The sequence below is a fragment of the Glandiceps talaboti genome, chromosome 23, assembly GCF_964340395.1.
Source record: "Glandiceps talaboti chromosome 23, keGlaTala1.1, whole genome shotgun sequence".
Taxonomy (NCBI): Eukaryota; Metazoa; Hemichordata; class Enteropneusta; family Spengelidae; genus Glandiceps; species Glandiceps talaboti.
The window spans coordinates 11624049-11696137 of record NC_135571.1 but is presented as its reverse complement, the minus strand read 5'-3'; the positions used below and the strand labels follow the sequence as shown (position 1 = coordinate 11696137).

The 72089-nt window shown below is 36.1% G+C and overlaps 3 protein-coding genes across 6 annotated transcripts in view; 1 reads left to right on the top strand and 2 right to left on the bottom strand.

Moving 5' to 3' along the window:
- Positions 1 to 13856: 13856 nt before the first annotated feature.
- Positions 13857 to 14762, bottom strand: LOC144452737 (sulfotransferase 1E1-like). The gene has a single exon (XM_078143886.1). The coding sequence runs from the start codon at positions 14760 to 14762 to the stop codon at positions 13857 to 13859; it is 906 nt and encodes a 301-aa protein (XP_078000012.1).
- A 9142-nt stretch (positions 14763 to 23904) lies between these two features.
- Positions 23905 to 37295, top strand: LOC144452952 (uncharacterized). 2 transcript variants are annotated; one of them, XM_078144188.1, is made up of 5 exons: positions 28034 to 28138; positions 30279 to 30523; positions 31454 to 31597; positions 36213 to 36344; positions 36618 to 37295. In XM_078144188.1, the coding sequence occupies exons 2-5, from the start codon at positions 30338 to 30340 to the stop codon at positions 36969 to 36971; spliced, it is 816 nt and encodes a 271-aa protein (XP_078000314.1). In that variant the 5' UTR covers positions 28034 to 28138; positions 30279 to 30337; the 3' UTR covers positions 36972 to 37295. The 2 variants fall into 2 exon arrangements, 1 of the variants encoding a protein (XP_078000314.1); XR_013482382.1 differs by lacking the exons at positions 31454 to 31597; positions 36213 to 36344; positions 36618 to 37295 and adding exons at positions 23905 to 24387; positions 25459 to 25713 and having other exon boundaries at positions 30279 to 30404.
- Positions 37296 to 59687: 22392 nt separating this feature from the next.
- Positions 59688 to 72089, bottom strand: part of LOC144452626 (uncharacterized) — a 15213-nt gene continuing 2811 nt past the window's right edge. The window contains exons 2-12 of one of the 3 annotated variants that reach the window (XM_078143750.1): positions 69010 to 69156; positions 68423 to 68642; positions 68028 to 68131; positions 67649 to 67696; positions 67247 to 67297; positions 66438 to 66623; positions 63352 to 66137; positions 62834 to 63013; positions 61177 to 61399; positions 60320 to 60485; positions 59688 to 59974 (exon numbers count right to left, since the gene is read on the bottom strand). In XM_078143750.1, coding sequence (XP_077999876.1) covers positions 59935 to 59974; positions 60320 to 60485; positions 61177 to 61399; positions 62834 to 63013; positions 63352 to 66137; positions 66438 to 66623; positions 67247 to 67297; positions 67649 to 67696; positions 68028 to 68131; positions 68423 to 68642; positions 69010 to 69156 — 4151 coding nt within the window. In that variant the 3' untranslated portion in view covers positions 59688 to 59934. Of the gene's footprint in view, positions 59975 to 60319; positions 60492 to 61176; positions 61400 to 62833; positions 63014 to 63351; positions 66138 to 66437; positions 66624 to 67246; positions 67298 to 67648; positions 67697 to 68027; positions 68132 to 68422; positions 68643 to 69009; positions 69157 to 72089 lie in introns of all 3 variants that reach the window. The other 2 variants (XM_078143748.1, XM_078143751.1) reach the window with 2 other exon arrangements.

The following is a 72089-nucleotide window of genomic DNA, read 5'->3' as shown; positions in this document are numbered from 1 at the left end:
TGTACACACGTTTCCATTAATCCCTACTGCTTTCTTTGCAATATACACTACAATCTATATGCTGATATGTGCATGGTACAATTTGTTAGATTGCCCTCGGTGGTCTAAATATGGTCTTTTCGGATTTGTAAAATTGTGACAGTGAGCTGTCATGTCACCTGAATAACCACGCAAAAGCCAACACATTTTAGTAAAAGTTATAAAATTTGTATGTTTGCAAAATCAGATCACGTGACACTAATTCGTAGAAAACGGTTTATATATTTACCAATTAAAATCACTGGAACTGTGAAAACGCCATTACGGACAACAGACTCTGAAACGCAATCTAATTATCCAAACCCAAACAAGATTTATTGTGTTGTACCAATAATTTATATGAATATGCAAAAGTACTGACAATAATTTAAACAAATATTTATTAATGAAAAGGGACATTAGTACTAGTTCTAACACATGGCTGTCTCAAGCGGTAGGCTAGTGTATAACCGGAGGAGGACCCTGGGCGACACCTGGACATCATATGTTTTCCAAGTCGATCAACTTTATCAAAATAATCAACGCAGCTTTGTTGACAAAATACAACTCTTTATTATAACTTTTGAAAAAAAATTAATAAGGTTCAAAGACAACATTACACGTACATTACGTTATCATCATCGTAAACCACGGCCACTTTTACGACACCGTCCAAGACACACAACCCAAGCGGGCGTGGTTTCGTTCATATACAAGTATCTATCTCTGTGGACATCAATACTACAACCAATCAGATTACCTATAGTCCAGTTGCCAGAGGTGGTTTTGGGGGGTTAACCTTGCAATGTGAGTTATATGATATTGTTTTGCAGATTCCACCTCAGAAAGGTGTCCTTTTAGCATATCTGACGGTTGCCACTCGCGCACCCCTGGGCATTTTGTTATATCGCGAGAAAACCGAAATACGATACATACATGGGTACAGCCATCTATCATATACATTTTATTTATCAAATCAGGTTATGACACCAGATACACATTATAAGCTGAGTTATACTGATATTTTGTCTCTAAAACTTAATATATGGAAGTATTTTGTTGAAATTCGTACATATCATAAATCATGATCTGATAACTTAATTAGGAAAAAGTGAACATCATGTGTTGATTTACAGTTAGTGGTCATAATATGTCCACAACAAATCTTGAGCCAAGGTTTTTGAATATAAAAAAAAGTTGTGAACTTCAAACGTTGTATAAATTAGACCATTTTGACCACTTTACACTCTGAAAGCGGAAATAATGATATGCATACATTTCAAAAAAATACATATACATTCAGTTTGGGGGACAAAATATCAGTATGACTCAGCTTATAATGTGTCACTTGTGTCATAACCTGATTTGATAAATAAAATCTAGATGATACATGGATGTACAAACACAATACACAGAAAATACAGTCACTACCTATAAATCATAGCAACTGAAAATTGCGTCATTTTGTTGACCTTTGGCCTAATTATGATATTTTAATATCCAAAACTTTTGACAAAATATTTGCAATTGACAGATTATTCATAATATACAGTGTGTAACATGTAAATATGACTTTTAAGTAACCCTGACATGGTTTTATAGGCAGTAATAAGTATTAAGCCTACCAAAACATGTCTATAAAAATGAGAATTAAATCATCCAGCAACCACTCACGTGACTAATTCTCAACTCCGGGCGAAATCGAGCCCGTGTACGAGCCTGGACGTACGTATGATTTGCATGAGTGCTGCAGTGGTGAGATAGATTGGATACCTCACAACACTTCAAATCGTACCTTTAACATTATTTTTAAATAGGCCTTGAACGACGACAATACCTTACAATTGTACTAATCATTATTCTTTACATGAACCCATGTACAATCGATGGTTACAAAACTCATACATATATGTCTATACAGCTTGTTGGTGTAGTTTTAATTTAATGATCAACAATTAATCATTGTCTGTAATTAAGCAATATCGGAAGAATGCAAGCTTACCTTTTATATATTATGATGATATACTTAGGATAACAAAGTACATATGTCCTCTCTAGCTTGATTTATCATAATGAATATTTGCATAATTAATGAAATCTACCAAGTTAATGATATACCATAAATGGTACCCAAAATTTCTCAATCTGAATACTATTTGAAGTTCCTATGCAAGGTATTTAGTTCACATCTGGTCAATATCAACTCTCTTCCTATGCATTTAGATATGCACGTGTCGCATTATCATTTTGGAAAGATATGTACAACAAACATGATTAGATCTTCAATGAGTTTTTTTGCTATTCTGATTCTTAGAATCACTGACCACAGTAGGTTCCTGGCAGTATCTAGTGATAAAGGTATTTCAGGTTATTTCAGGTTGACTTTACGATGATTGTTCTAGGTGCATTCGCACTAGAATAAACTTTGTCAGTTAGTGGCTCGAAAGACATTTCCCCTCTCTCTAGATAGAAATATTAATGAACGTCCTTACCTACGACAGATAAGCTTCAGTCTTGCCTCAGATGGACAGAACTAACTACCAAATCGTTTATATATTTTCGATTTAGTGTGAGTGTGTTCATCATATGAGCATGACTAATTCTCTATGCTTAGAATACAATGATGGCGAGATTCCAAGGATTACAAGTTCATTTTCATCGAAATATGTTTGCCCTAAATACTGTATAATATAACAATAAACTTACACATATTTGACAATTCGTTTCATCCGACATTGATGCTGATGTATTCACCGTGGGAAACAAAAATGCAAAAATAAGTAGTGACTAAAATATCTTCTTGTACAGGAATACGATGTACCGAGGTGGTACGTAATTAGTAAATATTAGTCTTTGAGAACTATCTGAAGACTGATTAAATCACAACATTCTAATGGTGAAAATATGTGGGTTTGCCGTATGTCATTCATGCATTATAAGTGGTCAACACAACATTGAAAGCTTACCCTGATGTACAAAGCGACTGATATAGTTCTTAACAGTGACTAAATGTTTTCAGAGTCAAACTGAATTTATTAAAATATTACGCTTTGTCATAAAAGTCATCATCATCATCATCATCATCATCATCATCATCATCATCATCATCATCATCACCAGCATCAACAACAACAACAACAACAACAACAACAACAACAACAACAACCAAACACACACACACACACACAAACAAACAAATAAAAAGTCATTGGCCCTATTTAAATCGTTTCAGCCCAACCAAGAGAAATAAACATAAAAAAATGTAAAAAGTATATCAGGTATTCAAAATATCTATTTACTGAGTTCTACACAGGACGTGTATAAACGTATGAATGTTTTGTTCAGCAATGGCGACAGTTACCTATAACGTTACTTCGTTTTTATGTTTGCAAAAGGACACTAGTTTGAATGATCACTGAGTACGTTAAAATTATACTTCATAATTGTAATTCGCTTTCATCACTGGAATACACAACTGGATGACAAAATCCACACTGACTTACAACCACATAGGTAAGTGACCAGAATCGATGACTGGTAAGTTTTACGTCTGTATAAACAAATCTGGGTTTATAGTACACAGAATGATCCTATCTTGTTTTTTTACCTTTTATCTTGCAGGTCAACAAGGCGAGGCATACATTAATGTGGGTGTAAAGTCAACTCAACCTTCCTGCTGTTATTGAGAAATGCCTGTTGGATGGTTTATGAATAATTATAAATAAATGAATAAATATAAATACATATACACATAAATACATAAATAAATGAATGAATAAATAAATAAATAAATAACTAAACAAACAAACAACCAACCAACCAAATAAATTAAGTAAATAATTAAATAGAGTAAAATAAACTAAACTGGCTTGTTTTAATTTGCTCCGTTGACACGTATAGCAATAGGTCTTATCTAATCTAGCTTAACCATAAACATCATGGGACCACATGAATGTGAGTGGAGCAAAGTAGGTCGTAAACAATGAGGTAATGTGACTAATTATAGCTGTAGGTATGCATTAAGTGATAAATATATCATATATGGTAAACAGTTAGTCAGTACAAAAGTCACAGTACAAGAATATCATACCGTATATTTTTAGCTGTTACGTTCATCACGGTAAATCCAGGAGGCAAATAGTCTAAATATTTTGTGTTAAAGTTTAAACATATACTCTATTCTCATATTACCAAACCTCAGTCAATATACTGAAACAGTTATCCTGTATACTTTTTTCAATTTTGGGGCTTTCCATAGGCAACTTACCAGAGTATGTGTTTAAACTTTAAGATTCTACCAACTGTCACTGGCTACTGACCATGGATTTTGTTTGAACTTCAAATGATTATACCTTGTGTAGTAGTGTGCATGCTGTTACTGTTTATATCATTTAAATAAATACAGAGTCCACACTGTATAAGTGATTTTTGTGTGTTGTCTTTTTTTTGTCTATCTCAATTTGAAACCTTGTGAGCCTGACCACTTATCTTGATAGTTCATTTAATAGCTTTGCCTAGCTTCTGGGAAAGGAGATGTCATATATACACAAACACAAGACATTGTTTCGTTGGATGATATGAAGAAAAACTACACATTTAAATGTAACAACGGCATCAACATTAGTCTGGTAGACAAGATTCACTTCCCGATTTCGTGGAAGAGTTCCAGAATCTTGAAAACAATGATATTGAAGTGGTGAGCTCCCATCTAAAATACGTTTACAAAAACACTCCTCGTAATCAGACTGTGTCGTTGAACTTTGGCTTTTATAAATCTAGGTGTGGAAAAACCATAACCACGCTTCCTGAAAACGTAGCGTATTATTCATTTGGACTGATATTCCTGAATGTCAGAATTCAGGATGTGCACCGTGAATCCCATTGACAGTAGTTATAATCTTCAAAGTTGTGTATATGATTTTTCCCTGCCTTATATTAAGAGCCTTGTTAAAAGATTCGATATGGTGATATCTCACAAAAGGCTGTCGTTGATCATTACATGTACACAGATCGTAATGGTATTTTTTCGCGATTGCAATTTAAAACATTTGACAACACACTTTGGTTGGAAAGCGTAGTAAACCCTGGAAAGGACTGTATATTTCAAACTATATATATCATTGCATTATATTTGTATATATACAATCTTTTATGTTGCTTTAGCATGTGTTCCATGGTTTTTCCTTCATACTGGAAGCGTGTGAAACCAAAAGACAGTATTTAGTGTGTTGCTATTTACCATCGATCGCATGTCCCAATTCGATAATTGTATCCATACCTTCACAATTTTCTGAAGTATGTTGACAGGGATATCATTCCAAATGTTTGCGCCCGAAACAGAAATAGAAAATTTACTTGGGTTCGATCCGACATGACATGGATGTAGACTTCGATATAAGCAGAATGAAGTATCATAGTCATGTCGAGTAACTCTAAAATAATCCTACAAAGAACGAGCCGATTGTTGATGGATCACATCATAAATAAAAGCGCCTACTAAATTAAGGTGTTTGAAAACATCTAGAAAATTCAGCTTAAAAAACGAAGGAGCTAGCTCAATGGTCCGTAGTGCGGTAAAATATGCCTAAGTCTGTATAAAATTCCAAATTTTTTCCTTATGAATTTTTTTTACATATACTGAAATATGGGGAGTTTCCCCAATCCCCTTGAAAGGAAAGGACATGTATGTACTGCTGTACTGTGTAATACGCATTACTTATGTCCAAGTCAGCCTGACTCTTTACCCCCGAGTCGAAACGTGCATACGAGACTATTGTTTTGTATTAAATGGATGAAGAGCAGCTAAAGAATTCAATTGCGAAAACGATGTCATTATTTTAAACGGGATATATTTTAGCAACGTACCTTTGAAGTTGTTGTCCAACCACATGTGATGACCTTCTCAGGTTGTCCTGCGTCTGGGTCTATACCACTTTTCAATAGGGGAGACAGTTTTATATCGGCAATAACTGATAGAGTCATGAAACCAAACTCGGGTAACATTTGAACACTTAAGTCAAGAAACTGTGAAGCTATGGATACAATTATCAAATTGGGATGGACATGTTATCGATGGTAACTAGCTGCAAACTAAATGCTTTCCTTAAGTGAAAAAAGGGTTTTCACTGTTGTTGCTCAAGTATTTATCGGAATGCAAAATTCTTACCCTACCATAATTGTACACAGAATGAGTAATATATAAGAAACTAGGTTAAGTTTGTATTTTTAAGTGGTCTATATGTCAATACTGGTGATTATACAATAAGTTATACATTAACCCTAACAGGCATTCTCGCAAGCCAAAGTACATGTTGTGTACCGCAGAAACGAAAATTAATGATTTACTTCAATCGAGCGCCCCAGGCGGTGACGTCAACGGCTGTTACAATTTTACTGTCGAACTCTATAAGTTCGGAGTCGACGCATTTCCAATGTTCACCACCTGAGGGTGCAAGTATTGCGCAAAGTCCAAGTGATAACAATATAAGAAACAAATAACAATGATGAGGCTGAAAAGCCTACTTATAGATTCCAAGCTAGCCATTCTAACTCTTTGACTCCTAGCATGTAATTTTCAAAATGAGGGAAATTCAACTGTCAGTCGTGAATTCAGTCTCAGTTTGCTTATGACAGGCATTCATAATTAGTTCACAGCAAGTTACCATCGATCATATTCCAATTTGATAATTGTATCCATACCTTCACAATTTTCTGACCTAAGAGTTCAAATGTTGACCTAGTTTGGTTTCATGGCTCTATCAGTTATTGATATCCTATTGAGCTGATCATTGTCACTTTATTTACCGATAATGTCTCCCCTATTGAAAAGTGGTATAGTCCCAGACACAGGACAAACTGAGAAGGACATCAAATCCGGTTGGTCAACAACTTTAAAGGTACGTTGCTAAAGTGTATCCAGTTGTCATGAATAAAAGCGTTGTTTTGCAATTACGGTTCTTTATTTGTTCTTCGACCATTTAATACACAACAAAAATAGTCTCATATAAACGTTTCGACGGTTTTTTAAAAAAAGAAAGAAAATAAGGTCGGCTTGGACATGAGTAATGCGTATTACAACATTGCAGTAGTTTGGTGGGGGGGGGGGGCTACTTCCCTTATTTGCGTATATGTAGATGTGCCGCCCTTTGGGGTACGTCTTCTAGCCCTTTGGTCTAAAATGGGGTCTGTTTTGAGACACTACACACTTGATATTTAGTGAGAAAAAACTGAAGCTTTCATCCGCACCTGTTAAACCAATTGTATTAACAAGAGGTCATTTCTTAGTTGAGTTGACATTTAGTGATGATACAGTTTTACGTGCACGGGATTATCGGAATGTGAGTTCACCACATAATGGCTTCCCTATTGATGTCTTAAATTAATATTAAACCCATCAATAAAAAGATGCATACAGATATAGCGTAACGTCACCACAAGCAAAGCATGTATAACAATAGTGTAATTGTTCCATTGCAGACCCTTTGTTACGACCATATACTGCTGCTGATAAACGCTGATCAAAGATGTGGTGCTCGATGATAAACGTTCTAATCCTAGTGCTTCTTGCCAATTGCAACATATTTCAAGATGCCAACGCCCAGGAACCAGGCGAAATCACACCGATAGATAACGTTCAGTGTCGTAATCCATCGAAGACAGTGAAGAAGAGTCACAAAATCACATGCAATAACGACATACTGCACACCGTCGACGATTCACTTCTTGATTTAGTGGCACGTTTCCGGAACCATCAACATGATGGCATCAAAGAAATCAATTTCCACCTGGAATTTCCTTACTCCTCTAACAGTTCAAAAACAACCTTGGTCAAGTTCGCCTACTACAACGATGAGTATGGTAAAATTCTGACAATGTTACCTTTGGGGTCAGGGTATTATTCTTTTGGACTCCTTTACTTGAAGGTTAGGAATATGAACATATCTTTTAATTCGATTAATTCCATTTCCAATAAGACTATAAGTGAACAATGTTTATTTGATTTTTCTGTGTCTTTCATCAAGACACTTGTTACAGAATGTACTGGAAAAATGACATCTGTCCTTGAACACTATTTGTGTACAGACACCCGCTTTGATTTTAAACGTTTTAAATTCAAAACCAACGACAACATCTTAATTGAGTTACCCCCTGAGAAAGAGTCGCTATGTTTAACATTGTATCGTTTTTTGACATTAACTTTCATGATTTTTCTCTGTTGTGTAGTTTTACCCATAGTACCTTGGTACTTGATTCCAAATCAAACCGACATAATCATCAAAGTATTTAAAACTAAGTATGGCGAAGTATTATGCACTTCTAGTCAACTTTTACGGCGTAATCAAACTCCCATTACCATCAGAAATGTATTTTCCTACTGGAAATACTCCAAACCTATCAACAACACATCAAAATATCCAAGGCGCCCAGTTGAAAGTAGACACACCAAACTTAGAGTTACAATTTGTCAGATACTCAAATACCTTTTCATATATTGGATCATTGTGCCTTCTATTATGTGGATATATATTTTTATGGTTCCTTATATATTTTCAAAGTCCATGCCAATCCCTCTCGAGCGATTTGATGAATGGCACAATATTTCTGACTCTACATTAAGACCGATAGATACTGATTATTACATTGCAGTATTTGTACTTTATTTCTGCATGGTGTTTATCTTCATAGTTTGCATACATGTATCAATTAAGAAGTTATCATACCCTGTGTGCATAAATCCACATACTTCTTCTAGCTGCACCGGTAGATATACGAGTGAAAAAAACGACACGTCAGTTTATTCACCTTCGTTCATTCAGGAAAATGATTGTCGATGTGTTTTTGATAATTATGTTAATTTTGTACAACAATTACACATTCATTGGCGTAAGACGATTTTTGATTTCAGTGCATATCCATTAAAATGGCCTTGGTCAATGCTTTTTGTACCATTTCTCATATTTTATGATATTGCAATTCTTTTCAAAGCAGTGAAGTTTTGGACTAAGGGGGCACCAAGAGCAATTGGAACTTTGTCTTTTGTGACTTACATTATACTAATGCTTGTTGTGTTTTGGCAGTGGTATCTGTTTTTTACGATTCTTGGATTTTGTTTTGCAGGTATAGTTCTGAATTTAGATATAATTGCCCCATATATCACCGTCTTCATTGTTGTATTTTCATATATCATGAGCATCTACAATGGATTTACCAGTTATTACCAAGAGCTTCTTGATGTTACTTTTGAAGTGTGTAATCAGTTTGATGATTTGGAAAAATATCCAGATCATGATCAATGTTCTGTCGAGTTCAAAACTGAAATGCCACAAGAGAAAGTGGAATCTGTGCCAAATCTTCCGAGTCGTCTACTGCTGTACAAACGTGTTCCCTTCGTACGATCAGAAACTTGGCAAGATTGCGTATCAAAAGATTTATTCAGCTTTATCTGTGAACAGGTTTATCCTGTAAGAAACAAGTTTATGAAATCCTTTTTTATCTTTATGCTCTTGACATTTGTTCTGTTATCAGTATTTTTACTGTTAATGGCGTTTGAGAGTACACCAGTTGTAACAAGTATTTTGACAACTGCACTCGCATTGGTACCAAAACTGCTAGGAATGGGGGTGAAGAAGTCTGGACAGGACAGCCGTCGATGTAAGATTCAATATTTTATAAAGGAATACATAAAGTTGGCAGAACATCAACCTAACGAATCGGAAGAAGATGAAGCAACATATGATGATAGCAATTCTGGAGAGGATTGGGCGTTAGAATTGAGGGAACATCTCCTTCCACAAGACATAGTGTAACGTTAATATTGTCTGTATATTGTGTACAATAACATTTTTCGGAAAGTGCATCACGATGGCACTACCATGAAATCATATCTAGGAAACAGTGTTTTCGACCAATTTAAATAAACTTTCTGACTGTCATGGCGTACTGTAACAGTAAAATATCAACCAGCCAATCAACCAGCAAATAAATAAATAAATAAATATATACATAATATATATATATATATATATATATATATATATATATATATATATATATATATATATATATATATATATATATATATACAAAATAATTATTATTTGACATGTGATGACGTTATCGGCTTTGATAAACACCAATTGTTTCATTGGAAATTCTCGAGCTTTTTAAGTTAACTGTAAATTTCAAACGCGCATTTGTTTTGTCATACTTTTGTTGTTAAGGGTGTTTTAAATTGTTATTGTGTGTTTTCAACTATGGGGCTAGTGATATGCTGATAACCTCTTCTCTTTGACGAAAGCATGGGTTATCACCTTTTATATGTGTGAAGATAAAAGTCCATAGTCTAGTCCTAAATAGCCGCGTGTACAATGAAGCAATTGTAACCAAAACGGTTGGATTTGTTTTTAACTTGCAAACAAAATTATTCTTCTCTGGACGATTTTGTTTATTGTGAATGAATAGTTTTTTTTTTATTTTGAAAATAAATCCACGAAAGACTAAGCTTATTGTATATATGTGTTTATAATTTCAGATTTAAAAATAATAGATTTGTATGTTTATATCGTATTTGTAACCAGTAGTGATGCACACTTGAAAGTTAAAAATTAAAAAAAAATGAATGATTTTCAGACGGTAGGTTTTTTTGAGCAGATTAGTACACTATTTAAAATTGACAGCACAATTGTGGGTGTATTGAGTTTATATTGTGTTGATATCCCGTGATGTCTGGACCTATGGACATTGTATGTATGTATGTATGTATGTATGTATGTATGTATGTATGTATGTATGTATGTATGTGTGTGTATGTATGTATGTATATATGTATGCATGTATGTATGTATGTATGTATGTATGTATGTATGTATGTATGTGTGTGTGTTATGCATGTGTGTATGCATGTGGGTATGTGTGTGTGTGTGTGTGTGTGTGTGTGTGTAAAGAAATTAAATTCAACAAAAACCGCAAGTCCAATTGCCTTGGTATTATTATATTTGGTGGGGACATTTCTTTGAGCGTGTAGATGGGAAATTGTTGAATTGAAAATGATCGCATCAGAGAGGTGCATTTTGGGTCAAACAATGTGATTTTTGGTCAAAAATTTAACTTCTAAACAACTGGGCAGATTGGGCTTGAAATTTAGTGGGAATGTTCCTAGGGATGTGTAAATTAAGATTGTTCATGACATGATGATTCCATCGATAATGTGTAAATTAGGACTAAACAATGTCTTTTTGGTCAAAAATCCTTAATTCCAAAACTACTCAGCAGATTGGCGGGGGGGGGGGTGGTATAGATGAAGAAATATTAAGCTTATAATGATCTCATCAGTGATATGCAAATTAGGTGTAAAATGGGAATTTGATAAAAAAATTATATCTCAAAAAATTCTTGGCCAATGACACTTGGTGAGATGTTTCTAGAAGAGTTACTCTACAGATTATCTTAAAATGTTTTCACACAATTAGTCCTAGCAACCATGAGTACACCCTTAGCAATAACCCAATGGCAGTATATTTTGGTAATATAACAACAACATCTGGTAGGCAAGTGAGTAACATTACAGAATCGAGCCATTAACTAGGGGAGTGGGGTTTCTTATCTTTCTTATCACTGAATGATGTTTGTTGGCAATATTTACAAATGTACCCGTGATAAAGCACTATTACATAACACATCATGCAAAGCTAAGCTCAATATCTAAGTGTGAAAAACCTAATGTCATATCAGTTGTTATCAGTTTTAATGACCCATTATATTACCAGTGATATTGCAAATAACTTTCGAGAGATAACCAATTTTTATGACAACCAACTTGCTGGTTCACCAAGTCAGGAAAGTCGCACTTGAACGGCTAATGCAAAAATCCATCATGAATATTCAAAAGATGTTTGCAAATATCCTTAGCAACCATGATCACGCCCATAGTAACATCCAAATGGTGGTGTATTTCACAAAGATAATAACTAACAGGGATTCTTAGACAGGTGAACAAACATTCAAAACGTGAATGCAGATATGCCAAGCAAGCAAGACCACACTAATGGCAACAGCCAAATGATCACATATATTGCAAAGACAACAACAGGAAATAACAGACAAGCGAATAAACATTCAAAAAATGTATGTAAATGTGTCTAGCAACAAGACCACGCTCACAGTAACAGCCAAATGATCACGTATATTGCAAAGAAAACAACAGGGATTAATAGACAAATAAATAAACATTCAAAATGCATGCAGATATCACTAGGAACACGACCACGCCCATAGCAACAGGGTTGGATAGTTTTCTTCTTCTTCTTCTTCTTCTTCTTCTTCTTCTTCTTCTTCTTCTTCTTCTTCTCCTCCTCCTCCTCCTCCTCCTCCTCCTCCTCCTCCTCCTCCTTCTTCTTCTTCTTCTTCTTCTTCTTCTTCTTCTTCTTCTTCTTCTTCTTCTTCTTCTTCTTCTTCTTCTTCTTCTTCTTCTTCTTCTTCTTCTTCTTCTTTCCTCCCTCTCTCTGTCTCTGTCTGTCTGTCTCTGTCTCTCTCTGTCTGTCTCTGTCTGTCTCTGTCTCTGTCTCTCTCTCTGTCTCTGTCTCTGTCTGTCTCTGCCTGTCTCTCTCTCTGTCTCTCTCTCTGTCTCTCTCTCTGTCTCTGTCTCTGTCTCTCTGTCTCTATCTCTCTCTCTCTCTCTGTCTCTCTCTCTCTCTCTCTCTCTCTCTCTCTCTCTCTCTCTCTCTCTCTCTCTCTCTCTCTCTCTCTCTCTCATATTGATATGCTTTGCATCTCACCATGTACATAATACATAACCAGAACACTTCACTGCACCATTGAACACTTAACTGATACCACTCTTACGGTATCATTGAACATTGTTTTGATACCAGTGAACGCTTAACTGTACCAATGAACACTTATGAACACTTAATTGGTACCAGTGAACACTTTACTGTACCATTGAACACTTCACTGGTACAAGATCACTTTACTGGTATCATTGAACAAGGGGACGGGAGAGACAAGACAGGGACACAGATAGTGGGAATCAGACAGGCATACCGACAGGGAGACAAGTGGACTAACAGGCAAACAGACTGACTGACTGACAGACAGACCTACAGGCAGGCAGGCAGGCAGACAGACAGACAGACAGACAGACAGACAGACAGACAGACAGATAGACAGACATGGATATTGACAGGCAGACAGGGACAATAGGAGACTGGCAGAGAGACACAGAAACAGTGGGAGACTGACAGAGCCATAGATTGCAAGTGATTTATTGGGGTGCAATGTCTTGAATAATACGGACATACAAAGCAAATTAAAGTATATTAAATTTTCATCAATCTGTTCTCATAATACAATTGAAATCTTCAAACACAAATACTGAATATAGCATAGGTCCAAATTGGATAGTTGACACACCATATGTATTGACCAGGACAAATGAAGAAGACTTCACATGAGATGTGTGTGTGATAGATCACTGTCTTTTACAAATTACAAATCTGTCCAGATTCATGTTAAATTAGTTTTTCTTTACATTATAGTTGTACAAATGAAATGAATATATCACGTTCTTCTTACACCATTCTCACCACAAAAGTTTGTCAACATAATCAAGAGTATATGCCAATAAAAGTGGTATTTAATATTGACATCTATAAATCTTATTAATTATCGTTTACCTTATTGGTAGTATCTCATAGTGTATTTACATAGTGTATCTAAAGTACCTTTATATTGATCCTGGATAGTTAGTATTTTCTTTTAAGTGCTAGGATTATAACTGATGATGTCAAGTGTTTTCCATTGGTCCTCTAATTTGACATGGTCTATGAACAAAAGAATGCTCAATATTCATAGCTGGTATCAATTCCTTGTTTCTCCATCTCTGCTTTCATCAATTCATCAAACTGTTCACTCTCTGCTACTGTGAAGTAATGTTTCCAGTTTCCAATTTTCCCTTTCCCAATAAACTGGTGATCTCCTGCTGTCTGGTAGTCTTTGGAATCAAAGTCCAGGATTTTCCAGACATTCTTTCTCATCTTTTCAATACTGCTTTCCTCAACAACACGCTGGATATCTTCTTCAGAAAGTGGTCTTCCCAAAAAGTCAGCCACCTTCTTGATCACATCGGGTAGGTTTTCCTTCATGTCTTCAAATGTGATGTGCAAGACGTTATCTTTGAGACCATATTTGCTCCATGATGCAATGTGTTGTAATGGTGATCCACCGAATGCAACTTTACCTTGAATGAACCTCTGTGGAAATCCTTCCCATGATTCCTTTGGTAATTTGAATACATCACTCACACCCAAAATAACATAAAAAAATGACACACATACATCTTTCAAATTTCTTCTGATATAGATAACTTTACAATCATTGTCTTTCCATGACCTGGGCATCAGTGTTGGTGTAAGATGGGTCTTGACAAGTCGAGGAGGGGAAAGTTCATTAGCAGTTCGTAAAAATACATCCTGTACGGTTTTCATGAACCCTTCCTTAGGCCGAGGCCTATAGTAATAGTCTAGCATAGGAACAATAGTACGGTCTTTATAATTCACCAGTCCCCAGTTGTCATACATCTGGGTCAGGACATAACACATCCAATTTGTCCCTGATCTTGAATAAGTATTTACAAACACATCACCATCACGCACTTGAAAGTTATCGCCCCACCTTTCTTTGATAGCTACAGGATTTTCAAACTTGCTGCCCGCGTCCTTTAGCTCCGATGGAGAAGAACCTTCCATTTTGTAATATTTGTCTGGTGTGGCATGTAGTTACAGCTGGATATGCAACTTCTAATTTGAATATATCGTAGCATGACCCTTATTAGTTATGTATTGAGTACACAGTTCAAACCCTGAATGATTGTTCTATTGTCCCTCATGTCCATTATATATAACAGTTCTTGTTACAGTTCAATGTACGGCCCACAAACCGACAAACACTGATAATGGTCTGGGGGTCGACTGAGAAGAATTGCCTGAGGAAAAGAAAATGATTTATAGCAGACTCTAACCTAAAAACAAGCCTCACAACTCTTGCTATTGAAAACACTGAGGGCAACGTCATTGTTATGCATAGGATCTATACAGGGTGTTGACTGTTCATAGGACATTGTGTCATTCTCATTTGCATATATGACCCCATATGACCTTATTTCTTTGCACTATAGGTCTAAGCCTTTCCCACAGATCACTACCAGCTGACAGGTATATGACAAATTACAAAACTTTTTTAATTCAGATTTTTGTTAAATTATTTTTTCTTTAGATTAATATGTTTGTACATACTGAATTAAATATCCCGTCCTCAGTACGTCATTCCCATCACAACCCCTTGTCAACATAATCAAGAGTATACTATTAAATTTAAAGTGGTATTTAATGTTGACATCTATAAATATTATCAGTTATCTTTTACCTTATTGGTAATATCTTACATAGTGTATCTAAAGTACTCTTACATTGACCCTGGATAGTTAGTATTTTTAGCCCCGCCTCCTCCTCCCCACTGGCGAAGTCTGGGGACTACTATGTTGGGCCCCATAAATGTGTTCACCATGACTGTCTATCACTGTCAGTGTACGTGTGTGTGTGTGTGTGTGTGTGTGTGTGTGTCTGTATGTATGTATGTATGTATGTATGTATATTGGGTGTGATAATTTATTTTCGAGAAGCCATCGTTGTAGGCGATGAGAAATACACAGCTCAAAGAGTTTTTGTAAAAGTTGGTAGCAATGTAATTCATCTGTAGTTCGAAGGATCAAAACGGTTCGATCCTAGAATGTATTTCTTGCAACCATAGAATGTAAAAAAAAATGTATTAAATATTTTTCGTGCAAGTTCTCCGGACCATCGCTCGGTACCAAACTGTATTTCGTGCAACCATGAATGTAAAAAAATGTATATACTTACGGGGTCACTTGAGGTCAAGATGCGTACGCTACCCATGATGCACCAGTAGTAATGGCGCTGTCCTGAGGTAAGTGATTAGTTCGCTCGTACGATAGCTATGGACGATTCGTTCTCTCTGTCGCTTTATTAATTTGTTTGACATTCATAACATTGGTAAACATTGATACCTCTTATGATCTGAGAATTTTTCCCATCCTTCCTTTGTTAAACTCGTAGAAATTATGTAATGACAGTTTCATTCATCCCGCGACCTTGTGTTGTTGATCGAATGTGTCCGTGACGTGAAGGTCTTGGGCCAAGTTATTATGCAGTTATGGGCACAGGGGCACGTATTATTGCTTAGATAGCTGTTTTCTTATGTAAATATCGTACGAATCTTGCTGCTACAAATGTATCAATCTCAATACTATACTAGAAATATGAACTCTTTTCTTCTTACATGTAGGAATATATAGTCAAAAGGTTGTTATATTTAGTCTGTAGACCTGGAAAACAACAATCTATGAAATATTACACGCCCCTATGGTTATGAGGTCAATTCCTTCCACAATTTATTGACGATACCTTGCATGATAATCATGGACATTGATATCAAATTAGCAAATTACGAGACCGTAGTATTTTTTCGATCGATCCCCATATGATTCGAAATTTGTTGTTATTATACGACTACCATTATTCCTATGACATACACAGTCGTCTTGTTTGCCGCGAGACATTTGTCATGCCGCGAGACATTTGTCACACGGCTGTACTTTTTTACTTTTTAGTCTACAGAATATAAATTTCAACATACATTCAGGGCTTATTTACAAATTTAAAAGCAGTTTAGATAGATAGATAGATAGATAGACAGACAGACAGACAGACAAACAAACAGACAGACAGTGACAGACAGACAGACAGACAGACACTTGGGCAGTTTTCTGTAGCATGGATGTTGAGGTTAAACTATTAGGGTATTTTTCACTTCTAGAACTCAAATTCTGTAGCATCAATAATTAATCTGCCACTCTGAAAGAGAGAAAATTGGAATAGAAAACTTGTCCTTGAACCCCTAAGTCAAGTCATTAATATTCTGGTTCCCAAACAAAATTATTTAAAAATATCAGCAACTATTCTAGTGTATCTGATTTCCTTCTTTGTTAGTTACCAAGGTTACCGAGCCTTAGGACAATTACTAGAATTAAAGTGCAAAATAACCGTCCAAGGGGTTCTTTATTTGTAAATTACTATTTGGGCAAAACAGGAATAGATTCATCTTTACTTTTTACACAAAAAATAAAAATAAATATAAATAAAAAGAGTAATTTGTATACAGAAGGTTAGATTTTTATAATTTTTTACAGAATGATAATAGATCTATGGTAATTATGCAAATTACAATGAGATGTTATTTTTTTCATTCAGCCAAGGAAAATATGAGTGACCTAAGGGGCCCTTGTTGCTATGAGTCCCTAGGCGAGAAGTGACAACCCTAGGTCATGAGTATTGTCTGGCTGAATGAGAAAGATATCGAAGAATAGTATAATTATACCAACGCCAGTAAATATAAGAAAATCCAGGAAATTAATGGCAATTTTGAGCATTTTGACTCATATTTAGAACATAGCAGAATCAATGATGTAGACGTGTGATGATGGCATGACATCATTACAGAATCGAGCCATTAACTAAGGAAGTGGGGTTTCTTATCTGTCTTATCACTGAATGTTTGTTGGCAATATTTACAAATGTGATAAAGCACTATTACATAACACATCAGGCAAAGCTAAGCTCAATATCTAAGTGTGAAGCCCCTAATGTCATATCAGTTGCTATCAGTTTTACTGACCCATTATCGGTGACATTGCAAATAGCTTCAGTGTTTTTGCTGAGGTTTGGGAACCCCGGTAACAGAAAGGGGGAAAGAGGTAAAACTGGTAGTGCTTCCCATGCAATGTATCATAATTTTGGTGGGGAACCCCGGTAGATTTTACCTACTTACCGCCCTTAAATAAAATACTGAGCTTTAGTAATGCAAACAATTTTTATGACACCCGACTTGCTGGCTCACCAAGTTGGGAAAGTTGCACTTAAACCGCTAATGTAAAAATCTGTCATGTATATTTGCATTGTTGTGACGTAGAACGACCAGATTTTTGGCTTATGCATGGTATAATGTGATGTGTGTTGTTTATTAATTATTCCCAAAATTGTGTGCAGTATTGTATGGTTTTAACATTCAAGACTTTGGTGGAATCTTTTCGCAGCTAGAATTATTTTGAAAGTGGTCTAGAATCTATCCATTGGGTTTGAATCTGAATATCTTTGAGTTAAAGAGATCTTCAGATCAAACCCAATGGATAGCCTCTAGACTGTGGGGTAAAGATATCTTCAGATTCAAACCTAATGGATAGCCTCTAGACTGTGGTGTGGGTAAAGAGATCTTCAGATTCAAACCCAACAGATAGCCGCTAGACTGTAGGGTAAAGAGATCTCCAGATTCAAACCTAATGGATAGCCTCTAGACTGGGGTGAAGAGATCTCCAGATTCAAACCCAATGGTTAGCCTCTAGGCTGTGGGGTAAAGATATCTTCAGATTCAAACCCAATGGATAGCCTCTAGACTAATGGGTAAAGAGATCTTCAGATTCAAACCAAATGGATAGCCTCTAGACTATGGGGTAAAGATATCTCCAGATTCAAACCCAACAGATAGCCTCTAGACTGTGGGGTAAAGAGATCTTCAGATTCAAACCCAATGGATAGCCTCTAGACTGTTAAAAATGCTGAAGAAATATTCATAGGCAGAGAGTTAAATACACTTTAGCATCTACAATGTCTCTATAATGTATATTATAGTGAATATCAGAACTGTCTTTGACAAGAAAAATGGCCTCAATTTATCACAGATTAGTCACAAATCTGTCCTTCCAAAGGTCAGTATTGAAATCCACACATTCTCAGTAGTGCGTGAATGTCATTAATATGCATGTCACTGAAGACATAGCCACTTTAAATGACGCCATTGACAGATGTTTGTATTAGAAAGGCCAACTATGTTTATTAATGCTTAAATAGGTTTGTCAGACAAGTTCTATGTACGTGACTGTGGTTTTCTACAAATCTCAGTATTACAATTTAGAATCTACCTTACATGTATAACAAAGTGATATTTTATTTTAGTGGTGTGGGAAAGGTAATGCTAGTAGTGAAAATAACAAACTAATGTGAAGTAATATAATTCACTGGCTTTGATTTTATAAAATAGTGTAGAAGATGAATTTCACTTTTGTCTTGTCTGCCTTTAAGTTATACTCTGAACTCAGAACTCAGAACTGTATTTCATGATGTTTTTATACCTTTTCAACATACATTAAATTATATATATATATATATATATATATATATATATATATATATATATATATATATATATATATATATATATATATATATATATAAGCAGACTGTAAGCAGACTGCTCCCTACCACGTCTAATCAAGCTGTTGCAAAGTATGTCAGAAATAAAACTAATATTGAATCCAAATGTGAAAGGTTGAATACTAAATATGATACCTATGCCTCCTTTGTTGTAGAAGTACCACATGATCAGTTCACTAAACTATTAGATGCTTCTGTTTGGCCTACTGGTGCTCTCGTGAGAAAATATTATCAAACAAAATCTAGTTAGATGGCAGTCCGCATTGCTTCTTATAATTGTCGCGGTATTAAGTCGGCTGCTACAGCAGTGAATAGCCTCTGTGATAATCATGATATTATCCTTGTACAAGAACACTGGTTATCTAAGAGTGAACTCCCTCTACTGTCCAAGATCAATGAACAATTTTATGCCTCTGGTACGACGGCTTTAAAAGACGATGCTGGCATAAGAATTGGTAGGCCGTATGGTGGAGTGGGAATTCTGTGGAGAAAATCTCTGACGCAAATTGCTCATCCCAAACTATGTTTTTATGACGACGATAGATTGATAGGATTGCAACTTCGTTACGATAATAAAAACTGCCTCATACTTTGCGTTTACATGCCCACCGATTGTGAAGACAATTTCCATACATATGTAAACTACTTGTCTAAGATCAACAATATTATTGAGTCTAGTGAGTGTAACAGTGTATTTGTAATTGGAGATTGGAATGCAGATCCCAACAAACCTTTTGGTAGAGAATTAAATTCCTTTTGCACAGACCATAAATTTATTCTCTCTGACTGTACTATTCTGAACAATCAATTTACGTACGTCAGTGATGCTCATAACTCAACGTCATGGTTAGATCACTGTGTGTCAACCACTTCTGCTCATGCTTCCATACAATCGATTGCAGTTCTTTTGGATTACCTTGCCTCAGATCATCTTCCTTTGTCAGTCACTGTTGCTATTGATAATCTCCCATCTCTAGATAGTAACATAGGGGTCACAAATATTAATACCAACAATAAACCGGCTGGTAATCGAATACAATGGAATAAAGTCAAAGACAATCATATACGGAAGTTTAACTCTGTTTCGGACAAATTTCTTCGACGGATTACCATTCCATCTCATGCTTTGTTGTGCCGTGATTCTCATTGTGATTCTTGTCATCACAAGGATAGTATCAATCTCTTCTACCGTGACATTACCCAAGCTTTATCAAATGCATCAACGGAATGTTTTAACAATAGAAATGGCAACTATGTACCCTCGGTTCCTGGCTGGAATGATTACGTGAAGGAAGCGCATGACAACTCAAGAAATGCCTTTAAGTTATGGGTGGGTAATGGAAAACCAAGAACTGGTCCAATTTATAGCATTATGAGCAAGGCTCGTGCCAATTTTAAGCATGCATTTCGTATATGTAGACGTAATGAGAAAGTGGCACGTGCAAACAGTCTAGCAACATCCCTGAGTAAAAATGACTATAACCGCTTCTGGACTCAGGTTCGCTCCGTCAACTGCACTCCTCCCCTCGCATCAACAGTCGGAAGTTGTTCAGGACAGGAAAGCATTGCTAATATGTGGAAAGACCACTATGCATCGTTACTCTCTTCCGTGAACAGCAATGATCACGAGGACTCGGTTAAATCTTGGGTGCATTCACCTGACAACTCAGATATTAATTTTTCTATCAGCAGTGCTGAGGTTTCTCACTCGATTAACAGTCTTCCAAATGGTAAAGCTGCTGGTGCTGACGACCTCTCTTGTGAACATTTTAAATATGCTAGCCACAGACTTCACATTATGTTAGCTCTTGTTCTTTCCTCTATGCTGTCGCATGGATATCTGCCCAATAGCTTCATGACGACCATAATCGTACCACTTGTTAAGGACAAAACGGGTGATCTGACTAGCAAAGACAACTATAGACCTATCGCCATCTCTACTGCCGCTTCAAAAATCCTGGAATCTATCATTCTTGATCGTTGTAAAGCAAATCTCACGACCGAAGATTATCAGTTTGGTTTCAAACAAGGTCATTCCACTGATCTCTGCATTTACTTGCTTAAGGAAACGATTAATTACTATCATAATTACAATAGTCCTGTTTATGTTTGCTTCTTAGATGCAACGAAAGCTTTCGACCGAGTCAATCATTGGTTACTTTTTAAGAAACTCATTCACCGGGGCATTCCAAAATATGTTGTTCGTATATTATTGGTCTGGTATCGCACGCAACGTTTCTTCACGCAATGGGGTGGGGCTAGGTCGTCACTGTTTTCTGTTGGGAATGGCGTTCGGCAAGGTAGCATTCTTTCCCCTTACCTGTTTAACGTTTATATGGATGATCTTAGTAGTCAGCTGAAGTCATGTTATAAGGGCTGCAATATTGGTGGCCGAATGATAAACCATCTTATGTATGCTGATGACTTAGCTCTTATATGTCCATCAATTGCAGGTCTACGCTCTCTTGTATCTATCTGTGAAATGTATGGTGTTGACCACGACATTATTTTCCACCCAAAGAAGTCGAAATGTATTTATTTTATGCCTCGTAAATGTTTAATTAGAGTTGAATGTTTACCTTCAGTCCGTGTTGGAGATAAACCACTTAGTATTGTTCATGAACATTCTTACTTGGGTTATACTTTGACAGACTCTATGTATGATGATAGTGCAATCAAGCGCCAAATGAAATGTTTTTACAGCCAAGCCAACATGTTACTCCGTAAATTTCCACACTGTACAATTGAGGTTAAGGCTACATTATTTAGAACTTTTTGCTCGAATATGTACTGCTCACAGCTGTGGTCATTGTACAACAAGAAATGCATTAACAACCTTAGAGTTGGATACAACAATGCGTTTCGCATTCTGATGGGCTACTCACGTGACTGCAGTGCCAGTTGTATGTTTGTGCAGCACACAGTCCCCACTTTTGCGGCGCTAAGACGTAAATTGATGTACAACTTTTTTAAACGTATCGAAAACAGTCAAAATAGTTTAATTGCAGCAGTGCTAAATTCCGATACAATCCTCTATTCGGGGATTCATACACTGTATAGAGATTTGTTGTATTTTTAAATGCTTTTTACTTGTTCATGTGTGTATTTGTCAGATTGTCTTTTTAAAGTCTTACTTGTTTTAAATTGCCGTTTTTTATGTATAGTTTTTATCTATGGGATGTTTTTGAGCGTGTTTGCGTTCTTTTCTTTCCCGAAATAAAGTTTAATAATAATAATAATAATAATATATATATATATGTGTGTGTGTGTGTGTGTGTGTGTGTGTGTGTGTGTATTTGTTTTTTATAACAGCGTAACCAGCAATACATTATACTAAGCATGTCAGTCAGGGCCTTGGACCTCGATTAGTTCAGAAAGAACTACTGTCCTTGGTCCTCACCAGAATTTTATTTTGTCCCTAGACATTGTATTTTTTTTCTCTTTCATTTCTATATATTTATTCAATATCTGTATAATCTGTATAAGTTCTAATGAAATAAATTTCAATTCAAATCAATTCAAAAATCAATTTTGCATATAATGTTGAGTTTCAGACTAACACCAGTGTAGGAAATAAAGCTATTTACAAAATCAGTGTGTCCTATAACAAAATCACTTCACATAGGATATAATGATAATGAAATCAGAGTCCCTCAAATGATCAGAAACAGATTTGATGCACACATATTTTTTTTAGACTTTCATTTTTACAATAAATATTATAAATTTTGTACCGTCTTGAATTTAAAAAGAATAGAAAGAAGGGTGGACATTAAATAACTTTATCATCTCTACAAATGTGTGGTTATTTGTGCATAAATGCTTGGAACATTAAAAAGTACCTTAGTAGCCATGGCAATAACATCCCAAAAACTAATGTAAATGATACATACATGTAGTTTATTTGAAAAGAGAGCAAACAGAAATAATAATAATTGTACCATGCAAGAATCGGTTTCAACAAAAAATACAGAATATATACTCTGGTTGTTCTATGTCACGACAATGTGTATCTACATCACTGGTTCTGCTATGTTAGAAATATGTGTCAAAATGTTCAAAATTGCCATTACTCTCCCAAATATTTTTGTGTATTACTGTGCGTGTATAATTATATCATAATATTCTGCAATATTTTTCTGCATTTGGCTGGAAAACACTTACTGAACAAAGAAAAATATTGGAGAATAATATCTAAAGTAAACATAATCAGTTTTTATTTCAGAAATAGTTCTGGTATTAATTATAAACTGTAAACTGTTGCCATAAAATATATCTGACAGTGTTTTAATTTCATATTAGTTTTTTCAGGGAAGCTACAATTATTTCAAACTAAATGTCCAGAGATGAGTAGACTTAAAAAATAAAATTTTTATATTGATGCTATCAGTGTCAGTATTTTGTTTTATAAAAAAATAAAAAAAAAAAACGTGTGAGATTCATTAAAAGATCATGCTGCCTAATTGAAACTGTACAGTCATTCTTGTTTGGTAGTAGTACATGTAATCCTGCATTTATTGTGTTGTTTATTTTGTTTTACAGAAAATAAAATGGAATGAATGCCAATAAAATGGTATTTGTATGTTTAAAAAAAGACTTAATTTATGGCTGACTGGTTGTATCACAAGTCATACTGATCATAAAATCAGATAAAAAAAACCTCTTAAAATGTCAAATGAAGGCCAGCTGATGGATGAGGGCTCTGTTGCCGTGACAACACTGAATGAGGATCTTGTTGCTATGGCAACTGAAGAGTTCAGAAATGAGACCAAGTATGTGGTTTTGAACATCCTTGGGCTTGTTCCACCGAGTTTTGAACTTGAGGGTAGTAGCGGGGAGGAGGATAGTGAAGGTGGAGGGGAGAGTCAAGATAGTGAGAATGAAGATGGCTTGGCCAAGTCTACCTGTTCTGGAGAGAGTCAATTACAAGTAGTTGGACAGCTAGAGTTGGAAGAACCTGGAAAAGAGGAGGTGGAAATACAGACTGTAGAATCAGACGAACATGATGTGGAAGGTGATGAAAAATCAGGTAAACTTGTTTGGGATGATACAACCCCTAAAGTGGTCATGTGGATGAGGATTTGGAATTTATTTTGGATTTTTAATTTATAAAACAATTTCATCATGGCTTCCTGCTTGATAAATCATTGTGAAACAATATTGTCTAACTCTGCATTAGTCACTTAATACATTGCAAAAAGCAAAAAATGTGTAAAAATGTTTGTCGTTATACTTACAATAACAAACATTTCACAAATTTATTATCAATGCTTTTGCATTGAACTACAAACAAGGACTTGGCATATGTTGTTTCACATTGATTTTTCAAGTAGGAAGCCATAATAAAATTGTTTTATAAATTAAAAATCTAAAATGAAAACCCAATCCTCATCCATATGGCCATTTTAACACTAAAGTAATAAAAGCACTTTTCTATATGCAACACTCAATTATTGTGTTTCTATTGCTTTAATTATATACCGAGTAAGTAGTATGTGTCATTTCTAATGTAGTTAATTCTAAATAATGTTTTCTGCCAGTGTACCCTCTTACTTAGCCAATTTGACACACCACTGACACACGGTTTCTAGTTACATACCAAAATTTGGTGTTCCCCTATCTCTTACTATGTGGTGACCAGTGTGTCCTCTAAGCCAATTTGATGTACCACTGATGCACACAATTTCTAGTGCTCGTTTTGATTCACAACAACAAAATTTGGATATCATTAGAGGGTACACTGCTGACAAACAGAAGAATGATTACAAAGAGTGATAACGTCACACGTGTATTTGTGATTATCTGTAGCTTACTACAAACTTAATCTCCAGTCTTAAAGTAAGTCACACGAGAATGTGATAATATCATCACATTTGTATCAATGTTCCAATAGCATTATACTATCACTATTGGTGGGAAGAACGGAATACTGTGCTAAAGAAATCCATTTGACTATACAGTGAAGAGAGATATCATAGAATAATCACATGTATGGTTACTAGACAACACTGTCACTGTGTCAATGATACATCTTGTAGCTCTTTACGTGCAATTTTTCAAGAAGACTTTTGTTACACCCACCCATTGTTGTTTTTTGCAGACCAAGAATTGCAAGATGAAAGTCAGTCAGCATCTTCAGTTCAAAGTCAGGGGACACCTAAGTTTCTGATTGAAGAGTACATTGATCCATCTGGTTATGCTAGCCAAAGTGGGTCTGGCTATGGTAGCCCAAGTGGGTCTGGCTATGGGAGCCCAAGAGGGACTTCTAAGAAATCTCAGCTGACACGATTGGTGATGCCATTACGGGAAGAATTAAGTCACCACTTAGATACATTGGATGAAAGGAGGGGATGTGGTGAGTACAGTTATCAATAACATGATATTGGAGTGGATGGGGAGGGGGCCTTTGGTTGTAGAAAGGAAACTTAGTAAGTGTAATGGTGGGGGCAATTCAGATGAAAGGGAAGGGATGGGATGAGTATGGTTATTAATCATACACTGGAGGGGGGCTTTGTATGCAGAAAGGGGACTTGGAGAGTTGTAATATAGAGGGGCATATCGGATGAATGGAGAGGATATGATAAATCATCAATAACATTCTGGAGGGATGAATGGATATAGAGAGGGTGTGAAGTGATTATAATGGGGGCCCGGGGGGGATGCAGAAAGGGATCGTAATGAGTGATCCTGAGGGAGGGATGTCCGATGAAAAACCTTGACCATCATTGACTTGCTGACCAGAGGCACTGTCATCCTTTGGCTTATCTTCGACAACCTTCCGCGCACAGATTCAGATCTTTCTACAAGACTGACTCCTGACTTGATATTGTGGCTTGTGACCTCTGTACCTCCTCCTCCCCATCCATCCCGCATTTTACAATAAATTCATTTGTGTATGGGTGTAGAGATTAAATGTAGGGGGTACTAGTGATACATACTGGTTCAGTCAGTCACAGCACTATAGCTATTATATGTAGGGGGTACTAGTGATACATACTGGTTCAGTCAATCACATGTATGGGTGTAGAGATTAAATGTAGGGTACTAGTGATACATACTGGTTCAGTCAATCACATGTATGGGTGTAGAGATTAAATGTAGGGTACTAGTGATACATACTGGTTCAGTCAATCACATGTATGGGTGTAGAGATTAAATGTAGGGTACTAGTGATACATACTGGTTCAGTCAATCACAGTATGTATGGGTGTAGAGATTAAATGTAGGGTACTAGTGATACATACTGGTTCAGTCAATCACATGTATGGGTGTAGAGATGATATGTAGGGTACTAGTGATACATACTGGTTCAGTCAATCACAGTATGTATGGGTGTAGAGATTAAATGTTGGGTACTAGTGAAACATACTGGTTCAGTCAATCACAGTATGTATGGGTGTAGAGATTAAATGTTGGGTACGAGTGATACCTACTGGTTCAGTCAATCACAGTATGTATGGGTGTAGAGATTATATGTAGGGGGTACTAGTGATACATACTGGTTCAGTCAATCACAGCTCTATAGCTATTATATGTAGGGGGTACTAGTGATACATACTGGTTCAGTCAATCAGAGCTCTATAGCTATTATATGTAGGGGGTACTAGTGATACATACTGGTTCAGTCAATAACAGCTCTATAGCTGTTATATGTAGGGGGTACTAGTGATACATACTGGTTCAGTCAATCAGAGCTCTATAGCTATTATATGTAGGGGGTACTAGTGATACATACTGGTTCAGTCAATAACAGCTCTATAGCTGTTATATGTAGGGGGTACTAGTGATACATATTGGTTCAGTCAATCAGAGCTCTATAGCTATTATATGTAGGGGGTACTAGTGATACATACTGGTTCAGTCAATAACAGCTCTATAGCTGTTATATGTAGGGGGTACTAGTGATACATACTGGTTCAGTCAATAACAGCTCTATAGCTGTTATATGTAGGGGGTACTAGTGATACATACTGGTTCAGTCAATCAGAGCTCTATAGCTATTATATGTAGGGGGTACTAGTGATACATACTGGTTCAGTCAATAACAGCTCTATAGCTGTTATATGTAGGGGGTACTAGTGATACATATTGGTTCAGTCAATCAGAGCTCTATAGCTATTATATGTAGGGGGTACTAGTGATACATACTGGTTCAGTCAATAACAGCTCTATAGCTATAGGGGGTACTAGTGATACATACTGGTTCAGTCAATCACAGCTCTACAGCTATTTGGTAAGTAGAATGTTTTCTGTGCAACGCACTTCTTTATTGAATGACATGCACATTAAAAAAATGCAGGCTGTAGCACAAAGATACACCTATAAATAATTAAAATGGCCATATGGATGAGGATTGGGTATTTATTTTGGATTTTTAATTTATAAAACAATTTTGTCATGGCTTCCTGCTTGAAAAGTCAATGTGAAACAACATTGATAAAGTCTTTGTTTGAAAGTCAATACATTGCAAAAAGCTAAAAAATATGTGTAAAAAGTTTGTTATTGTACGTACAATACAAACATTTTACACATTTATTAATCGTTTGCAATGTATTGAGTTTCAAACAAAGACTTGGCATAAAAAAAATATAAGCACTATATTGACAGCTATCGTTTACTTTTGAATATATTTGCATACTCTTATTTTTTATATTTTTTTGTCTCCATTTTTTTAGTTGAGAATTTTGCATGATACCATCAATACCTACCTCTGCCTTTCTCTGCCCTATACTTCCCATCAAGAATCAAACACCGAGATTCCTTTCTGGCATAGCATGCAGGTTTGTTTTTATTTTCCTGAATTCTAATTTATTTAATATGATTTGAATATATGTGAAACATCCTTTGTGTGTATTTTATGTCCAGCAAAAATTTCAAATGAGGACTAAAAAAAATTGTGTGGTTCCAATTACACTCAATTTTAGAATAGGTAGGGTAGGTAGATTTTTTATTATTTTATTTTTTTATATTTTCTTTCCATGTGTAAAAGTCTAGTTCAGGTAGTTATATTTTCCATTGTTTTCCATATTGTCTCATATGGTTATCATTTCATCATAAAGTACAGAGTTGTATTTTCAAACTACTTATTTTATTCATTTAAACAAAAGTCTAGAGACTTGGGCAAGACTCGGTTTTCATGCAAGGCTAATTTAGATTGTAGTTGACACGTTAAATTGTAATGTTTACACTGTAAAAGACAGAATCCCAGCTTGTAATGAACACACGCTATGAATAGTAAATACACCTTTTACACATGAGTGGCTTACAGTGAAGCAGAAATCTGGAATAAGTAGATCTAACCTAGATTGTCTTAAAGGGAAACGCCACTCCAGGAAATGAAGGTATTTTCATAAACTACGTTTTGGAATGTCATTTTCATGATTTTATATCGTGAATTTTGCTCAATTGTCAGAAAACACAAATTGAAAGTCTTATTCATCACCTCTGTTGTTCTTTTGGATGGTGGTATACTATTGCGTCATGGGTGTTAGCAATAAATGATACATGTCCATGACTGTTCATCTGAAGGTAATGAACACTTATGAGTCATGAATATTCAGTGTTCATCTAATACATATTCATGTGTGCTACAACCCATGATGCAACAGTGTCTCATCACTAGAACAGTAGAGGTGAAAAAATAGTTTCTTGGTAATCAAGCAAAATGCATGTGATATGAAATCATAAAATGTCTCACAAGGACCCAAAGTTTATCAAAATAAATTTATTTCCTGGGGTGGTGTTCCCCTGTAAATTTTACTACACACGAAATGAGGGCAACATGAAGCCAATAGTAGGCTCCTACTGATTGGATATCTCACATAAATTACTTAATTATTATTATGAAAGGCAACAAATGTATTTTATCTATTGTTAACTAACCAATCAGAGTAGACGTTATAAAGTGCTTTTTGGGAAATGAACTTGGCATTGCAATTTGCTCATATTCTATTATTACTTTAATTTTTCTGCCCCTCATGACTCAAGCTATCGTCTTTTTTTTTACTGTAAGATAGAAACAGAAATGATTGAACGTTGGCTAATTAAAAGTTAAATTTTCTAAACTTTATTAATTTGGTAATCAAAGTTGTATTAATCTCAGTTGTAGTACAGGTAGTTGTTTTGAAAATAGGAAATAACAAATTCTATACATATTTCTCATATTTGTTGCATGGGTTTCTGACATCAATACAGTGGCCAACCCCTTCCTGACCCTTGCTTCCTTTCGTGAGGTCCCACTCCTGACACTGGGGGCGCCCTTCAGTAGTGTCAGTTGCCATGAAATTATTAATTAGATGTTATTCCCCAGTATTTTTCATCATTCAGCCAAGGAAAATATGAATGACTTAAGGGGCCTTAAAACAGAACTCTTAGGTCACAAGTATTTTCCGGCTGAATGAAGAAAAATATTGGAGAATAGCATAATTATACTAGTGCCAGTAATATCAAAGAAAAATTGCGAAAGCAATTGTACGTTCAGTGACAAAGAAGATTCAAGTTAACTCCTATACAAATTTACTTTCCACTAGAAAAATGTGGCCTCAATGTATTCACTTTATTCCTAACCTGGTTTGTCACTGTTGACTCAGAGTAGAGTCAGTGACTATCAAATTGTTGAATTCCATGTTATTTTCTTTTAAATTATAATATTATACCTCACTTTCCATACATTCCCAGTTGTCATTTTCAAACCCAAAATAAAACAAAGGCAAAAAGAAATAAAACCCAGAAAATGAATTGTTGTTGAAACACTGCTAAATTAATAATCATTTTTTGATTTACTGTGCCACACAATAGTTTAGTCATTTTCAACCCCCCCCCCCCTTAAAAAAAAAAGGAAATTGGAAAACAAACTGTTCAAATGTTGCAACTCTACATTTAGTAAAGTAGTGTTATTTTTTTATGATTTTCTATGTCTAGCTTCTCCAAGACTATGGACAAGTAGTCCAGGTGTGTTGCCGCCACCAAGTCCTGAAGCCATGATTGCAAGTCGTATTGCTGCCATTGGTGACCAAATCATGCAAGAACATCAGCAGAGACAAGAACTGAATTCAGCTGTTAGCAAACTACTTGGTTTGCCGCAGTCAAAAGTCACTTATGATATCTTCAAAGAGGCTGCTAAAGATGTGATTGAAAAAGAAGCTGCTCCAAGTGGATGGTACCAGGTGAGTGAGGGCGCTCTTCAGAAATACTGGTTGGACGTGATTCAGCACACAGTTAAATTAATTGGGCTCATGTCTGGCTTATAATGTCACATGATTGTGGGTAGAGACCCAAGAGGGAGCCAATCAAGGGCCAGCAGATAGTGTTCACTTATTTCAAACGTAATCTCTCCCTAAAGCTGATGACAGTTTTCATGGCTACGCTAAAATCCATTTTTCTACACTTTGTTTTTTTTACAGCAAACATGTTGTTTTGCTGTTTTAGTAGTGTACATTTAGCACAAATATAAACTTTCAGGTTGTTAAGTGCTTCCTACCACATTCTTTAACAGTCTACAACTACTAAAGTCAGTGCATTCTAATACAAATGCATGTCTGCTAAGTCCCATGTTGCAATTTGGTGTTTTCTTGGTAATCGCATGAAATTTATGTGATGTGGAATCATGAACATACTTTTATTTCTAGGAGTGATGTTCCCCTTTAAGCATTTCACAACAAGCAACTCGTCCTAGTAGATCTGTTACTGGTTCCAAGATGCATTGCGCGTTTCTCCATACAATACCATGTATTGTGTATACGCTGAGGGGTTTTCATGTGCTACTCAGGGGGATGGTTGTCACCTGACCATACCCTGGGTTCACCCATAAAATCCCTCTCTGTCATTGATGGTGTTTAGTCTTTGTGGTATAATATCACTCATAATCAAAGACGTCAACATGTGTTTCCATAATTTCCTAATGAAAATATTATTTCAAACGTAATAAAGACAAAACAAGACTATTAATGTAACAATTAACATAAGCAACGTACTCTCACACAATGTATCTTGGAACCGGAAAATTGACTATTCCCCTCACTGAGGTGTAAATCTTTATAGGTTTTCAATTGCAGACTATGACACCATCATGAATTTTTTAATCTTTATTCTTACAGATAGCATCAATGTTGAATTTCAGTCGTCATGTAGCGCTAGCCTGGATTAAGAAAGGAGAGAGACGTATCGGCCAATTAACAGACTTCAGTGTTAAACTGATAGAAGAAAATATGGCCAACTTTATAGTAGAACAAGGTGGATGGGTAAGCATTCACACATCAAGAAACATTTAGAAAAGAACGTTTCCACAAGATAGAAATTGAAAAGTACTAGCCTGCTAAAATACACAAATCATTGAATTTTGAGAATATTACCAACACCTCAATAATAACTGCAGTGGCGACCTTTCACCTATTTACGATAGTTTACTGTCAGGTGACTCCACTAGGGGTCACATGATAATGGCTTTAGCATGGCGTACTGAGTCAGATGAAAGCTAAGTCGCTTCCAATCTGATTAAAATCTGATGTAGTGAATACAGCTTGATTTCTTTATTTACCTCTATTTCCTTCCTTTAGTGTCCTTTGTGTTCGATTTTGTTGTTCTGGGGCCGCCTTCCCACATCTGACCCTTTGTTGATGTTGCTGTTGTCCCCTTAAGTTGCACACAATTCACTTGTCCCTTCTAAGGGGTTTTGTCACTATGAATCAGTAGACGAGTGGTGAGAAACCCTTAGGTCACAAGTATTTTCCAGTTGAATGCAGAAAAATGAAGAAAAATATTGGAGAATAATATAATTATACAACCTCTTGAAAGTATGATTTATGAAATATTGGCAAAAATAATGACGATTTGGAATGTTTTGACACATAGTTGTGACGAAGAACGACCAAGGTATAAATTCCATATTTTCTGTTCAAAGACAATAACTTGGCTTGTGCATGGTGTAGTAAGAACTGTAGGGAGATCTGAACACACAGATTTACAAAACTTTAAGTAAAATGTTACTCGCATGTCTTGTCTGTGTAATCTTTGTCAGTAAAAGTTAAAACTCACATTTGATTATAAAAAAATTAGTTTGACTAGGAAGAAATAATAATAAATAATAATAATAATTTCATTTATATAGCGACTAATATCCACAGAGACAGTGATCAGAGCCACTTAAAATACAAAACAAACCTAAAAAGCATAAAAACTAAATTTCAGATCAAAGAGAATTCAAGTTTAAAAAGATGCATTTTCAGCATATGTTTATAAACATTGAAATTATCACAACGACGGTTTTGGTAAATATACCAGGTCATTTGTTTAATGTACCAGGTCCTGCTTTGTACTTGATCTGTTACAGTCAAATTTCTGTGACAATAGTACACATTAGCAGCTTTGAAAGCAGGAGATCTGCATACATGAACACGAATTGTGAACATTGGTTACACAGCAGCTCACATGACCTCTAATGGTCAAATGTTGTATCATTCCAGTCAGTACAACCCACATTGGGACTGTATATGGTTGACTAGGACTGTACCTTATTTTACACCTTTTTCACCGGAATTCTAAACTTTGTTACAGTAGTAAAACTTATACATTGTACTTGCCTTCAGGAAGAACCCTAAAACATACTTTAATATTCATGAAAATTTTCAATATATAACCTTTGAACTTTACTTCGTATTGGATACAGACGCTCTATAAAATTTTTGATGGATTGATTGTTTGATTGATTGAATGATTGATTGATTGATTGATTGAATGATTGATTGAATAATTGATTGATTGATTGATTGATTGATTGATTGATTGATTGATTGATTGATTGGATGATTGATTGATTGATTGGTTGATTGATGTTGTAACAACTTTAAAGATAGCGGATATAGATTTGTAGATCTCAATTTACACCTGATGGTAATCAAGGCTTCTGTTTACTAAAATAGACACAAACTAAAACTATTGCTGTTCAATGTGGTAGATCACACAAGTGGGTGATAGTGGTTCCTCTGTCTGACAATGACAAACAGCTTCTTATCTGCAGCTCGTTCTCGTTATGGTAAATTAAGCAGTAAACAACATTCCAAGTGCTATCTGAAAATCGAATGTCTATAGTGAAGATGGAGACGATTGCAGCGCTGTGTTTTGTACCATCAGTATTTCAAGTATAGATTTTCAGAAGATCATGGTGTAATTGCACTTAGTTCTGTATATTAGCTAAAGTATATTTTGAATTAATTCTTGGTGAAATTTGACAGTAAACAGGGGTGTAATTACACCAATACATTCTCTTGTATTCACTTATGAGAAACTTGCTGGTTTCTCATCAAAAATGGCTCACTGATGAGAATCAAACGTCTTTTTTTTTTCTTTTTTTAAAAATAAATTTCTTGTGCTGGGAATTCCTCCCAGCGATTTTCTATTATGCAGACAAATACACACAAACAAACAAACAAACAAACAAACAAACACAAATGCTACAGAGAACGTCTTACGTCTGCAGGTTTTGATGACATGAGGCACAAAATGATGTTGTCGTTCTTGTCTCATTCTCATAAGCTTTGCTTATAATAATCTCTCTACTTATTAAACCAACATCCATTCAATAGCTTATCACTGTTGTACCAACATGGTTTTAGTTTGTGTCTATGTTAGTAAATGGAGACCTCAACTGCCAGAGTTGAACAACTGACACGGTGGATTGTCCTGCTGAGGTCAGTTAAGTGCCTCGGCTGTATAACCATGGTCAACAAAACTACATCTCAATGGAGTGTAAATAATTACATGTATGTACATTGTAGTTGGCTGAACTCTACCTTATATTTACCACAGTTCCAATTTCTAATACAAATACATTGTACCTGTTAGTGTTAGCGACACATGGATTTGCAAATTAGGACGTATACAGCTCATTTGTGAAGTCCCTCCAAGTCAGTCAAGTCAATTAATCCATATCTGAAGAATAAAAACTAGTCTATTGGAGTGTCTCTGATCTTTATACCCATTCTATAGGTGCACTATTTTCTTTGAGTCAATTCATACATTGTACATGTTAGTAACCTGCCAAACAGGATGTATGCTTGACTTCAACAATCCTTGAAAAAACGATGTTAGTAAGAGAGAATTAATCAAACACCTAAACTGACTCCCCTGGTTATTTACACGCCCTGAAAATAATTGTGTAGAAGTCACTGCAAAGTTTTCTTACACTCCCTGCTCTCAGCTTGTCAGGACTAATCAATGAATGTAGAATGCCCTTGAGATTTTGTCAATAAACCCAGTTTTCACTAATCTTTGGAAGGACTAAGCTTCAATTAAGAAGTCAACATTTTCAAGATACCTTCATCTTAGACCTTACATGAAATGTCGTCTAGGGTGTTTGCTGTATTCATCCAAAGTGTACTGCTTTCATGACTCGCAAAGTTATGCTTTCATGAACGTTTGTAAGGACACTGCCTCATTTAAAACGTCAGTGGTCTCAATCGCCTTAAGTTCAGTCACCCATGCATTGAAAGGTACCTGTTTCTTGACTATCAAATCAGCTTGTAATAGACCATGTTTTCACCAACCTTTGTAAGAACATGTAATGCTTTGCAGTCAATTTTATAATTATTTATTTAATCACCAAAAGTAAGGTGATTTCGCAGCTATCAAAGATATCTTAATATACCATGTTTTCACTTGCCTTTGTAAGAACACGTAATGTTGAATAATAAACCCTTGTTGCCTATTACCTCAATCAAAGTGAGGTGTTTTCATGGCTATCAAATTAAGTATTATACCCTGTTATGACTGTAACATATTTCACCAAGATTTAGTCACCCTTTACTTGGTCACCCATTGCTTTAAATATTAAAAAGTCCTTGTCCTCTGCTACTGTTAGTTTAGTCCCTTAAAAGGAGCTGTTTCCATGGCTACCAAATTAGTTCTCATTAACTATGTGCTCACCAATCGTGAACAATCTGGGTTCATCTAAATCTTAAACCACTTGTTTGGGATTAAATTAAGTTAGGCTTAGAGCACACTAGTGTAGTGCCTTTACACAGTACTCTTTAGGTCAGTCTATAACTTTATTTAATAGAGTGGTCGAAGAGCGACTGTCCAGTGTGAAGCCACCTGTAGTTAGTGATTTTCAGTGTTTGCATAAAAACCTTTCTTAAATGCTTCAATTAAAAAAAGTTAGTGTTCTCTATCACCTTTAGTTTGGTCACCCAACAGCCAAAGGGGGCTGTTTCCATGGCTACGAATTCAGCTCTCAGTAGCCAAATTTCTTTTGGAGGCTAATTTAGTATATCTACTATATTCACATCCTGTATCGCTGTGCTCCATGTTACAATTTATGATATAGGTACATGTTACACTTTGCAGTAATTTGTTTCTGAATGGCTAAAGTGGTAAGATTTGAAGCACAGCAAATGTTGGTGCGTCACTAGAAATTATGTGCATGAGTGGCACATCAAATTGGCCTGTCATTCTCTGTCATGACAACCTGTATCTATATCACTGATTTTGTGGTATATGAACGATGCATTAATACATTCCAAATCGCCATTATTTTTCACTCTTATGCTTGAGAAGGTATAACTATATTATTCCCCAATATTTTGATTCCTTCAACAGGGAAATACTCGCGACCTAAAGGTTTGTCACTACTCGTCTAGTGACTCGTAGTGACAAGGCCCTCTTAGGTAACTCATATTTTCTTCGACTGAATGAAGAAAAATATTGGGGAATAATTTGTAATTTTTATTAGAAAGGTTACCTTCAGGATTTATAGTACCTACTCTCTTACTTTGACAGAATTATCTGTCACCATTACTGATGAGGGGCTTAACATTTTTGAAATCACTAATCTATTTTATTTTATTTCTGTTAATAATTCAGGAAGCCCTATATCAAATGCACGTCGATGACTATGACCTACCATCATCTGAGATTAGTGATCGATCATTCCCGAGTTCACCTTGGCCAGATGGTTTTCTCTCAGTACCGCCGAGGAAGTCATCTGGCTCTGAGGTAAGCGATCCAAGCAGTGGACCTCCAAGCCCATCATGGAGAGAGCTAGGCCAGAATTTTCTTATCCCTGGAAAGCCTTATAGAATGACACCTAGCAACCTGCTGAGGACAACGCCTAGCAACATAATTGAGTTTCTGCCCACTCATATCAGTACAGGAAACCCCTCTAATACTCAGATTTTTGAATTAGAGACTTCGTTAGCAATTGATGAGATTAATAAAGAATTAGAAAATAACCCCAAACTTGTAATACATGCATCTGGAAATTTGCAGGCAGATGGTGAAAATAGTGGATTTGATGAAAACAGTACTAACGTTATGGAATCACCAAATCCTGACGTTACCACCAAATGTGTCAAATCAGATGCGTGTACTCAAACTTTTGAAGAAGAATATGAATCACCAGAGACAGATTTTGATGACAGTGATGTTGTGGCAGCCATGTTTGGTATTCAACTTGACAGTACTTCTGAGTCTGGTGCCACAGGGGAAGGTGAAGATCACCAGGTAGAGAAACAAGAAAGTGGTACGCAAACAGACAAAGCACCCTGGTTTAGTGTTAGATCAACGGCTGCTGCACTGGCGTTAGGTGTCAGTGTTGGCATAGCTGCAATGAAAAAATCCTAAAAAATATGTAAATTGATCAAATTAAACAGGGCTGTTGAGATAATCACAATAGGGAACTTGCAAACTAGACTGAGCATACTCATATGCAAATGACCATGGGAATATCTGTGGTTATCGTAATATCTTGTCTGGAGCTACCGATGAAATAAACCTCCAACAATGGTCAGGGTGACTATGAATTGATTATTTGAGGTTAAAAACAATGTAACAGTATTGTTTACAATACCAACTCATTAGTATTTATTATCACGTTTCCCATGATGCGACATTCAACATGGCAGGTTTGCAAGTTCCCTATTGCCAAATTGTGCAGTTAAAAGGTTAATGGGATATATATATGAGGGGAGATTAGATTATTGTAATGCTTGTAAAGCTGTGTTGTCTATGGACAATGAAGCAGAGAAGCCAAGAAATCATAATTTTTGTGTTCTCCTTTGGCAGTGAGATAAAGCTGTGGACAGGCTAGTGTGTGGGAGCCATTGTGTAACTAGTCAGACTAATTTGATTTTATAAGATAGAAGGTGGTCAACAGTCAGCTCTGATACAGTGAATAGCTAGTCATATGTAATCATTGAATGTACATTGTAATAGTGGAGTTGGGATATTTTCTGAAGTCAATGCTATGCTACGTCGTTCAAGTTGATATAAAATAATGATACTTGAGCAAGGCCAGTGGGCTGAGAGCAAACGTAATTTTCATGGGATCAAAGTAAACTGCAGAATATGAGTGTTAACATATTTCTACTGAACATATCAGCAAATTTGATTAAAGACCTTGTTGCATGCCAGTTAACGAAGTGTTGTACTTTATGGTGTATTTAGTAAACGTCAGAGACACTTGTACAAGATAACGTAAAGAATGTAGAACAAAGAACCAATTAGGCAATTAATGAACCAATTAATGAATTAACCACTCAGTCCCTGACAACACTGAATGTTTATAATACACATCGTATCATTTTTATCACTAGGATAAATTTTCTCATCCAGACATACTACATGTAGTATTCCTGCCCAGAAAAGTTTACTAAGAAAACATAAGACTTTCCCATTATTAACTTTACATTCAATTTGCAATATGTTAATCTCTATGCAAAGTTTTGCATGTCATATAGTTAATATTTGGATAGTTATTGCAACCGAAATTGTGATATTGCTATTATACTTATCGCAACTGAAATCACGATATCGCTAGTATAATTATCGCAACTGAAATCATAATATCGCTATTATACTTACAACTGAAATCATAATATCGTTATTATAATTATTGCAACTAAAATCATAGTATTGCTATTAATTAAAATTATCGCAACTGAAATCATGATATTATTATTATACTTACAACTGAAATCATAATATCGTTATTATAATTATCTCAACTAAAATAATATCGCTATTAAAATTATCGCAACTGAAATCATGATATCGTTATTATAATTATCTCAACTAAAATAATATCGCTATTAAAATTATCGCAACTGAAATCATAATATCGTTATTATAATTATCGCAACTAAAATCATAATATCGCTATTAAAATTATCGCAACTGAAATCATAATATCGTTATCATAATTATCGCAACTAAAATCATAATATCGTTATTATAATTATCTCAACTAAAATCATAATATCGCTATTAAATTTATTGCAACTGAAATCATGATATCATTATAATTATTGCAACTAAAATCATAGTATTGCTATTAATTAAAATTATCGCAACTGAAATCATGATGTTATTATACTTACAACTGAAATCATGATATCATTATTATAATTATCGTAACTGAAATCATAATATCGTTATTATAATTATCGCAACTAAAATCATAATATCACTATTAAAATTATTGCAACTGAAATCATGATATCATTATTATAATTATGGCAACTAAAATCATAATATCGCTTTGATGGTGTGATTTTTGCAAATTTAAACATATTCCATCGTAAGTATATCATAAACACTATTCATTTATTCACCAAAGGTTTTAACTGAAGTTATAGGACTCCGCTATGTCCTAAGTATTTACTAGTTGAAAGCACTGATATGGTGGAAGATATCAAATTCTAATGACTGCATGGAATTGTAATGTCAATAATCAAATATAACCAAGATTTTTAAAATGTATAATTACATATTTATAATCAAATTTATAATTACATTGATAATACATTAATCACTGGAAAAAAATATGAAAAATATATAATAAAGTATTACATTTCTATATAATTACATATTAATACTCATTTGTATATTACAGTCATACTCATTTGCATATTATTACATAGTCATATTCATTTGCATACTACTGGCCTCTTCACGGCAGTGTATTGTAATGTACTTAGCGCCAGTGATTTTTTATCAGACCCATGAGGATAGGAGGTGCTGTGATTGCATAACACTTATCTATTAAAGTAGCCATATGGAAGAAAATTGGGTAGATATTTTGGATTTTTAATTCATAAAACAATTTTATCATGGCTTCCTACTTGAGAAATCAATGTGAAACAACATATGTAAAGTCCTTTTTTGTACCTCAATCAATTGTAAACACTAATTAAATGTGTGAAATCTTTGTTATTGTATGTACAAAAACATTTTTTTACACAAATTGTAGCTTTTTGTAATGTATTGAGTTACCAACACAGACTTGGTCTATGTTGTTTCACATTGATTTCTCAAGTAGGTAGCCATGATAAAATTGTTTTATAAATTAAAACCCCAAAATAAATACCCAATCCTCATCCATTTGGCCACTTTAACATCAAAAATGTTATGAAATATTCTCTTTGTAACAGTAGTAGTGAAAAAACGTTAACAATATATTACATACTTCAATTTAGTAAGTTTTCTTCTACCAATTGTCTTTCAATTATAATTATGCATACAACATACATACATGTAGTAGATATTTTTAAACTGGATATTTATTTCGGGTTTTTTTCACTGCCATTAGGTGATGCTTTGTGTGACGAAATCTTACTATTGTAACTGACTGTCGTCTATATATCAAGTTGATATATATTGCGTGAACGAGATAAATAACATGGGATTGAAACAGGCATATGTAGTTATCCAAGTCTTGGATGAACAAGAGACCGAATTTAACTTACAGTGGAGATATTGAAGTGTATGTCTGTACTTATTGATGTTTTCTGTGACAAAACTTGTAATCCATATTAGGTAATGTTCAGCAGATGTACGGTAAAAGATGACTTTCCAGGTGTGCACTATGTTTTTATATGTACGAGAACTGTTGTATTCCATATAAGGTAATGTTCAACAGATGTAAAAGATGACTTCCCAGGTGTGCACCATGTTTTTATATGTAAGAGGATTGTTGTATTCTATATAGGGTAATGTTCAACAGATGTGAAAGATGACTTCCCAGGTGTGCACCATGTTTTTAAATGTAAGAGGACTGTTGTAGTCCATATAAGACATTGTTCACAAGATGTGAAATTTGCATTACATTTTTCCAAATGTGTAATAATATGCAAAATCAAAGTGAAATGTACCTCGGAAATAAACTGTTGAAGTTTCTTGTTACTTTGTTCAAGAAAAGTCCCACCCATTCTCAGTTCAAATCAAGAACAAAAATCAGGGGTCACCCAATATGGCCGCCAAATCCAATATGGCCGCCAAATACTGAGTTAAATCAAAGATTGTCAATTTCCTTCAAAACAAGACAGTGGACCCCTAATTTCTTTTATTTATTTCAAAGGGACTAGAAGCAACCTTTGGTATTAAGTGGCAAAGTTTGGAGTAAGTGTAAGAGCTTTGATTTTCAGTAAAATTCATCGCCGAGGTTCATTCATTAACAAGGTTTTGTTGTATTGTATAGTTTGAACTGAGTATTATGTATTTGATAAAATAAAGTGTGTACCTGTTGAAAGTGAGAAGTGGCAAAAATAAATCAGACTTCAAATGATAATAACCGTCCCAAGAATAAGGATAGGAAGTGTTTCATTAAGTGTGCAAATGTGATTCCAATCATGTGTTCACACAACTGCAGTCTAGAGGCTATCTTTGGCTTGTAATCTCAAAATCTCTCTTCACCCATGTAGCTCAATGAGACATCATGAACAAAAGTTTATGCAAATGAGTAAACCCCAACTGTTAGTAAGATGTGAACAGTATATAAGTAGTGTCCTGGATGTACCATATTTGGACATTGCTGTACCATATTTGGACATTATGTAACTGCCCCAATAAACAGACTTACCACTGGGCAGAACTCTTGTGATTGATAACAAAGTCATGGTGTTATAATCAATGACTGTATTGGTGGTTTTGTTTGAAATTGAAATTGAATCTCAGCTCTTCATTGAGCGAGGCGTGAGGAACGATTTCAAGCCATTGATAGCGAGGAGAGATTTTAAGCCATGGATAGCCTCTAGACTTACACAATATCAATACATGTGTACATGTCAGATTTTAGTCTAAGTTTATGTCCAAGTTTAGCTATTATATTTATATTTATACAAGTATGTAAATACATAACTTAAAATAAATAATAGTAGTATGTCTAAACTAATTTCTTGTCAATGGTTAAATGATGAGAGTGGCACATGGTAGGCTTGAAATCTGCAAGTTGTGGTTTTGAGCCTCGCCACTGTTGTTTGTTTCTGAATGGGCAAATATTCAGTCCCATGTCAGTGTCTCCACACTTCCAACATATATCGAGCCAACATTTTTACAAACACACTCCCCGAAACACGACTGATTTCAAAAATACATCGGCAGATTTCTGTCTTCAATATTCAAAATATGTCCCGGCAGTTGCGGCTTTAAAATCAAATGGATGGAACAAAAATTCCCTTTACTGCATGTTTCATTCACAACACTGCAGTCCTGTTACAGTACCTTTTTACTGCATGTTTCATTGACAACACTGCAGTCCTGTTACAGTACCTTTTTACTGCATGTTTCATTCACAACACTGCAGTTCTGTTACAGTACCTTTTTACTGCATGTTTCATTCACAGCACTGCAGTCGTGTTGCAGTGCTCTAGAGTGATTTGTGTATATATGGCATCCTCTAGTCGGGATGCCAACATGGTTTCTAACTAAACCATGTCTGGTTAAAGTCCCTCAATCAGCACAAAAAGTTGTTCATCCAATCAGTGAGCCCCAACTGATATCGTGACGTAAACAGTGTTTAAGTAGAGTCCTGAGCTGACAAATATACTATATTTGGACTAACTTTATGAGGGACTGTGTGATTGATTCACAAAGACATGATGTGAATGACTGTGTTGGTGGCTGTGAATGAATATTAAATTGCATCTCATGCATCTCAGGACTTCTAGAGTAACGACTTTGACTATACATGAGTGGAGGTGTAAACCGTAACGATACCATATAGGAACTAGACTAGGCATCCTCCATCTTTGCAGGCTTTCTCTTGTCATTGCATTTGAATAACCTTTATTGTATTTCAGCATGATTTGATCTGTCTTGTGAAGTAATCAAGGCATGTATTTATACTTCTTGATGCAATGATTGTAGCAGTCAGCTACGATCACGTGATTATCATTCGTTACAGCCAATCCATGTGGCTGATCCAGTATATCACTTTGGCTCTCAATTGCACGTACAATCTCCCCATTGTGGGTTAACACCAGAATTCTATGAGTCGGGTTATTGGCTCCCTTATCTGCCACAATAATGCGGTTGTGTCTGTCAATACTAATGCCCCCACAAGAATGCAGATAGTCCAGAACACCCAGCTTTACAATGCGATGGACGAGTTCTCCCTCTTCACTGTATATGACTATCTGACCTGCAGCATCAGAAACAATTACCTCATCCTTCTTCCCAATGGCAAGGAAACTCGGATTCTGTAATTTCCCATCATGTTTTCCCTCTCCACCAAGCTTCCTGATGAAATTTCCATCAGAAGAGAAGACAAAAATGCAGTGGGCATGAGAATCGGCTACTAGCACGTGACCTTTACTGTTGATGGCTATACCATAGGGCTTGATGAAACCCCTGTAGCTAAAAGAGAGAATTTCTCTTCCATATGGATTATAGATATGAACGTCCTTCTTGTCCCATTCTACTGCAACCACATTACCATTTGCAGCTACCGTCATATTATGCATCCATTCAAATGGTGTAGAAATGTTGTTGATGTGGCTACCATGTTCATTAAGAATTTGAATTCTCTTGTTGCCAGCATCAGCCACCATAATGTTGCCATCACTTCTCACTGTGACACCAACAGGATAGTTGAACTCTGTTGGACCGTTCCCTTGCTTTCCTACCCGTAGCACAGGACAAGCGGTGTTTAGGACCTCAAAATGATGAATCAGTTCGTGGTCATTTCCACTGACTTTCACTGCAATCTCATGCATATGCTCTTCTTTTGGTCTAAATTTCATCTCAAGTCTATCAGTCCGTTTGTTCCCTACTATGTCATGTTCTATCTCGTTGCCACCAGGTCCACGAACGGAGGCTTCAATACTGATATCATGACAATTATGAAGGTGATGGCGATGCTTTCTATCGTTGCCTCGGATACTAGGGATGATAACAGACCTGCATTCTCCATCTTTGCCAGCATTGTAAGTGTGAATGTTGACGCTTATCTGTGTAGCAGAGATGAGACCAATAGTCTTAATGAACTTCTCAACAGTAACAGGGTTATAGATGAACTGGGGATAACCTTTGCAGTTCATGTGATCTTGAACTAACATTTTTGGTTTTTGATTACAATGCCCACTGCTAATTTCACAATTTGAGTTGTCATCATACAAAAATACACCGCCATTTCTCTCTTTATAAGGTACACTCTTTGGCTGGGCAAGCAACTGATTATCAAGTTCAAGTTTTTGAGTCATCAATACATCCTTTTGACTACAACTTTCTGTCTCGACTTCCTGAACGAGCTCCAATTCTCTGGTAGTCAGCATTTGATGTATTTCCCTGAAACAAGTTCTGATTTTCTGTACAGTTTCCTTCGTACTGTCATCTAATTTTCGAAGTTCGGTCGTAATTTCACGGAGTTGAGCATGAAGGTTATCTTGTTTACTATCCAGCGTTTCACTACCATCGTTTGTTGTCGACATTTCAATTCAATGGCGTCTCAAACCATTTCTTCTAATTTATCTATTGTAGAAAAAAAACTTCAGCATGATAATACAGAGACGGTTTATGGTGTATTTTTAATCCAACGATTACCGTAAGCAGCATTGCCAGATGAACACTGACTGGAATTTTACAGCATAACTTTCAGTACAACTGCTAGATTAACCACCATTTCGGTCACCATTGCCAACGATTTCAAATCCTTCCTGTCGAAAAAGGGGAGGTAAGTTAGCTCAATGTAAGCTTTAAATGTGACGTTGTGATCCAAAAACACGACTTTACATGTAAACCACTATTGACAAACATTTATTATGGGGAAAATCGAAGTTGCCTTTGCGTTTCACTCGTGGGGCATGAAGTTTTACATGAACATCAACAAATTTCAAATCCACTCTAAGAAAACAGTCAACACACAACAGGATCCCTTATCGAATAACGTGAATAAGCATTGCCATTCTTTCACAGTGCAGTAGAAACAGGCTTTTATTCTGCTGAAAATATTACACATAGACTTGATGACTTTAGTGCCATCACTTGTTTATTTTCCAACTGATAAATCAACATGGCAACTTGTCTACTTCTACATCCCCACTGTACACAGTAACTCTATAACTGTTTCTTTTGTATTTTAAGTTGTGTTTGTTCGTTCGTTTGTTTGTTTGTTTGTTTGTTTGTTTGTTTGTTTGTGTGTTTGTATGTATGTATGTATGTATGTATGTATGTATGTATGTATGTGTGTGTGTGTGTGTGTGTGTGTGTGTGTGTGTGTGTGTGTGTGTGTAAACAATGTCATGACGTAAATGCCAAGTTAACTCCATTGCTATGTTTGATTTGGTTCGTGAGTACTATAACAACAATACATTATTGATTCACGATTCTATAATGTCCATCACGTCTATGATTACTACGCAAACTAGTACGTATTGTAATAGCCAATGCTGTTGACCTATTTCATCATGACTCGCTCTATCACACATTTCAATCTTGAAAATTCTAATATCCACCATTAATTATACCAACAATTAATCTTAAAAAATGAATAAAATAATATAATTCCATTTTAGAATGATTTAAAGGCATGTTGTGAGAACGAAGTAATATCAATTCAATGTGTTTGATGACTTATGGTTGGGGTTCAACAAAGAATGGTTTGGAACACATTAAGTCCAGAATGGAGAGAATTTGAGGTCAAGAGTTTTGCTTAAAAGATTGGTCATTTGAAAACAGAATATCACATTCGTTGAAGGTATATGTTGTTATCATTGTTAGTGATTAACTATATGCTACTTATATGAAGGGGTTAGTACCATAATGGCCTAACTCTAAAATGTCATTTTGAGGAAATAGAGTGTATTTTCACTACTAGACCCTTCTGATCCTTTTTAAATCACACTTTTTTCCTCACACACGTGTCTTCTACCGGGGCAATTTTGGTGATATATGCCTTGCGGCCTTGTTTTGAGTTTCGTTTCCCTCTGTCCGCGCGCTCTACCGTTTTTCCTGACTAGCCCTCTTCTCAACCCCTCCCCGTCAGCCAGTCACTCTTAGACTAATACAATCACATAATTAGTTATACAAACGGAACATTGCCATGTCTTCCTCCTTATTTAGGTTGTAATTTGAAATTATATTATTTCCCTTTTTACAGCATGGAGCATAAAGAAAATGAATTCATAGATTTTCATTCAAAAGCACATACCTTGTTCAGACCTCGGTAACCCACTCACGAAGTTCGTGTACAGGCTCTTGTTCACGAAATAACACAATTTTACACCCGGAGTAGCATCATCTCGCTGCGTACTTAACTGACAGACAGTTTGTCAACTTTCTTAGCTTAAAGATTCATATAGGAGTGCTTTAATGACTTTGTACCTGTCGAGTGTTAACTTTACGGTTCAATAAGTGCCCTCAACGTCATCGCTGACAGAACTACGTCATCATAGAGCTAGTTTGAAAAGAAAGTAGTGAATAGTCTATTGTGTTCAACCATAGATCTTCCTCTGCAAAATCTATGGTATATCTCAGTGCACTCGTTTCTCAGTGGAACATTCCATTTAAAAATAACCTTTTCTTCAAACCCTCCCTCGATTACAGAACAAACTCACAAACGATGTTTCGCTGAGTGAGACTCTTCCATTCATAATATTATAGCCTTGATTTTAATTTTCCCACCCTCCCTGGATAGGTATTAGCGGGCCTTGTCTCCCCCTCCCCCCTTGATCGTAAGACAAGCTCCAAAGTGATGTTATTCTGAGATGGAACATTCCATTTATTTTTTCACCCGTCCTTGTTATGATAAGGACAAAGTCAGAAACGAATTTACGCTGAACTAGAATATCGTTCTACTTTCAAACCCCTCTGTTGGATTAAGAAAATTCAAGCGTTGAACGAGCTTGACCAAATGTGTTCAAAACTACATTGGTTCATAAAGTGCGACATATTTATACATTTGAATGAAAAAGTTGGAGTTAAGTGACACAAGCTAAGTTTACAAGCTTTGTTCTCAATTGAAAATATTGACATAAAACCTAACTTAAACTGTAGATATGGCACGACTCAATACAATCTTTGAGAAGCTGTACCGTTTTCGCTTGAGAGTGTAATGGCGCCCTCTAGCAAAACATTTTCTTTAAAAATTCGCAATAAAATGAATATTGGGCGTACAAAACAAAATGTGTAGTTCCGATTCCCTTCAATTTTAAAATAGGTAGGGTAGGTAGATTTTTATTATATTTTTTTTTTTCACGTGTGAGTGTCTAGTTCAGGTTTTCCATTATTTTCTAATGGTCTCTGTGTTGTTTATTTCCTCCTATTAGATGTACAGCAATTACAGATTGGAATTTGGTTTTATATTGTCTTTTTAAGTTGATGTCAGTTTCCGTCTCCACTATTTCTTGCGAGACTTTATTATTTTTCTCGAATACGTAAAAAAAAAGTTTATGGTTGGCGTAAAAAACTAGGTGGGGTCTGGTAACCGGAACCAAACAACTTTTTTTATTTGGCAAATGAATGAATGGATTGATTGATGAATGGATGGATGGATGCATATGGATTTATGGATGGAAGGAGGGAGGGGGGAGCATGGAGGGATGAATGCATGGGTGGATAGGCAGGTGAATGAATGAGTGAGTGAGTGAGTGAGTGAGTGAGTGAGTGAGTGAGTGAGTGAGTGAGTGAATGAATGAATGAATATGAATGGTTGGATGGATGGATGGATGGACGGACGGAAGTACGGACTGGTGGGTGGATGGATGGGTGGATGGATGGATGGATGGATGGATGGATGAACGAACAAATACATAGATAACGTAAATACAATAATTAAAACAATAACAGAACGACGTTTTCGTAATGTGAGTGAACATTATATTTTAAGAGCTAAAACATACAATTTGGGCACATACATAATTGCTTGTTGAAAAGTGTAAGTGTTATTGACAGGTGTGGAGCAAGGCTTTATAAATCGTCAATCATTACCACAGTGTCATCACATAATACATTTCTAGCAATTAAAATGATTGACAGGTGTGTCAATTTCCAAAGTGAAATTTTAATAAGTATTTATTAAACTCTTGGATTTTGTCCTCACTGTCATATATTTGCTAAATTTATAAATTTGAGCGTGTATACTTTTCTCGTGAAAGTACGGGCGCAGGGAACATTGCAAGCACTCGTGCAAATACCTCGACTCGAGTACGCCACGTGGCATTTGACGCGTACGTATACACGCGGGGTTCTGTCATATTATCTTCCATATTAGCTGTGTGAGCGTTCATCTTTTCCACCACGTGTTTACGTTTACTTTGTGTGTTCTACTCAGTTAAAACGTTCTTTTTAATAACTCCCACTAATTAGTTTTGATTTCATTGAAGTGTTGTTTCCAATTTAATTAAAATCTTGATCGTTAATTAAATTTTGATCTGTACCTAATTAAATTTTGTTTTATACTTAATTAAAGTTTTGTTTTGCACGTCGTAAGACACGCGAGGTCAAAAATAACAAACATGCTAAATATTTGACTCACGTACGGCCACAAATGACCGAATTCCCATTAAAAGTTGCCCGCACACGAGGAATCGGCGCGAGGAAATTGTCACGAGTGAAATTTTGCTCAGCTAATTATTGTGTGCGCCTAGCTTTACATTGCAGGGTCTATGCTACTAGTAACTAGTAATTTCAGTTCCAGATACGTCATTTCAAAACAAATGCTTTCAGTTATAGTACAATGTGTGAAAGTGTTTGTATTGTTAACTATAACCACGTAGTCATTAAGCAGCTAATTAGCAAACAAATCTTAGTCATAAACACGTTCTCAATTAAATTAATTACAATTTACACCGCCGGTTGAAAACTGACATTTTAGCTTATTATTTGCAAACACGCGATCGGCAGTTTACATGCGTATGTTATTACTCATCAATTACTGCCTAATCAAAATTTAAAAAAAAAATTACATTTCTGTAATGATTATTTCCTATGAAATACATTGTCAAACCCGATATGGATAACATTGTGCCATCACGATCCTTGCAAAAGCTGATATTTCTAAATATTCATTTAGCACGCCTCAATTCTTAAAAATATGCATGTAACCAATTAATAGTTTTATTTCGAACTTAAGTGTGATTTAACAAAGTTTACTATTCAGGTTTTTTTTTCAAAATCGTAACAATGCTACATATTATACAATGTACATATAAGACCACAGATATGCAACTGTATGTTCATTTCAGTTCATCAGAGATTCAGAAAAGTAAAACCTGCTTTGTGTAATTTCACTTACCAATCTTACAGTTATGAAATACGTTATCATATTTTCTGTTCTGTTTGTGTTGGTGATGGCAGCGACTGGAGAAAGCCAGGACAGTAGTCAATCTTCGGAAGAAAATGTGAGTATAAAAATACGTGACACCCATCTAAAATTATTTTATTACATTATTCACACGGTACGGTCAAACTACAGTAGTATGGCAGCTTTCACCAAATCATCCGAATTAAAGGTGTACAAGCTAAGTTTATAAATTTGTTTACGTATGTGTGACAAAGACATAAAAATTCAATTAAGTTATTCGAGTTTGTAGTCACGCAACGAGGGTGTACCCATGTGACCCGAGGCAAATATGTCTATACTGTGTGGTCTCCACATGTTGTCCAACATTAGGAAAGGTTTTGGATGTAGTCTCCAATCGTAAGGACCCACGATTCTGGTCAACGTAATGTAATATTAGTTAATGTATAAGTTCATTAAAGTTGTTTATTCACACGTATAGTGTTGCGTGACGTAAGTTTACAGAAAATAGCGTTAATGTCCATGGTATGACGTCATAATTTTCTCTAGCTTTGTTAGAACAGTTAAATCCACAGTAGGTGTTTCGTATAATAAATTACGTCATCGGACGGTCTATAAGATATATCTCGTTAATACCAGGGTTGATTTCAGTCACAACATTGCAAGTGGTGGTTAAGTGTGCTTCAGTAAGTACAATATACTACCAGTGCTACCCCAAAATATATCATCACAGCCTGTACCCCTTTAACTTTTAAAAATTAAAAAAAATGGGAAACTTTCACGTTGCACGTTTCAAAAGGTAACTAATCTCGTATCCTCAGATTTTTTTCCATATTCTTACAAGCCAGAGTACATTTTTCCGCTGATGTATCGAAAATTGTACAGGGGCGCGGCGTCAGTTAATTAAGCGCTGTATATCTGGTAAAGAGGCTACGACGATAATGTGTTTCTTCAAGTTGTGGTGTGCTTCGTTCTGATGTTGAGCCATTGTGGTTGAATGGTTAGAGTGGTTTACATGGAATTTTCAAATTGAAGGTTCGAGCCTAGCTAGGAACTACAACTGTTCCTTAATGACTAAATGGTATGTTGTGCTGGTTTAGGTCCGTGCGAGGGGTAATAATTTTACAATGCTTTGAGTGAAGGTGGAAAGCGTTATATAAAATTAACATTCTTACCATTCATTGTTATTGTCCATTTAATATGTGTCTGTCTGTCTGTCTGTCTGTCTGTCTGTCTGTCTGTCTGTCTGTCTGTCTGTCTGTCTGTCTGTCTGTCTGTCTGTCTGTCTGTCTGTCTGTCTGTCTGTCTGTCTCTGTGTCTGTCAGTCAGTCAGTCAGTCAGTCAGTCAGTCAGTCAGTCAGTCCCTCCGTCCCTCCGTCCGTCCGTCTGTCTGTCTGTCTGTCTGTCTGTCTGTCTGTCTGTCTGTCTGTCTGTCTGTCTGTCTGTCTGTTTGTCTGTCTGTCAACAAACATAGAATTCTGGCTGTAAGTAAAAGGTATTTCATATATTAGCTATATATTCATTGATAATGAATTTCTTACTACGTACAGGAACTTGGAGCCGAGGCTTACGATGAACGCCTGGCGGAACTTATTGAGTATCTACAGTCTCAGGACAACTCGGTAGAACAACCTAGAAGAAGTAAGTTCTGACAAGATCTCTTACTTTTCAAATAAAGATAAGTTGATTGTGCCTTGGTATCGTTTAATAATCTTAATAACTACTACTGTGTTGTTTTGAGTAGAATCTTAGAAGCAAGTCAAAAACTGTTCTAGTCTGTTTTAACATAGTCTGTTTACGGCGCTAGTGGTTCAAGGTTTATCAATCATACCATTCTTATGTTTAGAAAGTGAACACTTTGATAATTACTATTTAAAGAAATAACACCGAGAACATGATTACAACCTCAGACAAGGAAAATATTTTATATGTGTTTTACAACCATGAAGTTATTCAAATGAAGTCATTATGTAAATGAACATGAATAGCAGAGATATACGGGAGTGTATTTCACGCACGTGCACAGCAGATACAAAAAACAGTATGTGTGTATGTATGTATGTATGTATGTATGCATGTATGTATGTATGTATGTATGTATGTATGTATGTATGTGTGTGTGTGTGTGTGTATGTATGTATGTATGTATGTATGTATGTATGTATGTATGTATGTATGTATGTGTGTGTATGTGTATGTATGTATGTATGTATGTATGTATGTATGTATGTATGTATGTATGTGTGTGTGTGTATGTATGTATGTATGTATGCATGTATGTATGTATGTACATGTATGTATGTGTGTGTATGTGTATGTATGTATGTATGTATGTATGTATGTATGTATGTATGTGTGTGTGTGTGTGTGTATGTATGTGTGTGTGTGTGTGTGTATGTATGTATGTATGTATGCATGCATGCATGCATGCATGCATGCATGTATGTATGTATGTATGTATGTATGTATGTATGTATGTATGTATGTATGTATGTATGTATGTATGAATGTATGTATGTATGTATGTATGTGTATGTATGTATGTGTGCTTGTGTGTGTACATGTGCGTGCGTCTGTTTTTATTTGTTTGTTTGTTTGTTTGTTTGTTTGTTTGTTTGTTTGTTTGTTTGTACGTGTGTGTGTGTGTGTGTGTGTGTGTGTGTGTGTGTGTGTGCGTGCGCCTGTCTGTCTGTCTGCGCGCTCGTGTGTGTATTTGTACGAATGATAACTATCGACCATCACCATTAAAATGTCTAAAACATAACCCTTTTCTTCTTTCTTTCTTTCACAGAAAAGTGTTCGCACGGTCTTTGGAAAGGCTGCTAGTAGATATATCTCACAGATGAGACATTGTGATGTAATAAACATTCATCACTGGAACGAAATCTAGTTACAAATAATAATGGAAAAAAAATCAATTGATCTCGTTAAATAATATCTATATAACTGTTCTTCTTGTATCTTACCATTTTCAAGGAATTGTTAGTTGTATATTTTCAGACTAATTATATTTTATTCATCGGACAGAGTTCTCTGAATGAACTACCCTTTTCGACCGAGTTAAGTTAAAAGTTGCATGTTACATATTTTTTGTATAGAATAAAACTTGCTTTTACTAAAAACGTTGAAATAACAATTGACATACAATCTAGAACCTATTTTACATCCTATATCCCTGACAGCGCTCTTCAACTGATAGCCTTGTTCATAGAAGTAACTGTCAATTTATCTTTCAAAACATATCTTGTGGTGTACATTTAGTTTACCGAGACATGTTAACTTTAGAATGGAAAAGGAATAAAGTTAAATATGTAATAAAATAGAATTATTGTTGGCAATTATCAATTGGCAATTATTATTGTGTGTGTGTGTGTGAGAGAGAGAGAGAGAGAGAGAGAGAGAGAGAGAGAGAGAGAGAGAGAGAGAGAGAGAGAGAGAGAGAGAGAGAGAGAGAGAGAGAGAGAGAGAGAGAGAGAGAGAGAGAGAGAGAGAGAGAGAGAGATTGATGGTTCACTAAAGTGACTGTACACTGACTCCTCGCTAATATGTATCTTGTATCTCTATTGTACGCTGGCTTTAACTTTGAATAAAAATGTGTCGACATGAAAATTATAACTTTTTACAGCCAATCAAAAATTTTTGGTGCACATGCACTGTGCATTTTCCGCGAGTAACAGTAGTCTTGAAAGTCTCCTTCATTTGAAGATAGCAAGTCGCAATTACTAGTATAATGTCAGCGAATGAAACTCAAAAAAATCCCAGAAAGTGTCGCTCAACATGAGGTCGCCTGCTATGCTGCATGCAGTGACTCCGAAGATGCGCCCGAGATCATTTACATCTGGTTCCTTATAATTATATGAAAACATTTACTGATAAAACTGCAGATCTCTCTTTTGAATATTTGGTGTCCCTGGAAAACTATTAAACTAGGTACGCAGTTTAAGACCCACTCTTTGAAGATCCACTTTCAATAATTGTGTTCGACGTTGTCTTTGGTTAAAATGTTGTTTGATATCATTACCTAATTGCACACTGGCACTAGCGTTATTCCGCAATTCATTTTGAAGCGATAATTTGCAATGGAAAGAATTTGTAAACAGAGCTGTACCTTCGACATCAAAACCCAAACTTCAATTTCTATTATAATGATATTGACAAGGAGAATTCACTGAGTTCATCTTGGGTGTTCCGACATAAACGAGACCATAACAGTTTTGGCGTTGGGTAAAGAAAATGATTATTTTGTTGTGTTACTTATTTGAGAAAGCATCATCCATTTTGTTTACTTTGAATGTAACATCTTTTCGGTAACTACTTTGAAAAATACGACATTAGGCCAGAAAAACTGAAGAAGCTGTTCAACCTACTCATATATTTTTTCTGGTGTTGGATATATCCTCATGTGGGCTTCGTATTTGTTTCAAAATTAAGGATATTTCTTTATATTTTAACAATATACATTCTGGTATTTTATTACCATATTCAAGCATTATAAGACTTTGAATTATATGTCTATGGTTTGATATTTTATGCCTCTAAAATGGCCTCCTACACTGTCTTATTTTCTTCTTCAGTTTTTCACCTTTGGAGTTGTCTCCTTCCAATCAGTAGCAATCAAGATAATAATTGTCTTTCTCCCAAAACAAGATGGAAGGTGTCTGGCTAAGTACCTCCCTACATAGGTTAGAGCTAATTAGAGACATCTCCTAATGTATGTGAAATCCACATCCTGTGTAAAGTAATCTCGTTCGGAGTATTATTGTAGTTGGCTATCAGTGATATTTTTTGGCATCATCGTACTATGATTTTATATCTCCACTGTAGTGTAGGTGACAGAAGGGGTGGCTAAATAATGCTTGAGTTTCATTTGGCGGTGCTTAACATTTTTTTTTAGAAGAGAGGGTGAGAGGAACTACACCATTTGTTTAACCGTAAATTGTGTACATTTCCTAACTGTAGCTATGCAGACAAATTGCATGAGATAGTATCAAGATGACTGAATAAGTTCTATCTAAACTCGACCTGAAATATTTTGCTGTCATTATATATGGTTTGTTTTATCCTTGTCAAGCATTGTGAAAAAATGAAATCGACCTACATACCCAATGTGATGGGTTAGATTACCCGCGTTGACCAGCATTTTTATTTTTTCTGGCCTCACATACATTGTATGATATTTAATTGTGTATGCCAAAATAGATAATATGTAAATTATATGCAAAATTATGTAAATTAGCACCTTTCTAAATTTTAAATGCATGATTGCACCAAGACAAAGTTCTCCCCCCCCCCTAGCAATTTGGCTACGGCCCTGTAGAGAGGGAGACAGACAGACAGTCAGACAAACAGATCGATCGATTGATTACATACTGTTCAACCAGTATCAAAATAACTCACTGCAATTATTTCAAAACGACAACCAGTTCGAGGCAATGCCAGCATTACATCTATATTATAGATATTGTATGCCTCGATTCAAGGAAAATGCATCTAACCAATTTTACTCTCGCAACTAATGAATAAACACCATAGCTTTTGCTAGATGAAGTGATCTAAGAAAATGCTTAACAGGGAGACAAATGAGAGAATCAACGTGGCTGTCTCTGACGTAGGTTGATGCTATTCTTTTATCTGTTTGTTTATAATCTTATCTGTTGAAGCTCGTGGTGATGTTGTAAAATAAACTTTATATAAGGTAGCCTTCAGTAATTATAAGGCGGGAGGGCCGGGGGAGATTAGGTGGAAAATGTGACCATCCCCCGACTCCGTTATGCTAAAAAGTTGCCCTCCCTCAACTTTCTCTAAACATGACCATTAAAATCATGAGTTATATGCTGTCAGATATGTAAAAGGACACGAGTCCCAGAATCAATGGGAAGGACTTCATCCCACCGCTGCCACCAATGTTGAAAGTTTTAAAGGCATTGGATAATTTCCCACTACTACCACCATGTGGATGTGTGTGAAGGCATTCCTAGTATCTTACCCAATGAGTCAAAGTAAAATATGATCCTCCCCGGCCTCTAATTCAATTTTCTAAAACATGCCCCCCCCCCCCCCCACGAGGGCCGATTTGTAAAAAGTGACCCCCATTCCCCCTGCCCTCCCCTTGTAAATACCGAAGGCTCCTAACAGTGCACCCGACAATCATAACTTGTGTAGAGTTAATACGTTCACAAGATTATGGGATCCGGATCGCATGGTGATTCTACCATCATGACAAATTACCGACACTAGTACGTTACATTCCATGGATTCGCATGAACCATGGAGGTAGGAACCGTCATCTGATTGAAACTTCTCAATATTTTATTTGTTTGATTTTAAGTTTAGCTTTGTCCCTCAGCTTACCTACTGGTTCATATACAACCCACGAAAAACACCGGTGTGTTTGCCCGATGCATGAATCTTGTCTCATGCTTGATTACCACAAGCAAGCAAACACATCGGGCAAACACACCGGTGTTTTTCATGGGTTGTATATGAACCAGTAGGTAAGCTGAGGGACAAAGATAAACTTAAAATCAACAAATAAAATATTGAGAAGTTTCAACCAGATGACGAGATATTAGTATATTACCGTAGCTATCGTGTTAGCGGTTCATTACTTTCTATGGTGGATCGAAATCGACCACTCTAGTGAGATTTCCAACGAAACTTACAACAGTAGTAAAAACATTTAATAATTAGATCGATTAACATGTTAGTATAGAAATATCACGTTTTTAATTTGTTGACTGTCGGAAAAACTGACATTTTTAGCTTATTAATTGCAAACACGCGATCGGCAGTTTACATGCGCATGTTATTACTCATCAATTACTGCCTAATCAAAATTAAAAAAATATTACATTTCTGTAATTATTATTTCCTATGAAATACATTGTCAAACCCGAAATGGATAACATTGTATCATCACGATCCTTGCAAACGCTTATATTTCTAAATATTGGGTTGGCACGCCTCAATTCTAAAAAATGTATGTAACCAATTAATATTTCTGATTACCTCAACCAAGCAAACACATACACACACACACACACACACACACACACACACACACACACACACACACACACACACACACACACACACACACACACATACACAGGTGTTTTTTTGAGGATTGTATATAAACCAGTAGCTAAGCTTATGGACCAAGATAAACTTAAAATCAAAACAATAAACTCTTGGATGACATAATGTGTATATTACCGAAGCTATCGTGTTAGCGGTTCATTACTTTCTATGGTGGATCGAAATAGACCACTATATTGAGATTTCCAAAGAAACTTACAACTGTAGTAAAAACTTTTAATAATTTGATCAATTAACATGTTAGTATAGAAATGCCACGTCTTTAATTTGTTGACTGTCGTCTAATTAGCAGTTAAGCACGAATTTTTACCCAATTAATATATAATTGATAACAAACTATCCAATTAATATCAAAATAACACATTAATTTTTTTAAATTGTATTTATGTTCAAATTCTCTGGTAGTATTGTACCATCCCGATCGCTTCTAAAGCTGATGAGATTTGTAAGCATAGATACAGCACGTCTCTGTGTATAGCTTGTTGTGTTCACTGATGCAATGAGGTGCTTTTATTTAATTACGGTAATTATTGTTGTGTGTGAATGGAACAATCTATACAAATCTAGATTTGTAAGCATAGATACAGCACGTCTCTGTGTATAGCTTGATGTGTTCACTGATGCAATGAGGTGCTTTTATTTAATTACGGTAATTATTGTTGTGTGTGAATGGAACAATCTATACAAATCAATTAGTTGAATGACATTCATCAACACGAATGATACATGTGCATGATGCACAACTTTATATAAAGTCGTCAGATTTCAACCGTATGTTTATTTCGCTTCAGTAATTTGGCAAAGTAACACTACTTTAGTGTGCATTTACCAACGTTACAATCATGAAATACGTTATCATATTTTCTGTTCTGGTTGTGTTGGTGATGGCAGCGACAGTAGATAGCCAGGAAGATAGTCAATCGTCGGAGGAAAATGTGAGTATACCAACGTATTCATACATTGATACTTACAGTTGTCTGTATATAGACAAGTAATATTATCTTACATAGTCCTCAGTAATTTATTATATATTTTCATTTTTTGTTCATGTGTATTTCAAAATAGTTATATAATTATACAGCCCCTTTCAAGCTACCGTTCACCGACTCTATTTGGTACAACCACGCAGAATCGAAACCAATAAGAAACTGCAGCAACGCTTCCGAACGTATACGCATGCGCATTGCGTGTTGACGCGTTGCTAGAAACTGCATATTGTACACTAAGATATCAAGATCACAACTTTCTTGCTAAATTTAGTCTGTTATCAAATAAACCATTTATATAGGTACTAAACTAGAAGCAGACAGGCGGGAGCCAATGCTTTGACGTCTACATTTAATGTCTATCTGGATTTTATTTATTTCAATGTTGGCTGGCTGATTGGCACAGGTGTTAACTTACAGGTAGATGTAAAGAGACACGCACTGTTAGGCAGAAAAAAAGACATACAAACTGTCTGTCTGCCTATCTGTCTGCCAACCCACCAGTCCGTCGGTCGGTCCGTCGGTCCGTCTGTCTGTCTGTCTGTCCGTCTGTCTGTCTGTCTGTCTGTCTGTCTGTCTGTCTGTCTGTCTGTCTGTCTGTCTGTTCGTCCGTCCGTCCGTCCGTCCGTCTGTCTGTCTTTCTCCGTCTCTCTCTATGGCTCTCTCTGTCACGTACACACACACACATCTAGCTTGACGTAGGACCCGAGTGTTTACGATAGAGTTTATCTCCTGCCGTATTGCCTGTAGCCATTCAATACACATATATATTCGTTTTATGATGACCTCAGAATAAATATGTTCACAGATGTAAATCGAGTTTTTGATACGTTTGTTGATTTAAATATTGAGGAAAAATTTCACCTCCTTAATGTACGATGTTCACGTCGTTTAGCTATATATGTGTATACATTATTGTAAATCTGCATGTCAATATAATAAACTACTACTATACTATATACAGGATGGCTGGTTAGTAACAATTTCATAATTATATATATATAATATCTTTAATTCATGCAGCGACCTAAATCTGAAGATGGCGATGATCTCTTGGCCAGGATTACTGACTTTCTAAAGTGGAGGGATAACTTGGTGGAAAAACCGGGAAGTAAGTTTTACGAAGATTTGTATTTAATTTTAGCTGTAGTGAATATTGCGAATACACTGTCACGGTGTCGAGTGACCTGCATGTATTGGTTTGTTATGTGCATGTGTACGATGATGGCTAACACAGATACAAATAAGTCATTGAGAATGACATAGCCCCGCTATGATTGGGTTTTAAGGAACTGGTAGTTTATGTTGTCATTTTCTTGATATCACTACTCTGATAACGCAACAACACTTGTGAACGTAAATCAAACAGACTTAGATATGTTGTGTCTGCTCGTTGGACATGGAACATGCCTACTCATGTTGTGTCTCTTCGTTGGACATGGGACATGCCTACTCTTGACGTGATGGAATAAACCATTCAACAATAAAGGATGGATCGGGTACGGGGGGGGGACCTGTTCAAGCATGGACTAACTAATAAACTAAACTGTTATTGCAACATGACACTGACCATCTGCCAAATCATGTTTTAATGCATGAACCTAGGTACAATATAGTGTCATATGATGGGCATGAGGTCTCACTTTCTCATCCCATTTATGGAATGCACCGTCATTATAAATACAGCAAAAAACAACAGCTAATAACGCCTTCGAAAAGAACTTTAAGATGTTATTTCTGTTCTCCAGAATATTCTAACTCTTCTCTGAGCCCTTCGTCGTTTTGGAAACTGGCACTTTATAAATTCACTGACTGACTGACTGACTGATTGATTGATTGATTATTGATTGATTGATGAAGTTGATAGTATTTACGTTAATGCCCAAATGTCATTTATTACAGAAAAAAATTGGAAAGGTATACCAGGTAAAAAATGAAGCCGATACGCCATCATGTCATAATACAAGATCGTCGATGGAACCAATGAAATATCGTCATGACGCAGTGTAACTTTATCTGAGAGGTTACGTACTATGTTATCTCAATTATAACGTCATACCAAAAGTAAATAAAAGATATCTAGACTAAACTTTTCCGATCTCTGAGGGCGGAGTCTTGATTTCGAACGAGAATGCGCAGTTATGAACCTTTTCATCCCCGACACTCTTATTCGCGCGACTCGGGATGTTGGTCACCATAGTCTACTCGGTAATGGCCATGGACTTAACATGTACATATCTGAATAATGAATACCGGTTCATGGTCACAAAAGTAGGTTCAACATAGAATAAATAAATAAATCATCTATGTAGAGAGGTTTTCTTCCAAAAGCTGTTTACGTATTTTCAAACAATGTAAATTTTCCAAGGCTTTGAAGAGTGCTAGTGAAGGTGTTTTTGTTGACTGCATTAACTAAATAAATTTCTAGTCACATGTAGGTAATAAATATCAATATATAGTCACCGTCGTTCAGAAAGGCGAGATTTCAAAACGTAGCTACAGCACACGCCTTGGGAAGAGGCATCGTTCAGAAACAAATTTATTTGGTAATTATTTGGTATTTATTTATTTATTTATTTATTTACTTATTTATTTTTTATTTTTTATTTATCTATTTATTTATTTTAGAAATATCCCTTCAGAATCTGTTAATATAATACGTACGTGTTCAAGTGTGAATACTTTATTCGAAAGATAAAATGCAAGACCAGGTTTTGCAAAAAAAGGTTTTTATTATGGTTTGTCTATTTTTCAATTTAGAAAAAACGAATCACAGATATTCGTGAGTACAATTTCATACAAAAATGAAATTAGCAAATTTTTCTAAAGATGTATCTTATATTACTCCACAGATATTCGTGAGTACAATTTCATACAAAAATGAAATTAGCAAATTTTTCTAAAGATGTATCTTATATTACTCCAGGTTTGGTGGTTGTACGGTTGTTTATTTCTGGACGCCTTCGTTCTTTGAAGATGAAAAATACATTTAGTCTCTATCTCTTTTTTCCTTTCGACCAACACAGCACCTGGAAAGTGAAATTATTGATGGTTACTTCTGGAGTACGAAAGTGCAAAAGTACAAAAACTTCATCGTATTTCGTTTGAATGTGTATATCGCCTGTCTGTCTGTCTGTCTGTCTGTCTGTCTGTCTGTCTGTCTGTATCTATCTATCTATCTATCTATCTATCTATCTATCTATTTATTACTATCTATCTATCTATCTATCTATCTATCTATCTATCTGTCTGTCTGTGTGTGTGTCTGTCTGTCTGTCTGTCTGTCCATTGCTCTGTCTGTTTGTCAGTTTGACTGTATTAGTTTTAAAAGTCTTCACTTTGAAATACTTGACAAGTAGTGACGTCACACTTACCTGACGAATGCTCTTCTGCATCTACGGGAAACCTCTTTTTTCTGTGCAAACTGTACGGATTTAGCAGTACATTGTACAAATTTGAAATTATCAATTTTACTGCCAACAGCATGTCCAACGCGGCAGCATCTTCCCATCTCTTCCTCATCCTCATATTCATCATCATCTTCCTCTGAAAGATCACATGATGCATGTATATTTAGTGACGTCATAGTTGAAAAGACGAACGCCATCCTTGGTAGAGTCACCAGAAATGACGATACTCTATTAACAGAAATCTTTTGTTTCATTTTGATATTTAAATTTGGTGTACAATGAATTATGTGATATGTGTGGCTACTTCCTGTCACAAGTATTTGATAAAATATACAGTAACTTGTTTTACCAACCAAAATAGTTTGTTATCTTGGAATCACTTTAAAACCCTTATTTCGATTATTTCTATGGTAACAGTCTAAAATCAAGTGGACATTAACCAAATATTTTAGAACAAGAATTTTGGTCTTATAACGTTGGCGGGAGATTGCAATGATGGGAAAAACTTGAACAAATGAAATATTCAATTGGATGTTTTAGGTATAATAAAATCAATCAGTGAGCATTAAAAAAATTGTACCGTAAAAACTGTCTTTTATTCGAACAGAAAGATTTTGAACGATGTTCGGCTGCAATATTTGTATACTGGCTGTGGTATGAACATACTCATCACATGTATCATGGACAGCGCCATCTGTGGTAAATATCGGTTAATTGCAATTATGAATATTCCTCGGCGCCCTCCTCGGCGTAACCCCTCACGAGGCCGGCTGTGAATGCGGCCGTGGACGTAAAAAACGACGCATCTTTAATTGTTTTACCTGAGCTTGATGACTCGTCTACGTTGACATCATCAGTATCATCAACATAGTCTTCTCGTCGAACTTGTTCATACACAGGACGAGGATCTACTATGTACTGATCTTCAGGTTTCATTGTTTCGGGCATCACTGGCTCATAAGGTCTTTCTTCCTCGGACGATTCCCGGTAAAATTGATAGGGGTGGTATTGTTGTTCTGGTTCAACGCTGTCAGCGGTCAAGTCCTGTAAAATAAACAAACAGGGTAAAATCAATAAGATCAACAGCAAAAGGTTTTGGAGCCATGCAGTTTATAAAATTATATCACCACAAAAACCAACTAATGGTGTGTTTGTTGATGGGGCATCTAAAATAACCGACAATAGACCCGTTGCCGGTTCCAAGATGCATTGCGCATCTCTCCATACAACGCCATGTATGGTGTACACGCTGAGGGGTTTGCATACGCTACTCAGGGGGATGGTTGTCACCTGACCATACCCTGGGTTTACCTGCAAAAAACCAGTCTGTCACTGACGGCGTTTAGCCCTTGTTCTATAAAATCACTCACAAAGACGTCAAAATATCTTTCCCTCACTTCCTATTCAAAATGTTATTTAAAACGTAACAATGACAAAACAAGATAAAAAGTAACAACATAAGCGACATCCTCTCGCGCTATGCATCTTGGAACCGGAAAGTTGACTATTGTCTAAAAAAAGATGACAGCCAGTTATAAACATTTTCAATTTTCGGTGCGGACTCCATAGATTTCTTAAGTATTCAGATTGTCATTTATCATATTTTGTGATATAAAATACCGGACAAAACTCATTTTATGTAAATAGAAAACAAATTTGGGGAAGATGTGTGTCTAATCAAAACTACACGCACTTTGAAATAAAGGACGATATGATATTACAGTTTCCTGCAGAAATCACCAACATTTTCACACGGGCAGATACCATAAAATTACATAAGACCTGAAATCTGATAGATGTCAAGATTTTTTAACGCATTTTTTGTAACAAATCACTGTCATGATTTCACTAATTTACGATTGAATGAAAATGATCACCAAACATCGCAATTCACGAGTCTATAGAACATTCTCGTCAAAAGCCAGTAATGAAGATTCTATAGAAAATAGACCTCTAATTTATATGCACAAAACCTAATTATTGGTATTTTAACAATTTCTGAGATTAATGATATGACTTCTTTCATAAAACTGCATCTATAACACCAATATTCGCTGATTTAATTATTTAAATGAATGCTTGAATATTAATTAGCTTGAAATCAGCATGCACTATATTAGGTCAAAAACATAGAATTGTTTCAGTGCGCCCATCACTTAAATAGCCCCTCGTCGTCTTTTTTTCGTGTTTTTCCAGCCCATACAGTCTGTAGATCCGGGCTAGAAAATAACCCTCCTTACTTCAGTGAAGACAACTGCAGAGCCAATCATGAACAATCTTGAACACACTTGCTCTAACGTACTAAATAAAAAGAACAGTAACTACCATAAATAGTAGATTGAGTGACAGGTTTGTTGAGAATTGAAAAAAAAAATCGAATCGACGCACTTTTTTAGACACACCGATCTGACCAGAAACAATTCTATTTTTGGCCTGAGTTGACTGACGATAAATTAAAGTAATATTTAGTATACTTACAAACTGAGGAGCTATGTACATATTAGGAAATGCCTGTGAGAAGCATTCATAACGTTCTGTATTTTCATATTCGCAGCACCATGCTGGGGGTAATCCTGGCCTTGATGGTGGCATGCCTCTCAATAGAACTGTTCTAGCCACGGGGGTTTCACAAAATTCATCTACTTTCTCTTCATCGAGCTGAAATTATCCATGAAAACATTGTTTTCGTGTACAATTTTTTTCCAGTTGAGATGGTTGAATATCTAATCTGTGGCGTATAGTTTAGTAAGATTATTTCTGACTTTTGATCGTTAAATAACTCAACAAAGTTTATTCCTCATTTGTATATAACTACTAGCAGAACTTCCAACAAGTTTTGAAACCAATGTGGTTCATTCTCAAGTTTTGAAGAGTATGAAATATGTTGCTATAACGTAACATCGACGCATGTCTCAACTTTTATATCAATGTTAGTCATATAAATGTCATAAAAATGAAACGTGCTTGCTTTTTGAGGTTTAAGATGTAACTCTTACCCTGCCTGTTTGTCTTCTTTCCACCTCATTTGTGAAACATTCATAAAGTTCCTCTCCCTCATTGCTGCAACATCTCATAAGTGGGAAACCTTGTAGTGGTCTGTCAGTACTTGGAGCTGGAGATTCATCACAATATTTATCGATGTTCTGACGTCTGATCACTTCGACACAACTTCTTCTTTCTTCTCCGGACTTCCTACAACACGTGCGAAGTTCTTCTTTGTTACCTTCATTCTTTTGTGGTCTGGTCCTTCCATTGAATGAGAAGCTGCCAGTTTCAGTATCATCAGTCGTTATACGCCAACACATGAGTTCAATCTTCTCTTCAGTGGTTGGGATCATAACTCCTCTGAAGGGCCGTCCCATGCCAGGTCTTCCATCTGGTCGTTGAGGTGTCATTGTCTCATCACTGTCTCTTCCCATTCCAGGTCTTCCTGGACGTCCTGGACGTTGTGGTCTCATTGTTTCATCGCTGTCTCTTCCCATTCCAGGTCTTCCTGGACGTCCTGGACGCTGTGGTCTCATTGTTTCATCGCTGTCTCTTCCCATTTCAGGTCTTCCTGGACGTCCTGGACGCTGTGGTCTCATTGTTTCATCGCTGTCTCTTCCCATTCCAGGTCTTCCTGGACGGTCATGTCCCTTTCCTTGTTGTCCCATATATTCATTGCTGTCCTTTCCCCATCTTCCCATCATGTGGGGGCCAGGTCTTCCCATGTCAGGTCTTTGCATTCCTCCAATCATTCCAGGCTTTTTCATTTCGTCCATGCATTCGTAGCGTTCATCACCCTCCATGGAGCAGCATCGTCTCTTTCCAGACATCCAGAAAGACATTCTACCCATGATACCAAATCCAGTACCTCCATCCTCACTTTCTTCCTCGTTCTCCATGGCCATTTCACACATGTTATCGACTCTAATTTTGCGAGCTTCTTCAAAACAATTGCGAGCATCTTCATCTCCAACTTCAAGACAGCAGTCGCTAATCTTATCCATGAATTCGGTATCTTTGGCCAACTTTCTATAAAAGAAACCCAGCATACCACGGAAGTTGCTCATTATTTTTCCCAAGGCGAGATTTTCAAAGACCTTTTCTACCTCTTCATCTACTTCCTTTTCAACATCTTCAGGGTCATCATCTTCAACCAATCTGGTACAAATTCTTTCACGGTGTTCTTCACTGAAGCGGTTTTCAGGGTCCTTCCAGTACTTTTGCGTTTGTTTTTGGAATGGTGGCATCCTTTTGTGCATGTCTACAAAGCAGTTGTAGCGTTCCTCTCCACTCTTCTCACAACATTGCTTCTTTTTGTACATCCACATACCAGTATCTTCTTCATCTTCAATTCTTTCACAAGTCATATCAACTTTCATTTTGCGTGACTCTTCCATACATTGACGACTCTCATCACCCACCATCATACAACACTGGCGCATCTTGTCCATCAATTCTTCACTCTCCATCTGCATTCTCCATCCCTTACGAACATTAGGGCGATCACTTTCATCATCATCAAGCTCCTTTTCTACTTCTTCTTCTGAACCAGACATAACTTTCTCACAGATCTTTTCTCTGTGCTCATCACTAAAGCGGTCTTCTGGGTCCATCCTCCATGGACGACGGTGCATAGGCCTCACTCTTGGTCTATGTGTCCAGAGATGCAACCGGCTCATCAGATCAAAGCATTCATAACGTTCTTCATCACTTTCCTCACAGCATGGGTTATCCATGGTAACAACATCATCCATGTCTTCTTCTTCAACGAATTCACCATAGTGACCCAGACGGTACATATAGTCGACTTCCTCTCCTGTGCACACGTTATCGAGATGGGTACGCTCAGACATTTTGAAACACTTGTTGCGTTCCAGACGAGGGAGTTCACAGCAAGCTACAATGTCATCCTTCACATCATAGTCTTCCATGCTCCCATCTGTCATCTTGGTGCACAAACGGTCGATACGACTGTCTTCAATATGGCCCATAATCATGTCACCTTTTGGACCTTGTGGCATTGGTCGGTTGGCCATCTTGTAACGCTGGATTAGTTTCCTCTTAAAGCAGCTGTACCGTATTTCACCATTGACTTGGCAACACATGCTGGTGCGATCATATTTTGGCACCAATTCGTTCATATCCTCGTCTTCATCTCCACCAATGTATGCCATATCATCGGTCTCTTCAGTTGAACAGACACTGTTAATACGTTCATGTTTTGCTTGGCGGATGCATTCACGACGCTCTCCACGTGGCTCTTGGCAACATCTACGCAGAATCTCAAAGCGAGGGCGATGATGACGTCGACGCGAAGTTTCCATATCCTCATCTTCCTCAGATTCAAATCGCTTACAGACTCTCTCCAGACGTCTGCCTTCCATTTCGTCATAAGCTTCCTCATCTACATCTTCTCCAACACGTGGGAAAAACCTACGACGTTCTTCATTATCAAAACATGTCACCAAATCCTCGCCTTCTTCAGTGCAGCAGAAGTGCTCTCTGTTTTCTCCATTGTTAGGTGTGCTGTCACCATTGAGAGTGAAGAACATATTATCATTTTCACCACGGCAAAATCGGTTGTAACGTTCACTCTTTGCTTCTTTGAAACACTGCTTGCGTTCTTCCATATCGGGTTTGACACAACAGAAATAAATCTCTCTATTTATGTTCTTCAAATCTTCACTGTCTGGCATTGACATCTTATCACACATCATTGTAAGGCGGGCTTCCTCCATTTTTTCAAGCACATACTGAGGGTGCTCTGTGGTAAGGAAGCAGTCACGACGTTCTTCACCTACAAGCAAAAATTAGTATATACAGTTTTAGTGCAATTATTAAAATTAAATTCTTCAGTTTCCTCCAAAGAAAATGATTTATGTTACTTTGGGAAACGCATGCACACACACACATAGACACAAAGACACAGACACAGACACAGACACAGACACAGACACACACACACACACACACACACACACACACACTCACTCACTCACTCACTCTCTCATACATTTATAAGTACATGCATGTGAAACAGCAAGTCCAAGGTCGAATGTTTGGAGCAATTTAAATGGAATGGCCTACATTAACATACCCATGACTCTGCAGCAAGGATAGATGGACAGACGATGAGGAACAGGGTTGCTAAGTGATGTTTGTTGTCTCTCTTCAGAGCAGATTTCATTGTAAATTACCATATTCATATCACCATTGGAGATATCAACATTGATGCCTGGGATGAGCGCTGTCTCCATGGAGTCTTCTTCCACGAGTGATTCAACTAAGGGCAAAACAAAAAGCTCTAACATTAGACTGAATATTTTTAGCTTGTTCAGTTCTTGTCTCCAAAACATAACATTGTCACCCCTGTCAACAGTATACAATCATCACGGTGTCTGCAAATACGACAAGTAAACTTCTAATTAGTTAAATTACATTCCTTAAAGTTGGTCGTAAAATTGTTGGCCTTTTTTAAACTTGTTCACAGAAAAATGTACACAGACACAAAACACACAGACACTGACACATACATACATACACAGACAGACAGACATACAGACAGACATACATACATACATACATACATACATACATACATACATACATACATACATACATGCATGCATGCATGCATGCATGCATACATACATACATACATACATACATACATACATACATACATACATACATACGTACGTGCGTACGTACATACATACATACATACATACATACAAATACACCGATATATCCGTCATATCCTCTCATCGTCCTGTTTCACCATATTACACACATTAATAAGTAATAACGAATTACTTCTGAAATGATGCAGAGTTTAGAGAGAAAACACGTATTAAGAAAAAAGAAAAGATACAGAGAAGGAATTCTGAATTTTTGAGACCATACCTATTTCTTGCAACATATCGACATCATCATCACTAAGACCTGCAATAGCATCTATAGAGATAGGGAGATAGATAGATAGACAGATATATAGTACAGTAGAGAATTACAAGAATATATATATATATATATATATATATATATATATACATATATATATATATATATATATATATATATATATATATATATATATATATATATATAGTAAGTAGGTATAATATGATAGACATGGAGGTATATAACATTAGGAAAGATATTAAACATAATCTTACAGATACCAAAAAGATAGTTACAGAGTTATTGAATACATGTACAAAAATTACCAACAGACACATTAAACATTCTAATGAATGAGACAATTTGTAGACAGTTTGAATTTACTCCAATTCTTTAATCGAATACCTGCAGTTTCAATGGCTTCCAATTCTTCTTCAGTCAGTTCTGTAATATCTGAAATTGAAGTTACAAATACATTATTTTAACATCATTGTCTTTACTCTTTGTTATCTTGCTATTATTATGAAATATTATACACGCATGTACACACATATGCGAATAGGAATATATATATATATATATATATATATATATATATATATATATATATATATATATATATATATATATATATATATATATGTGTGTGTGTGTGTGTGTGTGTGTGTGTGTGTGTACATACATACATACATACATACATACATACATACATACATACAACATACATACCTGGTAAAACGACTCCCACTGGACAGACTGACATACATACATACAACATACATACCTGGTAAAACGACTCCCACTGGACAGACTGTCTTAGTCAAGTACCCATCAGTTGTACCAATATCGTCCATGTAGTAAGTGGTCAAGTCTGACATTATGGTTGCCCTGACAACAAGAATATATTGAATATTATTTGATGAGATTGACAAGGTACTGGGTAAGGAATCTCTATCAAATGTTTATTAAGCCCCCATATTATTCACACTGTCATATATTTATTTCTCACTTCGGTATGTTGATCGAAAGGGTCCTCATTGTAGGCACTCGCTAAGACCAATGACGTAGACGCAAGTTGTCTTGACGTAGAACGACCAGGACCAATATGAAACCCATATTGTTTGTTTGAAGACGTTCAATCTGGCTACTGTATTTTACAAGACAAAACCATTTACGTACTTGATTGTAACACAGCCACACTCAGGTGCCTTCCATCTGAAGGATACCTTTGTCTTTATCTTGTCGTCACTGGCAACCAGGACTTGAGGACACGATTTGACCTCGCTAGAACGAGAGTTGGTAGCCTTGAGAACACCAGCGGAGCAAAGTTCATCGTTGTTCTTAACAGTGACGGTAAAGTCAATAAATGGGAGAGTCTTGTCGTTTGCCACAATACCAACTGTAAGAAAGTGATAACACATTTAAATACTTTGTTTGTAGAGACAAATTATTCATGACTTGTTCATTGGTGCATTGAAAACAGGCTTGCCTAGGGTTTTCATCATCATCATCATCATCATCATCATCATCATCATCATCATCATCATCATCATCATCATCATCAGCGTCATCATCATCATCGTCGCCGCCGCCGCCACCACCACCACCACCACCACCACCACCACCACCACCACCACCACCACCACCACCACCAACAACAACAACAACAACAACAAGAACAACAACAACAACACCAGCAGCAGTAGCAACAACAACAACAACAACAACAGCAACAACAATAGCATTATTTTAAATGTCTGACTTGCCTGTGTGACTTTCATATGGTGTGTAACCCTCCTCGATTTCAAATAGACTTATTTCGTAGACAGGACGAAGTTGTTCATCGTATAGTTCGTTTTCATCTTGTGAAGCTCCCTTGGCAATAGCTTCCCATGGTATGTTGGAAGGGCACTCTGCAAGTGAAAAGAGAACAAAATAGTTTAGAAATTGGAAAAATGTCTATAACAGTATCATCCTCGTTCACAGAAAAGATTCTTGTACTCACAGCAACATTCAAACAGTACCTGGATATTTCCAACTTAAATGCATGTATGAAACTCCACAGATGTACCGGTATAACCAACTCTATGATTACACCCAATATATAGGGTATCAAGCTTCATTGTTTAAATCATTCAAGAATTTGTCAGAGTCTAGCATTTAGAGTACATAGCTATAATCTACATTTAACGCCACTCCAGGAAATAAATGTCATTTTATATTCTGAGAGTCATTTCATGATTTCACATAGTCCGGGTAGAAACATAGTGTTTTCTTCCAATGAAAGTACATTACAATCCTTAGGGGAACTCCGTTAACTTCGCCAAATGAGGGCGCCCACCTTAGCTTCTAAATGGGACAATTTTGACCTTTCATCATTAACGCCTTCTTTCAGGATTGGTGTTGCACATTACCGAGAGAATAACAGAATATCACTGACTTTGCAAATTTGATAAACATCAACTTCATTGATTTTGGAGTATAAAATTCAAGCTGTATCCATGTAATTTTGTTACGGCAAAAAGTGAACAGTTCTATCCTATCTGATATTTTCCTATCAAAATCAGTTTGACCGAATTTCTTTGTTTTTCTGTAATTTTCGTTTAGAGTCATAGACATCGCCTATAGATGTGAACGACTAACATTATTGTGTTAGTTCATCAGATTTCTGATAGTGAGGGATATTGGGCGGACTGTTAGGTTATGTGTGATGCTGATGGCACAAAGGGAGTGTCCTGACACGTCAAATTAACAATGGCACGGTTACTAATCAAATTGACCTCTCTGTGTTAGCGATTCTTATCTTCATATGATTATATATGGCAGTGAAAGGTCAATTGCATTCCAGTTGTGTCCATGTTTGTTCGTAGATAATACAGATACAGGTAATACAGATGTTGTTCCATGGACAATTTTGCTATAGCATGGCTAGTAATATTCTTACTGAAAATTGAGGTCACATATTGAACAACAAACACCATTTTTCTATATGTTAGGGAGTTCACTCTATTCCTAGTCTACGCCTACCCCTGACTTTAACTCCTTAGTTTGAATATGAATGTGTATCTATTATGCAGTCGGTACAATATTAATCTTAATTCTTGTCAAATATCATTAGAAAACTGAAATACTCAAGATAGTTAATACCCTAATCATTTTGTGTTCTATTTATGTTATGTAACATGTAAAATATGTTGTTTTTTTATCTTGATGAAAAGAGAGCTATGGTATCATTACTTTAAATTGTCAATATTTTGATTAGCGCTTTAAATTTAAGCTTGCGTTAAAAAGATCCAATCAGACCACTTGTTGTTTCACATAAAAGGTTTGTAATATTTCACTTGACTAATGTAACTTAAAGAAGCACAGGCCGAGTTTACTTAATGTTTTTGAGATGTAATTTATATCTTCATACTCAGACCACTATTTTTAGTGGTCTGAGCTTCATATAAAAGTACTCACAGTATGTTACTTACTGGTGTACATCACTTGCAATTGTGTCGGTCGCAGTGGGAGGGGAAAAAATGGAATTGTGGGGGGTGGGGTGGGGGGTGGGAGTGATGTTATACTATTATAGGTACAGCAGTAGACATTGTATACGTCAGATGTGGTGGAAAGCGTAAACGTTTACCCGATGGGGGAGTATTAGTGGGTAAATCAGTCACAATATTAGGCGGATAGTGGGCTATAGGTGAAGTTGAAACCCAATCTGAGGGAAGGAGGGCAGATATCCTTCACCGCCAGTTTGGATTGTTGCCAATGTGCATGATACTGGTGATTCAAAACAACACTGACCACTAGGGGTTGAAATTTCACCTTAACATACAATGTTTTTTGATAGACGGTTTTTTGCTGACCTTTGCAACATTTCGACGGCAGACGATAGCACGGTATACCGGTAGTCATCCCATACTTTATTAGTCACATATTAGTATTGTTTGCAGTCACTTTATTGTTGATATCAGTTAAGTAGCTGTCACCTTACATCCTGTTATTGTACCCATTCACAATTAATGTTTCCCCAGATCAATGTATGTATCATTCGAGTTGTAACACGCACATCAACGTTTACAGGGTGATATGAGGTACTAACAAGTCTACATGCATATCGCTATTCCAAAGATGGGGGTCGTTTTGACATTGGATGTATACCCTTTCAGAACACTAACGAATATTGTGTTTGCAAGTGAGAAATATTCGAACATATAAATTTCTGTGAATTCTTGTTTTAACGCAATATTGGTGATAATCATGTTTAGTAAAACATTCAGTGAACTTATATATATACATTACTAGTAACAAGCCCATCGAGTGATGTGTATTATGCTGCCATGGTTACAAAGAACGCAAAACATTGCCATGATAAATGAAACTTTATCACAGACCCGTGACGTAGACCGGTACGTGTATGTGTGTATGTGACTTTATGTAGGTGTGTGTGCGTATGTATGTATGTATGTATGTATGTATGTATGTATGTATGTATGTATGTATGTATGTATGTATGTATGTATGTATGTATGCATGCATGCATGCATGCATGTATGTGTGTGTGTGTGTGTGTGTGTGTGTGTGTGTGTGTGTGTGTGTACGTACACACATGTGTGTGCACGTATGTGTGTGTATGTATATGTGTGTGATCTTAACATGGAAATCCGTTGGTGGCGGGTCTATGGCCTAATGAAATCTTTTCTCCATGTACTATATTAAGAAACAAACACAGTTTATTTCTACCAACCCATTTTTTTTTAAATAACTCTGAAAATTGGCAAATATTGCATTTTGTGGTTAGAAATGACCAGCTGTATACTTGGTCTCCGGTGCATAATAAATGCAAGTAAAATTA

Excerpts from the sequence above, each read along its gene's own strand:
- LOC144452737 (XM_078143886.1), bottom strand. The coding sequence starts at position 14,762 with ATGGAAGGTTCTTCTCCATCGGAGCTAAAGGACGCGGGCAGCAAGTTT.
- LOC144452952 (XM_078144188.1), top strand. The coding sequence starts at position 30,338 with ATGATTGCAAGTCGTATTGCTGCCATTGGTGACCAAATCATGCAAGAA. Across the intron at positions 30,524-31,453 it reads CTCCAAGTGGATGGTACCAG|ATAGCATCAATGTTGAATTT; the intron begins GTGAGTGAGGGC and ends TTATTCTTACAG. Across the intron at positions 36,345-36,617 it reads GGAAGTCATCTGGCTCTGAG|GCAGATGGTGAAAATAGTGG; the intron begins GTAAGCGATCCA and ends GGAAATTTGCAG.